Source organism: Sprattus sprattus (genome assembly GCF_963457725.1).
Source record: "Sprattus sprattus genome assembly, chromosome: 2".
Taxonomy (NCBI): domain Eukaryota; kingdom Metazoa; phylum Chordata; class Actinopteri; order Clupeiformes; family Clupeidae; genus Sprattus; species Sprattus sprattus.
The window spans coordinates 32,127,488-32,199,576 of NC_137921.1; the positions used below are offsets into that span (position 1 = coordinate 32,127,488).

The 72,089-nt window shown below is 42.4% G+C and overlaps 1 protein-coding gene across 1 annotated transcript; it reads right to left on the reverse strand.

Moving 5' to 3' along the window:
- Window positions 1-6,298: 6,298 nt before the first annotated feature.
- Window positions 6,299-21,508, reverse strand: brinp3a.2 (bone morphogenetic protein/retinoic acid inducible neural-specific 3a, tandem duplicate 2; the record flags this gene model as incomplete). Its single annotated transcript, XM_080860462.1, has 7 exons — window positions 6,299-7,415; window positions 8,126-8,348; window positions 9,045-9,281; window positions 9,859-9,964; window positions 15,287-15,477; window positions 16,770-16,960; window positions 21,315-21,508. The coding sequence occupies 7 exons, from the start codon at window positions 21,506-21,508 to the stop codon at window positions 6,299-6,301; spliced, it is 2,259 nt and encodes a 752-aa protein (XP_080716588.1).
- Window positions 21,509-72,089: the final 50,581 nt, after the last annotated feature.

Below are 72,089 nucleotides of genomic sequence, written 5' to 3' on the forward strand. Positions count from 1 at the left end.
ACTAATATGCACTGAATCTAAAATAGCTGCTGAATCTAAAATAGCTGCCAAAATGAACACTGAGATGTATTAATTTTGGCAGCTATTTTAGATTCAGTCTTAAGACAAAAATGCATATTAGTTTTAGTCACATTTAGTCATAGTTATCCTTCTTAGTTTCAGAAGAGGTTTTTCATGGTTGCTAGCTCTAATCAGATGTACTATAGGCTTATAAGAGAAGACTAACTTTTTATGCCAACGAACACCAATAACTAGAACTAATTTGACAGACTATAAACCAATGTGATACACGTGCTCTCTAGCTATACAGTAAAAGTGTTGCTTACGTTTGATACTAGACCTACAGTCTAACTACTGCATTAAGTCTAACATATAGGCCTATCTTACAATAAACTTTAAGTAAAGCTGGCTATGTAACCGCATTCATTCCAATATTGTTGCAGAGATGTTTCCTTTTACCAAGATAGCAATTTCAACAATTCACTTAGCTCAGTAAGTCAGTATAACGAAACTCTGAGATACCCTCATATGTCTAAACGTCAGTGGAGCCAAAATGTAATGGTTGAGCTTGGTTGCTTGCTAAAATATATTGGAAGAAGGCCCCACTACACTGATTGAGTAGATGTAAATACATGTTAATTCATAGGCACTTGTTCTCTCTGTCACAGAGCAAGCACACTCTCGCAGTTCGTTCACGAAACGCATTCTAGTTATTAGTAGTATTATACTCTCAATTATATGTTTGTTAATTAGTGTGCTTGCCCGAAGGGAAGCACAGTATTGTTATCGTCAAGTTTTCTTTATTAGTGTGCTTGCCCGAAGGGAAGCACAGTATTGTTATCGTCAAGTTTTCTTTATTTATTTATTCTCCCCGTTTTTCTTGCAGCTAACTCCTCCTCGCCCGTTTGAGCTAGAGACGCCATTCAAACACCAAAACATCCGGCCCGATCCGGTGCAGGTTGCTATGACTTTTCGTGGCGATACTCTTTGCCACTCCTTTTTTATCCCTCTTTTTCATCCCCTTTTTCTCTCATTGACTAACATGGGGAAGGTTGAGCCATTGTGACGTCACGCACTCTAGCCAACTGACATTAGATCAGTTGACATAGGAGAAGCTCTCTTAAATGCCAGAAGTGGTTAGATAGAGAGTGCAAAATATTAAAACGAATGTAGTGGCAACAGTTTCAGGTACAGTTTATACACCCGCTCTAATAGTGTTAACCAGTATGTGAGTAACGTGGGTTTTATTAAGGCATAGCGTGTGTAATGTGTAGCTATTTCATTCCGTTTGTTAACCTTTCCGGCTGTCTGTATACCAGCAGCAGAGCGGAGCATTTCACTCCCCTGCAATCTCGGAATGAAATAGCTACACAATACACACGCTATGCTTTAATAAAATTCACGTTTTACGAGACACCAACAGAGGCACAACCGACAAGTCTTACCATTGAAGATCTTTGACGTTCGGTCTGAAACTTCATCCAGCCATCCAGGTTAATCCAAGTTGTTATGGAGAACGACAGTTGCATCAATCATATTTCATTAAAACTTCACACTTCTTACATTGGACATATCCACCAGCCTAATTAGAATCTGCATTGTCTACTGAGCAGAAAATTCTCCATACAGTAGATTTCCCTTCGTTTAGTATCATTTTAAACTTTCCAGATGACTGTATTGCCCTCGCTCGTCAAGTGATACGTGTCCAGAAACAAGGCTCCTTTGACTGGATAGCCAGAGCTAGCATAACTGCCATTGAAATCCAATGGTAATGCTACCTAGCTAGGTATGCTAATTGTCGGTATCCATCGTTAACTCGTTAATCGTTAACCATCATGTCACTGGCTTTAATTTAAGAATGGCATGTTAGTAGTACATTTAGTAGTACATTTAATATCAGTACACTTGATTCATTACTGCTGATGTGTTACTTATATATGTTACTTATTAGCAGCTAGCTACCTAGCTAGCCACTGTGTTCCGATGTGTTTTCAGTTAGCGTTAGCGGCAAGCTAGCTGCTGTAATAGTTCAGTTGAGCTTCAGTTAAGACGCTGCGTACCGTACTTCATCATCACATTCGATTATTTATTACAAACAAATTCGAATTCAGCTGTAGGCATGAGATCTGTATCTTGGAGACTAATTGCATCCACAATGTAAGTACTGCAAGCTAGACTACTATGCAGTTGACACAACACAGGAGGTCCCTGGGCCTGAGAAGGTAAGGGAATGAGTTTAATGTGGCTATAATATGGAATTTTAAATGTGCCTAAAACTAGACTAAATTGTAATGAGTTTTCGAAAACTAGACTGAAACTAAGAAGGATAACTATGACTAAATGTGACTAAAACTATATGCATTTTTGTCTTAAGACTGAATCTAAAAATAGCTGCCAAAATGAACACTGAGATAGGGGACCCCTTAATCTGCAATTCATGGTTGCTAGCTCTAATCAGATGTACTACCTAGGCTTATAAGAGAAGACTAACTTTGTATGGCAACGAACACCAATAACTAGAACTAATTTGACAGACTATAAACCAATGTGATACACGTGCTCTCTATCTATACAGTAAAAGTGTTGCTTACGTTTGATACTACACCTACAGACTAACTCTAACTGCATTAAGTCTAACATATAGGCCTATCTTACAATAAACTTTAAGTAAAGCTGGCTATGTAACCGCATTCATTCTAATATTGTTGCAGAGATGTTTCCTTTTACCAAGATAGCAATTTCAACAATTCACTTAGCTCAGTAAGTCAGTATAACGAAACTCTGAGATACCCTCATATGTCTAAACGTCAGTGGAGCCAAAATATAATGGTTGAGCTTGGTTGCTTGCTAAAATATATTGGAAGAAGGCCCCACTACACTGATTGAGTAGATGTAAATACATGTTAATTCATAGGCACTTGTTCTCTCTGTCACAGAGCAAGCACACTCTCGCAGTTCGTTCACGAAACGCATTCTAGTTCATACATTTGGTGTATTACGGTAAACATCATTCATCGTCACTTCACCATTTGATAAGGTTTATTTGTTTCTTATTATTTTTAAATAAAGACATGGGCATGGTGTATGTAACAGCTTACAACTTCACACTTGCTTTTCATATCTATTCATGAACAAAAAAACTTCAAATTATGTTATTTCTAACTTATTTTCATCCAAGAAAAGAAAATGTTTATACTGTAAACATGGAGAGGTATGCTGCCTTTAAAGGTACCCAGTGCAACTTTATGTAAACATTCAATGAAAAATAAACATTCAATTTCTAGTCTTTTTTACACGTAGTAAGTTTCAATAACTCCATACCATTACATACCGACATTCAAGCAGCAAAGATGAGACGTCGTTGTGTGGTGAGAACTGATAGAAAATCGTAAACAACAACAATCGCCGTTGGGGAGAAGCCATTTTTCCATTGACTGGAAGCCTGCTTTATTTATTGCAGGTTAAAAAAAATAAAGAAAATGGCGGCGATTGTTGTTGTTATCGATTTTCTATCAGTTCTCACCACACAACGACGTCTCATCTTTGCTGCTTGAATGTCGGTATGTAATGGTATGGAGTTATTGAAACTTACTACGTGTAAAAAAGACTAGAAATTGAATGTTTATCTTTAAGCCTCGAAAGTTGCACTGGGTGCCTTTAATGACATACAGTATGTGTTGGGTTTATCATCCCAGGCACTGTGATCAGCAGGAATTTGCTATTGTGATTTACAGTGCCCACGGACAGAATAAATATAGTGATATTCTTTAACACTGCATCATTATTTGATGGAAAAGTCAGAGTTGATTTTTGCCCTTTCAAGGCATATCAAGTGGCACTCATTAGATCAGTAATGCCTGGCTGCAGACTCAGAGCCAAATGTCACAGTGGGTTGGGAGGGTGACTCTTTGTTGGCTAGTATCGACCCCTCTGAAGACCCTTTCTGTTCTTACAGGTAATAAAGCTGCTCATTGATTTATTGGCTAAAGAGTGACATACCTTTTGCCTGTGCTAAAGCTCACTGCTGCTTTCTCCTGGTCTCTCTGTGCGCTTCAGCCTCCATGAGTGTCAGAAGACTTCCTGGGACTCTTCATGTGAGGTCAGTCTGCACCGCGCTGCTTTCTCGACAGAATTTAAATTCATTAAAACACAGGGCGCATTGATCCAGACTGGGGGCCCCGCAAGCATTGTTGGTCAAGAAGAAAAGGGAAACTCTAAATCATTTGGCTTGTGTACATGAATTTCTCTCGATTTCTTGATTTCACTCCACTGACTTCTTATCTCGCGTGAAATTGTTATGGAACAACTGCAGCACAAAGCATTTACTCTGCCTCTTCGGACCTCGTTTGTTGGGGAGCGATACAGCTCGTTTTTTCTGCCATGCAGGAGACTAATTGTTCTGGTAATGATTCACCATTTCTTACTGCTACAGTAGGTGGCATCACAACAACAATGCAGAGTGGCACTTTGGGGAATTTAATGAGCTCATTTCTCAGGCTCTGCACATCATTTGGTGCTGGTTGGATATTGGCTTGTTATGATCTCATTCAGGGGATTTGTTGACTTACTCCAGCCACAACGGTTCCCCTGGTCATTAGTGCTTTGCAAATTTTGCCTATGAGATTCATTCATGTGTGCACATAACTAATGGTGAACAAACCATTACCTAATAGGTAACAAATGCTTAATAAATTATGAATTGTGTGTAGTTATTATAAAGTGTTACCAATAATGTTATTAAACGGAGGATTGTAATTTATCGAGCATTTTGACAAACATCCTAAGACTCCAAGGGAGGGCCTCACTTATTTAAACATTCCATTCATGTCTCAGGCTTGTTTACACACAATATGGTGAATATGGTACATGGCCACCACATGACGATGTATATCATGATGTTTGTGTTTGGATGATGATGATGTGTTTTCCAAAAACCCACAAACAAATAATAGGTTAGAACCTCTCAGCTGCCTACAGTCACTGCTGGGTTCTGTTCCAATCAGTTAAGGAAGAAAAATGTGAAATGAAATCAAACAATTTATTGACCCACACACACAGCAAACCCTTTCTGTCACACAGTGTGAGAAACTGCATCTCCAGAAGAGCACGATGAGTGGAGGGCTGTTAAACACTGTAATTATGGGCCTCTACCTGGGATTGTACTTCTCATTCTTCTTGATGAGACCCTGATGAATTTCTGCAGTGCACAATTTCCTTTCGCTTTTTTAGCACAGTCAATATTTTTCTATTCCGATTCCGATTTTAAGTTGATCATTTGCATTACTGAGTAGTAAAGCATAGAAATGAACACTGTAAATATGCCCACATCCCTAGATTATGTGAATACTGAGTGGTGAATTTGTGCTAACCATTGTTTTTGCAGAGTTGACAATTTTCGAAAAGGCACCATAGTGAAATGTTGTCATGATGGACACTTCGTTATAACTATTTGTTGTTGTTGTTGTTATTCTTCTTCTACAAATAACATTCAAGACTGAGCAATTTCATAGAATGTTGAACCACTTTCATAATACTTGAGCAGCCTTCAGAGTTACATGTAATTTATATAACTAATTTGGCAATACATCATACCATTCTCAATTAAAAATATATATTATGTCAGTTTGAAACTTTTCCCGATACATATCATGGAAATGTGACAATCAATCCAATAATAGATTCAGTGCTTTGTTTGAAATCCTACAGGATATTATATATTAGTTTACTACTTACTTTGAAGAGGTCAGACAGTCACTCTTTAATCATATGGTTATGTGTTGCATTTTTCTTGACTGAATGTGTGTAAACAGTAAAAACTGTTTGTTGCAATTGTTTAAGTTATACACAGGAAAGATGTTAAGTTCTTTGTGCTATTGTGTTATTCCATGATGTTTTAATAACAACATATGTACAAAATATACTCACACTACTTAATCTCTCCATGGAAAGTGCACTGTCACTGAAGCAAAGGAATGCATATAAAAGTTACAAACAAACATACAGCACATTTTAAAAGCTCCTCTCACGAGGTAAGCCCCAGAATTGTACATAGTATAAATGAGTTGTTACTGTTCAACAGGATGATTTAAGAATATGACATGATGTGTGTCAGAATTTGATTTGTAAATGTACTATTTCTTGGCTAGGGTACAATTTTCACTTGCCACATGTGATCGGGGCTTCTCTTAAAGCCGACAGTAAAAGATATTTTTCATTCTGTCTTGAGTTTGACTCTCTGTTCTCTATGTTTCTCAGTGGTACTTTCATTTTTTAACTCCTCTGGAACCAGTGCTGTCTCTTAACTGCAAAGTTTTGTTGTCTCGTAATCCAGAGAGTTGGGCAGTCGGGCACTGAAGCCCTGGAGCGAGTCATGGATCCGCACCACTTCACTGGCTGTCAGTTTGAGCCGGTGGCGCAGCAGGCAGGAGAACAGGTCCAGGCGTTGCTGGCCTGGTGGCGAGAGCCGGTTCACCCGGTCCCGGATCTCCAGGAGCTGCAGCAGGGCCGAGTCCTGAGAGCCCTGAGTGTACGGGTAGTCCAGCTGCAGGATCAGGTCACGAATGGCTTCGGGGTCAAAGTGCATGCTGTAGCCGAACACCTGTATGCTATTGATCTTCATGTAGCCCAGGTTTCTGGACGGGTCCACCATCTCCAGTGGCTCGTAATACGTGCTGTCATTGACCCCGGCACCTGCCGCCTTCACGCGGCTCCGCAGGTATATGTGGATCGTTTCAAAAAAGGTCTTCCACTTGTTCCCCAGTGTTAAGGTCCAGTTAAAGCACTCCAGGGGCAAGTCTAGCTTTGTTGACTGCCAGTCTGGAAAGCTGTTCTCACTTACAGGTATGTACCAGCTCTCTGAGTGGCTACCACCAAACGGGTTAATGTAAAGGGTGAGAGAGGGCTCTAGGGTGCTGTTCTTGGTCAGGCAGATCTGCAGGGATATGCCCAACAGCATGTGGACCATGTTGGACTTGTACTTGTTGCTCTTAAGAGTCAGCAGCATCCTCTTCCTCCAGGACGGGTCGAACCAGTTGTTGAGACGCATGTCGTTGCTGATGAAGATGGCGTGCACCTCCAGCCTCCGGTCCGACCTCTGCAGGAGGTAGCGCAGCTCCAGGTCCTGGAGGTCCGTCTCGAAGCCAAGGTAGTTCTCTGTGGAGTCGGCCACCATGGGCCGGCAGGCACCCTGGCTGAGCATGTGGCCGGTGTTGCAGCTCCCGCAGCGGGTATGGTTGTCGCTGGCACAGGAGGCACAGGCGCCCCCTTCGCCGATGGAGCACGGGGTTGGCACCTGGCAGGAGGTGTGCTCATAGGCACAGATGCACGTGTGGAGCTCCTCAGAGAAGTACCCCAGCTGGTTGTTCTCGGAGCAGTAGAGTAGGGACTGGAAGTAGTTGAACCAATACGCTTGTGGCCTGCAGGAAATGAGGGGACATGCATCTATTACCGCCTGCTCATTTACTCACTACATATTCTCAGTTCTTGCCAGCAGGAAGGTGATTGCAATCCTACATTTGCCACAACGTTTGATAAATGTTTTGGTTATCTGCGTGTATTACAAAGACATAACTTGCATGTTAATTGGAGAAGAGTCAGCGGCAACAACTCCTCGTTTATCTTATTAGAGTGGTGTGTGCCTTGATTTTCACTTCTGCTATTCTCAAACTCCCAAACCACAAGCCAACATAATTAGGAGTAAAATATCGATCTTTCGAGCAGAGGCTGACAGACTGGGAGGTGTTTCTTTGCCTTGGCAATTTTTTACTCTAACTGTTTTGCAGCAAATAATAAATAAATAAACACATGAAATAAAAAGAGCTAAAATCAGTCACATAACACACTGTTCGTTTATGTGAAGTTCTACAAGCTGGATAACGAGTGGCCTTTCAAGTGCTCTGTGTTACTTGAAGGCAATCTGACATAAACACTCCATTCAGCTTGCTGGGGAAAATGTCTGAAGGATAGGTCTGCTGCATTTGAGCTTCACCAAAAAGCCTGATAATCACTTCATGAATAAGTCAAGGGGAACAAACTATGGCCATTATCTCATGGGTGAATTAATGATCAGGCAGAGATTCTGGGACTGTGTGGAGAGTGTGGAGAGACGTGTTTTTATTAACTGTACCTCTCGCGTGGTAAGGAGATATGCGGCTGCTTTTGACACCTTTTGCTCAGGCTGAAGAGCTTGTATACAACCCTCTGCGCTCTTGTGAAGAGGCCTCTCATGGTGTTCTCCAGCTGCTCGTAACGACGCTGAAACCCAGAATCCAGCGACCACAAGTGCTGTATTGTTGACGTGTTCAGGAAGAAGTTCTGTGGCAGCCTCGTCAAAAATGTCTTGAATTCGTCTTTTTTTCCCCAAACAGACAGAGACATACACTTTTAGTATTTAATAAGCAAACATGACAAGACATCTGAAAAGAGGAACGTTTTCTTTTTAGCTATACTTCATACTACCTAAGAAAACCTAAGAACCCAAGAAAATATTTTTATGCTTTCTCAGGTCTGGTGCTTCTCATCTGCTGACTGAGCAGGACACTGAAAGCCTTTATACCCTTCTCAGAAGAACAAATGTCTACCTCTCACGCGGCAGACTTTAGTGCTTTCACAACATAAACCTAAAAAAATACAACTCAACGACTTTCCTCTTTTAGAAGCTGAATGGCAATGCCAGCTATACTCATTTCAATTCAGCAATATTTTTGTCACACAGGGCGACCTTAACTGGCAATAATACCTAAATGTTGTATTAAAAGCCCTCGTTCATATTCCATTACTACGGTAACTATGATGATGAGAAATGCTAGAGTGGCAATAAAGTAATTTTATGGGTAATTAATCTTGCTGGGCATACTGTAAACCACCTATGTTGATTTTTTTGGTTCAGTCCTGTCAAGGCCTTGATTTGCTGAGAGCAGACAGTGTGCCAAGCATTTGGAGGTCGCTAAAAGTTCAATATTCAATGTTTATGTAATTTACAACATCAATTAGATGAGAAAATGGTCCAATTGGTACATACAACTCCTTTCATATTCTGCCATTACCTGAGTCCTCAAATTCTTTGTACAAGGTCGCCCAGGACTCAGACACTCGCTGCAGGCTGTCCTCCATAGCTTGGATGTCCATGTATGGGCAGTTGCACTCTGGGAACTTTGCATCACACTCACACCAGCAGTCGCTCTCTTTGCAGACGAACCCTCCTTCACCATTGCAGGCGATGTAGCTCAGCGCAGCCTGGACAAATACATCCCTCAGGTAGTCTGGTAAAATGACCTGCAGTCCTGTATAAAGCATGGTTTACAAGCATTAGACTCCTCTGTGAGCTGTGCAAAATGATCACTTGTCTGAACTTTTAGATACTCGTTTTTTTATGTTTTGTGACAGCAGATGCCAGGCAGAATGTAGAAATAGCTATAAAATGAGATTTGAACGGAAATAAAACAAGGTCCCATTAGTGTTCAAATCAGGAAAATGGCCAATAGTTTAATTTCCAATTAACTGAACAGTAGTAGTTAACACACCTATCAGAGTTATGTATTGCCATTGTGGACGCGGGTACACTCCGTCATCTCATCACATTACATCCTTCGAAGCCTTTGTTAATTTCCATTTATTGGATTTGGCATTGTTCCTCCCTACTCTCTTCTCATTCACTGTGCTTACAGCCAGAACTCTTGGCTATCCAGGAATGCAACCATCTGCTGGACATGACCCTGTACGCGCCAGCCACGGCATGTGTGCTATAACAGCCTGACAGCTGGGAGGTACAAGCCTGGGCCACTATACTGCTGTGGATATACCAATGTTCCCCAACATTTGCAATGAAGAAAACAAAAAAATTATAATAATTCAACATACCTTGTAAGTAGACTTTGTTTTCAGGACTTTGAACCAACACAGAGCTCACTGAATCAAGGTTGTCATAGTTACTGCAGCCAAGAGGACCGGTTCTGGTCTCAGTTACCTAGGCAACAACAGACAGACCATGCGTTGATTTTTTTCAAATATATTCAAAAGACGAAAGACAGGGGCATTGCAAACAGATTTGTGTGCATCAAACCATTCATTTTTAAAACAGATTAATTTATTATGACAGCTTTCATAAAGCAGCTCTAACACTCCAAATATATGCAATACTTGAAACATAGTGTAGTTTCAGTGTGTGGATACATGGGATATATGTGGAGTTCCCCTTCCTTGTCATCACTCTGAAGGATTTTCCTACTTTTCTTCCCACTCTTTCATTCTGTCAGAGTTCTATCTACTGAGTTCTTCCTACTGTATTACGCCTCTTCCTTTCTCTTTAAGTTCTTCCTACACAAACACACTCCCTTTATCCAAACAGAACCATGTCTTTCTCTCTCTCTCTCTCTCTCTTTGAGTCACTCTTTTGTCTAGTTGCACAGTGTAGCAGAGCAGTTCCTCTACAGTTAATCACCAAGATGTCTGAATAGTCTCTGAATCACGGCTACACTACTGGAGGTAAGTGGAGATCTTCATGCGCTGTGCGTTTAAATGTATTTTATCTTTGTTCCTCCCACCACAGCCACTTAATTGATTAGATTCCTTGTTAGAGAAATTCTATTATACCCAGTGAGAGAAGAGAGACGCTTCTGCTGCTCTTCATTGCACTCTCAGACACACTGCAGCTGACGCTTTGGAATTTAATAATGGCCAGATTTCTTCAGTGCCATATTGACGGAAACATCTCTATTGACCTTTCCTGAAAACCATTTCAGTGAGACTCCCCATCCCCCCCCCCCCCCCACCCACCCTTTGCCCATGCATCTGAAACACGAGACACTGTGTCTTTCCTCCGCAGGATGGTAGAACGCGTTTAATTGATTGCCATTCTCCATTTTCTCGTGCCTGCTGGAACACCTTCATCAGTTTAGAGATATTCTCAGATTCGGTCTGTCAGAACACATTTTTTTATCAGCGGGGGCAGATAAGACGAGACAGCATTGACTGCTGCCGGTCCATCACCTGTCCATCCAACAGTGCAGTAATAGGAAAGAGGACACACATCCCTGCACACGTTACTTTTCCCCCATCCCATTGTGGGTCTGTGCATACACTGGGAGACTTGAGACCAAGATTTGTTGGAACATCTATATTTGACCTTTACTGGACAAGGTGAACGTGTATGCAGTGCTGGAACAATCCACTATCAGGTTCAAGAAATGTGCTCTCCTTTGGGAAACATGCTATGAAGAACATGATATTAACCCTGCAATGACCGTACTTAAGAACCTACGGAACTTTAAAGCATCGCTATATGATCTAGCTCCTAGTGACGGCAAAGCAAATCCATTATAGCCCTGGTTCAAAGCAATACTCATTGCTTTCACATGCTACCTTCAAAGCACACACGCAAACACACGCAAAAAACTACACTCACGCATACTCAACTCCTCAAGCAGATGTGAAAATGCTTAGTTGTTAATTAACTTCACACTACACAGTTTGCAAATTAATCCTTGTGATGCATGAGAAAGCCAAGGGAAAGCAATTTTTCTGCTGTTTGACATCCAGCCATCGTAGGCACTCAACTGACTGATTGGGGGTTGCCTGAGGGTGAGACGGCGACATACAAAGCCTCAAAGACAATTGCACACCTGAGACAGTTGGCACACTTTGAGTGAAGCGCTAACCCTCTGGACTGTACCAACCCGACTATGAAAAGCTGACATTGCAGAGCAGTGCCCCCTCCAACATTTGCATTCTAAAATCTATAAGCATCCTTATCAAATATGCCATGTGATGGGCCATATGGCAACAGGAAGATGACTGAGGAACAAGTGGAGATCAGCTTTACATTACTTTGTAAAAAAAAAAAAAAAACATCTGTTTATCCTTAGATTGACAAATCCATACGGACAAATGGCAGATTATGGCTCTCCTACAATCATGTGACAAACTGCCTTTGCTGGCTTCTGTACTGTCACCCCATACAAACAGCACTGACATAAAAAAGTAATGCTTCTCCCGTTCATTCATATTCACTCAGGGGATGAAATAAGCTATTGTCATTTGCTGGGTGAAGATGTAATTTGGCACAGAAAGGTACAACAAACATGAACAAAGGTACACATTGTGGAGATGGGAACAAGCTGTTAAGAAGTTTTCATCACACTTTCTTTCCTGCCACTAACACTGTCACAACACATTTCAGTGGGTGGTAGTTGTGAGCCTGAATGTTTGCCGCTATCAATGATTTAGTCTGGAAATTGTCAAATCAAAACAAGAATCATCCCTGCCGCTCAGACACAGCTTGAGCTATTATGCGTTAGATAAACAACCTAAGCATAGCCGAGCTACCAGCAACACGGCACGGACTCTTAGCAGGCTCTGATTTTCCACAGCCTAGTCCCAGCACACCAGCACGCTAACAGGCTTTTCCTCCCCAAAATGAGTTGCTAAATTTCCCCCTCCACAGACCCCTGTAGGAGAGTATCGCCTCAGTGTCCTTCCTCCTATCTCCCCCCTCCCGCCCTCCCCTCACTGCGACCCCATTCCATTTGAAACCCACACGGCAGAGCGCTTAGTCCTGTCTGTCCCGCGAGTGTGGGTCAACGCCCCGTGGAAATGATGCATGTGTTGAAGAATCCTTTGCCCGTCTTCCCCCCCTCCAAATCACTCTCCTCGGCTGATAGAGCTGAACCTCTTTGCCTCGGTGCCTGCTCCTGCCACTCAAAAAAGAGCCGTCGCACATGAAAGCCTCCACAAAAGAATAACCTCGGCCGAGCCTCAGACAAACACTGCTGCACTACCTGAGAAGTGCCCTCTTAGTGGTAATAAAAATGTCTAACCTCCAGAACAGTTGTGCAACAGAGGAAACCACGTTCTCAAAGAATGGGCGAAGAAAAGGAACAAAGAACCAGCGCAAATGAGGACAGCACACAACAAAGTAAGAGAACATTATGCAGTCTTCTGGAGGATAGAGTAAGAGAAGCAATAAAGAAGCATTTATTCTTCAATAGAATTTATTTTTGGAATATGTTTTTACACAATAACTTCACTGAATGAACTATTTTTTTCTATACCTTATTAAAGGTTAATGGGCCGTTATGTCGTAGAGCAACAAGCACAATAAACAGGCTTTGCACAGCAGTAATCACACAGTGAGGATAGGCGTATTCAAGCATCTGAAACGCTCTTTTAACTGGCCAAATGTTCCCTCAATCACAGACCTGGCGCTTGACAACAGCATTGGCATAATGTATGGCGTGAAAAGCCAGGTGTGTAACGGACAGCCATTGTTTCCTAACAGCCACCCAGCCAAATGTGTAATGCCCTGAAGGCTGCTGGAACAACTGAATTTGCCAAAATGAAAGAGTCATCGGTAGAGCCAGGATAATTAGCAAACACATGAGGAATCCCACAATTTGCATCACAGATCACTTGAACTTGAGGGCATGAAACCCTTAGCGATTCATGTAGATATGCCCATGGACCATGGGCACGTCCAATGAAATGTGTGGACAGTCTAATGTACCTAACACCCCGGGAACCCATGGGCATCTAAAACATTACTCTGTTACGTGCTGGGTATCAGCGTGATGGAAAAACAAGGGAGGTTGTGACTACATGTTCGCTGAGCCTAAAGCCAACTGGGATACCTCGACCATGGAAGCCAGAGAAGGCTGGAAGGAACCAGTAGCCGAAAAGGCCAGTGCTTCTGCTACAACCTGTAGTGTTTCTCCAGGTCAGGACCAGTTAGATGGTAGTTAGATCAGCCTCTGCAGGTAAGTGGACATATCTCCAGCGGTCCTGACTTGTGAGGTCCATGAACGAGTGACAGAACCTGGCCGCCCTCTCCCTATGCCTATGCCTCATGCACTTTGCTCAAATGTTTTGTGCCGCTGTAATCTACCATTACAGTGTTTTAATGCACACTGTTCAGCATTCCAGATTATACGACCACACACATACATGATTTACTACTGCTAGATTTACTGTTGAAGCCATATTTCTTGCATCACCAATACCCTAAAGGCTATTCAAGCAACAGCCTTCAGTTAGCACAGTTTGAAGTCTCCTAACCGAGCTACCACACAGACTGTCAGCTGAAGCTGGAGGCTTCAAAGGACCAGGAAGACGGCAGGCTTTTTAGCATCTACTTCAGATCGTCTTACAAAGAAATTGTGCTTTATAATCAATTTTATCCAAAAAGAATACAACAGACTTAGATTCATTCCAGTGACACTGACACTGAAGCTTTGAAGGGTAGAAGCTTGCACTCATGTTTTTTAACGTCCCGCCCCCCTCCCCCCCCCACACACACACCTCAACACACACACACATACATGGAAAATTATCTATCTGCACAGTACTTCTTTCTCTGTTTTTGATTTAGCGTGTTGTTGATTTTCTGAGAGTGGGGGCACCCCCCCCCCCCCCCCCCAAAACATACACACACACATCCAGCACCTTCATTTCACAATTAAGTTTGTGTATAATGTAATCCCCTCTAATTGTTTTTCTGGTAGTTGAACAAGATGCAAAACAATGAAATGATTTTACTTTTCATTGTGGCACGTTCTCTTCTCGTCACACAGTGTGAAGCCATGCCTTTTGTGCACTGCATTTCCTGCGTGTTGTGCACTACATAACAATAGGCTTTCATCCCAAAGTCGTGTTTGCATGTCAAGGTGGCATGAAATCCGCTCCATACAAGTACATTTATCAGTGCCGTCATAAAAAACACCACTTAGGGTTTGTCCTCATATGGTGAAGGAAGAATTCAAAGGAATATGTGAAATTCCATTAAGGAAATGTGCAATTCATCTGCCTCTACTGTGAAAACCTTTGAATTTGCATTATTCTATTAGCAGGTCTACAAGCTTTGAGCATAATGTTAATTTACTATTAATGGATGTGTATTACACTGTGTGTGGATGTGTGTGTGCCTGTAAGTGCTTCTGTGCAATTAAATGGTGAATCAAAATCAAGAGAGTGGGAGCAATCAGAGCTTTTGTCTGCAATGTACTGGCCATCCATGGGTACATATTTGAAAATACATTTCATTAACGTATCATAGTGCATTTTCTCTGACCACATTGTGTACCCCACAATAATATTGTGGCTGCCTCGCAAACTCATACCACTTATCTGAAAGGACTATGAGTATTGACAAAAACACAACATATGGCTAAAGTTTAACACGTCAGCCCAAACTCTTGTATTTCATGCCCAGCGTTAGTTCAGTTGCCTTGACAGAATTAAATGTGATTAAGGTTGGCTAGCTATTCATTTCCACTACTTTTTTACACGCATTGCGTACCTTGATGGCAGTGGAGGCGATCTGAATGTGGTGCAGCTTGCGCAGCGTGCTCTCTCTGTCGATGAAGTAGGAGGCAGCCAGCTGGTGGAGAGTCTCCAGAGTGACGGCCGTGCCATTGCTGGTGTAGTCGCTCAGCTCTGCTTTCTTGCTCAGCTTCCTCTTGTCCACGAATATTGTTAAAGCCTCCTCTCCTGCGAACCCAGACAGCGGGGGAAAAAAAAGAAAAGGCTGAAACTCTGCTAGTGTATGTCATTTCATGGAAGCAGAAAAAAGAGCAGTGCTCAAGCACTGTAGTGCATTGCCTATGACTTCAGCTTGTACCAGTGTGCTGCATAACTGTGCCTTCCAAATTAGGGCAAGGTGAATCAAGTGGTGGCCCACAGCATGAAGTTCTGGATCACTAGAACTCATTTTTGGCAACACAGTTAGGCCCGTAGTATACAGTAGGCATAGCTTCCTATGTATACCCTTATTGTTTTCAGATATGTAGATCAATGCAGGGGGTTAGTGGTAATGTATGGCATCTATCAGTACACCACCTACAGGGTTTGGAACTCATTTCTTTTAGTTTATACAGCAACAGAACTAATATCCAACGTATGTTTATTCATCTGTATCAATAATATAGAGCAGTGTGGGAGTAGTCGTCCTACTGAGCAGAAGGGTATGTTTCAGAGGCTAAGACCTGGGAGGTTTGGCTCTGTTTTTGTTTTCATGTAACATGCCATTTTCTGCCATGCCACCTTCACCAATAGCCAGGAGGCAGCCATGGCCTACACCCTTTATGGTACAATTATTTATTTCATGAGGTCCATATGTTCTGCTCGACGCGGATAGACAATCAACTTCAGACACACGGTCTACAGCTGGCCCCAGTCCAGGCCCACTGGCTCTTTGCTTTCATGGTCTCATACTGCAAAATACTGGATGGAGGCCAGAGCGGGGCAAAGGTTGAATAAGTTGGGTGGACTTTCACATTATCTAAGCGTGACCTTTCAGGGACGGCAAGCCGTGTCAAGTAATGGACAAGTGTGGCTTTTGGAAAGGCAGCCCATTCTGTCGCCATGCCAGACATGATCCAGGCTTTGTTCCTGAAATAATCCCATCCCCTTTTCGAACAGAGACCATGCAGGCTCCAGCTTCGAACAATGCTGTAAACAAAATCTGTGCTCTAAAAACAAGGAAACAAGCAGGGCTTAGCTGAGGCAGAAACTAATTGAAAATATTGAAATGAAATATTGAAATATTGAAAATATTGAATGTAATACATTAACTTTAGCCTAAAATCATTTCTGTAGCACAAACAGTATTTCTCTATATTACCAACCTCATTTGAAGGATAAAATTATGTGTTTTATATGTAAATACTCATAAGTACTGTTTCTGCTTTTTTTTTCAAGCTGATCATAAGTACACTCATTTAAATTCTGCTTTCCTTTAAATGCAGTGCATGAGTGAGTGTGTGCATAAACGGGCTGCTTACCTCCAAGCGTAGCCGACAGGAGGAAGTGAGTTCCATACTTCTTAATAAGATTGTCCGTAATTAGCTGGGTGGTTGGTCTGCGCCCCAGGAGCCGAATGTTCCGCATGAACTCTGGTGTGAGGGGTAGAGGAGAGTCCAGGAAGTCTCTGCGCTCTACCGCCAAGTTGTTAACTTTCCAGCGCCCGAACTCTCTGTGAGACAGAAGAGGAGAGTTTATTGAGTGGGCTTTTTTTGGAAGGGTGGGGGGTACAGTACAGCAGTAAACAAGGCCGTCACTAATGATCTGTTTCTATTAATGCACCCGCGTCTGCAGCAGCAGGCAGCGGAGAGCCAGGGTCTTTAGGGGGTAACACACGCACCACCTCACCATATCATTAGCTTTAACTACCTTCTGAGACCAGGTAACCATTTCAGAGGATGAAGAATGACTCAAAGTAAGCCTCTGACAGGTGCTCCCTCTAATAAACACATCACAGCCAAAATATGCAATGTCAAGAAAACCCACACAAGTCGGCCCAATATCCCCCTGCTTTTTCCACCAAGACAGCAGCAAACGAAGTGCTGTAAAACCCCTTCATGCTGTGCTAATGTTTCTGTGAAATGATGGCAATTTGCTGTGCCTTTGGCAAAGAGCAAACAATTTTCCTGGAGGATGGACATAGAAAAATTATTGGAATAAATATGTGTTTGTTCTGTTTTAATAAGCCACTACAGATTAGGACAATGTGTCTGTGTGAGGTCTGCATTTATTCTCTACATTTGTCTCTGTGCACCTCTATTTAGTCTCAACACACAACAATCCTTCTTTCTGTCTCCCTTCCACCTACACTTACACATACACACACAGGCACATACAAATACAAACACACACACACACAAACACAGTGACAGAGAGTCACAGGTGCAAAACTATTTACCACTCAGATGTTCAGGCACTGAAATCTTAACCACTATCCCAAATGATACACTGCGCACTGAAATAGAAGCTTGTCTCGAGTAATCAAAGTAGGTTGGGCAACCTTCTGCAGTGGTGATGGATGGCATTAGGTTGGCCTTTTGAAAGGATATATATCACATTAAATCAGGAGTAATGAGGGAGGCCTCTCGACCCAGATGTTTGATTGATTCATTCCAGGGGAAAAAAAGCCCCCTTAATTCCATCTGGAGTTCAACAGTCCGCTGGGGGGAGGAGGCAAAGTGATACAATTAAGAGAAATTATGCAAAAAGGTCTCAGCTGCTATTGGATGTAAATTGGGAAAATACATTGAACTCAATCCATTGGAATCTAAATAATGCTTTCGCGTTTTTGGCGTAACCGTGGGACTCCTGGAAAAGGTGGCGCTCACAACGAAATCTGATGATCAATCTCAATCTCGTCAGATGACAGAGGAATGAGGGACTTCTCCAAACCGGGCCAGGGCCCCGCTATATCTTTCTTCTCTTTCACGCCCAGCTGCCGTGTTAGGACTTCCTAGATCAAAGACGCTGATGGTGCCATGTAGCGGAGAGAGCAGATCCCCCTTTGTCATTCTCCCCTCCAGTCACTGCTGAGAGTGATAAGCCTCCCTTGTCTTATCTTAAGTCCTGGTAAGGCCTAGTGGCTTTCTCTGTGACAGGGAGAGAGCTGTGTTTGGTGGCTGTTGGGTGAGTTTGATTGTGGAGGGCTTTATTTTGCCATTAAACATGATGACCATTATGATTCAGTGTCATGTTCACAATGTGCTTGTGAAATCTTCCCTCTCTGGGATTATAAAAGCCTTGTCATGTGACTAGAGAAGCAGCTGGTTTGATTTAATTCATTTTTCAGTCATTCATTCACTCATTCATCCATTCATTCACTCATTCATTCACTTATTTATTTGCAAATCATCTTTTGGTTCATGAACCAGAACAGCTATCCACACACAAGCCACAGTAAGCTTACATCATAAAACAATTTACATCTGACACTTGTGGGATGAAAGAGACTTTTGTGAAATCAAAAAGGTAAGGGAATGTCTCATTCTAATTTTTGGTGGGCAAACTATAACAGAATTCTCTACAAATGTAAAAGACAGACCGTACCTGAAAGAAAGAAAAAAAGAAAACAAGAAGAAAGAAAGACCAAGAAAAAGACCAAAAGGAAAAAAAGAAGCTAAGAAAGAAATTAAAAAATGTATCCTGGGAAGAACCCTGATATTATCTATTGAGCCAGTGTCTAGGGCAACTGTCCTTGGCAATAGTTAGCTTGAGCAGGTGGTGCTGTGGAGCTGATCCTTGTGTTTACTGGGACCAATGCCACTGTGTCACCAATATTCTTCATGGTGTGGCCAGCAACACGCATGCACACACACACATACACACACACACACACACACACACACACACACACACACACACACACACACACACACACACACACACACACACACACGCAAACATGCAGATGCAAACACACACAGGACAAATTTCAAGAACTCATTAAAAAATTCTTTCAAATTCAATAAAGGAGAAAGGTGGAAAATTGAAAGATGGAGTGAGATGGTACACTTTCATTACAAAGATACTGCAGCTACACACCACTGCAACTAGAAGGACCACTTCTGGTACAATGATTCATCTTCTTTGTGTCATTACCGATTATTAGAATTCAGCAGAGCACCAAAGCCACAAACTGCACAGGAGGAGGGGGGAACCTGTCCCGAAAATAATATTGTCACTTTTAATCTCTCCGGGTCTGTTTGGCTCTGGAATGATTTTTTTACTGGTGGTGGATCGGACTGACAGGAGTGGGTGTAATTTGACCAAAAAATTGCACCGTCCTGGCCGTATTTCAGGGGTTACAGCAATTTCGGGGAATTAACAGTGGCATGGAGGGATTAGGTATGCGCTTGTCATTGACACAGCTTGAGACTTGCCTGAGGGACAAACCTGTGAGGCAATTATTATGTCGCCTTAGCGTCACTTGTTGCAGAAATCAAACAAAAAAAAACATCAACAAAAGGAGATCAGCATAATTATGGAGGCAGATTGTTTGCTGATAAGATGTCTATTTGACACCAAGAGAGAAAAAAAAATCATTACTGTGAAAAGTCCACTGTGGACAATTTGAAGAGGTGCATGGCCTGAATTCATCAGCATGGATCCATGACATAATGATTTGCCTCTGTGGAATGTACACCAGTTACAAGCCTCACTGACGAGCACACATTTAACACGCACATGCTGTGTTCTGATACTGAGGGCGAATGTGCATGCTGTTTACTACCACCAAGAGAGCCCAGTGAATAGACCACTAATGGCATTAAAGCCCCACTTGGCAGCATCTCTTGTTTTCTTTTGCTCTGTCTTGCTTTTCTCGTTTCATGTTCCTATTTCTTGTTGTCGCTATGTTGAGATCTCCTATCGGCCCATTTATGCGGGTGTCCACTGAACCTGCACGGGATCTGTGCTGTCCTCTTGTCTTTCTTTATTGTAGTGCTGTACATATAGTTTCTCAACATAACACATTTCATCTCATTATGGTAGTCGGTCATTGTTGAAAGATTTTATATGTCTATGTTCACGTACTTCCAAGCGTATTTTAATCGTATCCATAATCAATGCCATACATACACTCAGATAATGACTAATCACAGGTGTCTGCATTCTTCTGAGATTCAAGCTCAAGGAAGCTGCTGACAGAAGCCTCCCAAGAGATAGCTGTCATAACGCAGGGTAATGTGCATTAAGACCTCACTAATAACTTTGATGGATCAGAAGGCTATTAATCTTGGTGGCTATGCTAATGCACTAATGTTCCCCAGTAACGTGGGGTCGAGGGGACATGCATTACATAAATATATAAAAATAGCATTTCAATGCAGTGCAAATCTGTAAAGCCATAAAATGTCCTCTCTCAAATCCATATATGCCAGCGACCGCCAGTGAGGAGGTTTATCCAATAGAAACCATGGATATGAACAATGTGATTTATGTCAGATTCTCACTTATTGCAATCATTTGCCAGACTCACAACTGCATGTTGGGTGTTTGACAAATAATGATTTGTTCTCTTGCCCTCCTCATATATTGCCATATCTGACTTGTCAAAATGTTCCTTTAAGACCTGGAGATATTTTTCAAAATGTGAAATGCCGTAATGGAACAAAATGATCACTTATCAAAACACTGCGCCTAAGAATTCTCCATTATTATGTTATGTGTATGTGCCTTGACACCTTGCATCTCTCATATTGTAGTGGGGGGAAGGGCTGCTGCTATGACACAACCATGAGGGGGAAACAGAAGCTACAAATATTAGCGACTAAAACATCCTGTCAGGGATTCAAGTAACAAGCATTTTTTCATCATCATATAGAACAGAAAACGGCTAAATATTTCAATTGTATACCCTTTTAAAGTAGCATTAAGTGAGTGACTTATCTTATGTTAAGAGCTTTCCTATTGGCCATGTGTCAACAAGAACATACGAGCCATAAATACAAACCCACTTAAAATTGCTTTAGTCTCCTCTAGTATTTAGATAAATCTTGTCAGGAGTTGAACATCAGCTACCACCTGACCTGTATATCTTGTAGCGGGTGGAGAAGCCTTGGCGGTTCCTTTCCACAAACTCAGTGTACTCCTGGGAATGATGAAAGGGCCCCTTGTCTGAGAGAAGCCAGTCTAGAGGTCCGCCCGGCCTCTCCTCAGAAAGACTGGCGATGGCCACAGCCCAGCAGTGGAGGCTGACAGTCACAAACTCCCATAGAGCCATCAGAGAGGATGGGGCGCTCAGGGGGCTCAGCAGCAGCACAGGGACGCTAGCTCACTCCACCTTTGGGAATTGTGGGAGCTCTGCATTCCCTCTGTTCCCCAACCGCACCTGAGTGAGGAGAGAGAGAGAGAGAGAGAGAGAGAGAGAGAGAGAGAGAGAGAGAGAGAGAGAAAGAGGCAGAGACAGAGAGAGAGAAAAAGAAAGAGATGAACAGTTGCACACAAAGGCGCAGCCAAGAAGGACTCACACTTAGCATAATGTGAGTACACACACACGCACACACACATTACATAGACAGAAACACACATTCACACATCTTCAGACATACATACACACACATTCAAATTCCAGACTCACTAGAGACCGAAGCACACACACACACACACACACACACAAAGGAAGCAATTAGAGAATTATAAGGGCCTCCTTCTTTTAAGCCTTGAAGTCTTCCTTAGGACTACAGAGAGATCTTGTCAGTGAATGGAGACAAAAGATAATGCATTAAGGCAATGGTCTACTAATTGTCTGTAAGTGAGAAGCATAATGTATTCCCCTAAAATGTGCTTTGCATAATACCTTGCATTTTTCCGGTGCTTGAGAAATATTAAGATAGCTTTGCAATTAGAACCCAGTTGAATCGAGAGTACACATTATTTATATTTCCCTCAGTAAGTGGTATAGTTTATCTCTATAGATCATTCCGATGATCACCAACAGAACTGAGACTCATACTCACAAACTCTAGCTACCAGAACTTTCCAAGTTCCCCAGCCGCCATATGTAATCATTCCACACTATCTGCAAACCATCACAGCTCAGATATCACAGCTAGCTCCGGTCTATCTCCTCCATTCTCATCCCTGGCCTTGAGAACACAGCTTCCATGACAGGGTTATATTCTGCACTGAAGCTTTTCTCAGCTCATGTCCTGCTGTTTCTCCGCTTTGTTCTGGACTCCTATCGCTTCCTATATTTCTTGTGCAGGTTGTCAATCAACGCCGCCTGCAACCGTGTCGAACCAGATGTTGGAGAAGAAAAGGTCTCATTACTGAAGCCTGATGACAGTCTGTCAAGTCATGCCTGCCATACGCCCGTTTGAGTGGCCGGGTTTAGAAAAAAAAAGTTATCATTTTCGCTCAGTATGTGTGCAATGGAAAGCAAAAGAGCTGTGTGATAGGTCATCAGGAAGGTTAACATATCAAATCTACATCAGAAGCCCTCCATCCCTTGGAAAAATGGAGAAATTGAAACATAATAAAGAAATCGCTTTCCAAGCTTTATATGACATCATTTGCAGTTTACTTTGAAATGCACCTAGGGGTAATTTGTGTCATCTGTGTCCTGTCTTTGTCCTCAGAACACTGTCCAACCTTGAGGTGTGCACTGAGTGCCGCCGTCCATACTGGAGAACAGACTGCATGTAATTCACAGATAAGTAGATCGCTACCAGTGCGAACACAGCGCTGATCTTAGCTACAAGGTTTTCTCTTCTTTTTTTTTTTAACCTGTGATTACACCAGATTTAAAAGCCGGGGTGTTTTGCGGCATGACATCTAATTCTTCAGTGTCGAGATCCACACACACAGCCATGCATATTGATGAGCAGACCCTGCTGGATCAGAGTTAAAGTGCTCAGCGGGGGACCCACAATGCATCACAGATCCCCCCTTAGTGATACGCCACACTAAACAGAGGCTCCTAAACAGAAAGCATCACCCACCCCCCTTCACCTTCCGTGGTATTGCTTGCCTTTTTGTTTATTTGTTTCTTTATTTCAGTGTTGATACAATTAAACTGTTATGCCAAATGACTTTCCCCTGCTCTATAAGGGGCTTGAATAAACACTGTGAGATTAAATATTGTGAATGCAGTGGTTAGCGTTGAATGTTGATGCTAATCCCATGATACAGGCTCTGCAGGTGCAATGTTAAGAGTGATTTCTCAGTGTCTGCTGTCTATTGAGTACATGGAGCAAAATACTCCAAATGTGCAGGTCTGTAAAATTGAGTACATGGAACAAAATACTCCAAATGTGCATGTCTGTAAAATTTGTACAGAGAAGCAAATAGCAGTGTAGATGAAAGGACTCTAGCCTCCTACTTTGGGAATATCTTCCACAAGTATGCAAACTTTCATAGATTGCTACCTTCTGAGTCAGCTACTGTGGGATCAGTCGACATATTATCTCTAAAACAACAGGCGCAGGGATTTTTGTTAGGTTCTGCTGAATTAATAAATATTAAGTGAGGCACATCCCCTTATGTGAAGACATTATTGGATAACATTTATGCTTATACAAACAATGTGTTTCAAAAACTACAGTAAAAATGGTCCACCTTGAATTGTGTGGCATACTGTAATCCTTTTAAAAACAAATGAAATATCTGGCCTGGAAGTGAAACACATTTTTATTATCTGCTGTCTGCTCCAGCTCTTTGACAGGCCTTCTAGAATATAATTGCATACGAACCTGGGATGAGATAACCTGAAGCATTGCAGATATTTGGTATTGGTGGCAAGCTACCGCTCTGTGTTTCTGAAAGACCATTTGATAACCCGAGTGAGAGAGGTTGAAAAGATTATGCGTGTGGACAATATCTGCTTTCCAAACAATACAAAGTCATAGAACAGGCCATAGATCTTGTATTACCGTGTCAATAGCACAATCTTTCTCTCTCTCTCTCTCTCTCTCTCTCTCTCTCTCTCTCTCTCTCTCTCTCTCTCTCTCTCGCACTCTCGCTCTCTTTCTCTGTCTTTCGCTCTCTCTTGTGATTGTGTGTATGTCTGTGCTATTCGTGTGACTCAAAAATATGTGGATTGTGTTGATGATGCAAAAGTGGCTGGACAAAAAGAAAATAGTTCTCAACAAATCATTATTAAAGCAAAATAACTACCAGATGTCAAGTAACTGCAAAATGGGGCATTAGACAAAATAAAATGATGAAGGAAGACAGAGAAGAGCAGAGAATGACAGAGTGAGAAATGAGAGAGAGAGAGAGATGAAAGATGGTGACAGATAGTTGAGAGCAACATTGTTGAGTAGTCTGGTCCTTGATGTGATTACCTGTGTTGTACAGTGTTATAATTAGCGCAGGAACACTCATTTATATTGCAGTATATAAGCTTGAACAGCCGTGGCAGAGCTCATCATGCAAAGGGTTTTCGATCAGAGCTATGACTGAGGCTAACCAATCTACCACACACTGTTCATTTGGGTACTCACAAGGCAATGAAAATGCCCTATGCATTTCAAATGTATTTCCTCAGAATATTAAATGACTGACAAATGTAAAGCAGTCGATCGTAACTTGTATCTTATACATAACAATCACAGACATTAAAAAAGCATTACATGTACAAAGGAGAGTGCTCCGTAAATGTATCATTTATGCCACATTTGTGATGCATTAGTAGTACACGTCTTTGTAGCCTTGTTCTTTGAAAAAATATTTCAAGCCCTTTGCGTAGGAACATTTGTACCAGAATGTTTTCATCAACCTAGGAAAACATCCTTACTACAATTTGACTGTTAAATGTCTGCAAACACATGGTTATGTATATACCCCTGCAGGAAGCTATCATGAAACCATTCTAGTAGAAGCTACTTTTTTCCACAAATGTTCATTCATGAGAACAACCAGGCCACGATCTTTCAACTGTGGTATTTTGCGTCGTACAGTGGGCGTAATGATTGTTCCTATTCAATAGGACCTCATCAAGTTTTGTCCATTTCATATGGAATACCCAGCCACAATTATTTCTAGCCAACTGTTATGTGATGCACTAGTTCCTTTTTTCTTCTTTTAATCTTCATCTGAGATGGCATCTAAATAAAATGTTTCCTAAATCAGCAAAGTAATGGTACCATTGCAAACATATTTTGACTGACTGTGTGACAAAAACCAGGCATGAACTCAGCCTCGTAAACACCAGAGAATCCCATTAAGCCCAAAGGAACCTAACAACACATTCTAATTAATGATCAATGATACAATTTATCATGGAATTAGGGCAATTCCGGTATCAGTAAATAGGTCATAGCTTTATAAAGCATTCTCTGGCCCCTTTCCTTACAGTAACAGGCTGGGGCTGTCCTGTGTGCCAGTCAGCCGCCTTCCTGTTATCTAGTGTCACCCAGAGAAGTGCTTTCATAAGGAGCAGAAAACAAGAGATTTAAGATTCAGCTCCTCTGTTCTTTCGACTCATCAAGAACCACTGGCCTCCAACAGCTCACACTGTGTTCACATAGAACTCCACACGAGATACGAAAACACAATTTGCCACTTTGTTTACCCACTCCTCGGCTGCCATGCTTTCCCCAGTCACCACAGTACAAACGGTGAGCAAACAAACTCTCTCTAAATGCCTTGAAATGATCGAGAAATGATCAGGCTGATGAGATTTGAGCACTTCCCAAAGCCGATCTCTCCAAGGTGTTTATCTAAGCCTGTTTAGAGTGCAGTGCATCGCATGAACTCTCCTCTGGCTCGGAGCTTCTGCTCAACACTGTCAGAGACAACTCTGGCACCAACAGGACGCCGCCTGAGAACCCCAGTAGGAGTACTAATACATCAGTTTGTGTTGCCTCAACATTTGAGTGGATTTGAAACGGAGGTAGGGGCTGCTCAGGCTGGTTATGGGAAGTAGGTGGAGGGGGTGGATGTTGTGCATGGAAGGGGATTTGATTAAAAGGTTTCATAAAATGTCTTCAACAGGATTCAATCGGTACGTCTGGCCCTTTAGAGCGTATCTCCGAGCTAGCCCCCAAACCATCCTCCGAGTCTAAAACAGGAACTGATAAACTCTACATCCTCCCCTTCAGTGCTGACTAATGAAAATGTTGCCCCTAATTAACCCACTTATCTCTCATGCTACGACAATCAACAATACCTTTCATTGGACGCCAGAGGTAACACATTTCTTTTGTGCAAAGTTATGTCTGCGAGTCATAATTATTTATCAGGAAGTATAAGAAGAGCGTGTGTGCGAAGACACGTGTGTGGGAATATCAAAGCGAATACATCTTCTTAAAAAAGCAATAAAACAAATATGAAATCAGGCACACTGCCACTGTGCCAGGTGATGAGTTCAGAAATCGAATATCTTGTCTCATCTTGCTGTCACTTTGAAAGATGAAGAGTTGAGAGCATATCAGGCAAAGAATAATACTCTGGATGCGGTTGAAATCTTAAGCACAACATGAACCAGTCTGCAATCTGTCTGCAAAAATGCCAGGTGTACACAGACAAAACCTCAATACTGTGTGTGTGTGTGTGTGTGTGTGTGTGTGTGTGTGTGTGTGAGAGAGAGAGAGCTTTGCCACTGTGATGATATGTCATTAAAAATGTCATATGAATTATTCCATGTCTTTTCTATGTAAATACTGTGGGATTGATTTCATGCCATATCAAAGTTGATTCATGGACACATCAGCCACTGACATACAGTGGTAAGACTGGGATGCAGCATGGCATGGCTAATTGTGGTTTTGTAGACTTGTATGCTTTTCCATCTAAATTGGATTTAATCAATTAGCAGGGGATATTTAAACAGGACAAAGGGAAGGATTTAGAACAGCATAAAAGCTGCTGGCATAATCAATGCAGAGGAAGTAATCAAAGATGTGGCCTTTAATTATTGCCATCCAGCTCGTAAAGTTCTCACTTGTACATTTTTATTTGGCTGCATATCACAGGGTAGCTGAGAGCAAGACAGTGGGGGGAAAACATCTATAAATCTCACTAAAACACACACAGGCCTTTTAAAAGCGACCAGGCACAGAGGTTCCACTTTAAAAAAAAAAGTGATTAGGGCTACAGCATGCCACATTGAGCATATATGTGCATAAAGAAAATCCGTATTTCACATCGGCTGCCCTTGTTTTGTTTTTTTTCATCCACAGTTCAGAGGTATCTCTGTCATTCGCTATGTGTTTGTGCATTTATTATGAGTACAATTTCGCTCTTTCTTCAAGTGTGAACACTGTTGAACTTTATTTGTATGTTTGGTGATTTATGATGGCTGCCTTCCAGTAATGGCATCACATTGCAGAATACAAAAAGGGGCTTCCGTTCCTTTTGTTTCTTTTTGCATTTTGATGGGTTTTGTTTTCCACTGCATAGTTGTATTTCATGAGGATTGGAAAGGGATGTGTGTCGGCTTCATCTGGCTTTGCATACATACGTAATATGCACATGTATATCTCAATTATGCCACCTTCTTCAGGGCATCTTTGTTTTTAAGCCCTAATCAGCCTGCCAATCTCTGTGTGCACACACTGCTTTCTTCTCATCTGTGTCACACAAAAGAGCCCGAGTCAGGGGCAGATTTGAGGGATATGCTCTTTTGCTCATTATCATAAAATAATGGGCAATAGCTGCTCAGCACAAAGACGTTCTTGTCGTGCCAACGGCCCGCTTGCTGCCTGGCTTCCGTGAGCCCAAGCAATCTCTCCTCCTCTTGTTCCTGCATTTTTGATGCTTTAAAATTGCTGCTGCACGCACTCACTCCTTTACACGTCGGCCATTCATTGATTTGAGGAGTTGTTAGGGGCCACTTTAGCAGGAGACAGGGATTTGTAGGCAAAGGCCCCCATTGAGGATGGGAGCACATTTGTTTGAATAAGAGGGCTCTCACGGGCTGTGATCTATGACTAAATCACTCATTTGGACAGGATGAATGGACCATTGAGGTGGCAGCATTTGACTGTGATGTTTGTGTGTGTGTGTGTGTGTGTGTGTGTGTGTGTGTGTGTGTGTGTGTGTGTGTGTGTGTGTGTGTGTACGCGCATGAGCGTGCGCGTGTGTTTGCCTTCACTGTGCATTTTTTTCTCTTTCAAACTCGCCTTTATGCGGGCGCCAGGACCTCTAAATGGAGGTTTAGAAATGTCCAAACTGTGCCAGGGTTTTCAGAGATGCGAGACAGCTGGGCCACCACACACACAATCACACAATCCACCACAGAAGGTGTAGCTGCCTTTAGCCCTCAGACTGAGCCGTGAACACAGACACTGGCTCCCATTGCCTCACACAAAGGACCCACACTCAAGAAACGGCAAATAGTCAAGTGAAGGTGCAGAAGACTGCCTTTCTGAGTACACAGACCTGTCAGATAGAGAAGGCATTGCCACTGCAACAAGAACCGCTTTTATTGTGTTCCAACAGCTGAGGTAATCTCTCTGAGTTGAGAGTAGTCTGTGCGCGGTCAGGAGTCAAGTCTGATGGGAATGTCTTTATGAAAACAGATAATTACACTCATTATCATCTTTGCTACCGTCTGAAATGTAGTGAAAGTTGTTTCTGATGCATTGCGACATCAATACCTCTTTAAAAATGTAGTAATTTCCACGCGTGGATGTGGCTTTGTATGTCATGTTGTACAGTTTTGTGAGCAGTGGTATTGTATACTAAAAAAAAAAAAAAACCTTTTTAATAACTAGGGGCAGGCGTGTTTCTGAGTCTCCTGTGTTTACCTCCCATAGTCTGGCTGAACGAATCTGGAAGATGCAGGACGGTGACCCTGTTGTGGGGTAATAAACAGCAACATAACAGCTTGTCACTAAAATCCTTTCAGGGTTTTGGCTGTGGTGCGCCCGGGCTGGCGAGAAAGCCTCGGAGACAGCCTACTGCAGCACAGTGTGTCTCCTATTACTGTGACAAAACCCTAAAGCACACTTCTCTCCCCAAAAGCTCCTCAGCCTGGTGTAGCAGCCCCCTTTGTGGCTCAATCCACACAGAACTTCATTGCAGATTAAGATCCCAGCACCACGCAATGCGCTCTTGCCATATCTGGGAACATGTGACATGAGGGGCCGGGTGTGATGTTCAGTTTCCGGATGCACAGTCATGGGTTGCCATAAATGAAAGTGAAATAAAATGTGCTATGGGTGATCAATGGGTACATCGAATGTGGTTCATACCCCTTGCAAATGGAACAGGATAAACTTGCTCTCTTCGCAGGCTGAGCATTCCAGTCAGACAAAACAGCCTTTAGCATATTTGGTCTAGAAAACTCGCTTTGCATAAACCTTTACAGTTGATTTGCCAGGAAGTGGTTTCCATTAATCAAGAAGGTTACAAGCTTACCCAGCTATCAAAATGACTTGTCTGTGATGCCTTGGAAAGGCTAAGGGCTACATATTTTAATTAGTAAATCACTGTAAAAATAGTTTCTGAATAGCTTCAAGCTGTAGCTTTATGCTTCAATGGCACTCTGCAATCCTATTCAGTGTTCATCAGTGTTAAGAGATTTGATCCCCTGCAGAAATACCAACAGGCCTTTAGGGATCCTTCGATGTTTGTTTGTTTGTGGTTGGATGTTAATGTGTGTGTGTGTGTGTGTGTGTGTGTGTGTGTGTGTGTGTGTGTGTGTGTGTGTGTGTGTGTGTGTGTGTGTGTGTGTGTGTGTGTGTGTGTGTGTGTGTGTGTGTGTGTGTGTGTGTGTGTGTACGTGTGTGGAACAGAAAGGGGAGGCTGAGAGAGGGAGGAAGAAAAAGAGAGCAAAAGGGAGAGAAAGAGAGACACTGAGAGAGAGAGAGAGAGAGAGAGAGAGAGAGTCTGAGATAAAGCCATAGAGAGAGAGAGAGAGGGAGAGAGAGCAGATCTTTCAAATCTCACACCTAACAACATGCCAACATTATAACATATAACAGTTTTATAAGATAGTGTAGAATGTATTCATAAAAAGAACGGAGACCGCCCATATATGTACCTGAGTTAACATTAGGCATTATACATCACAATTAAAAGGTAATCGCCACAAGACAACTCACCGCAGTACAGAGCATAAGTCAAAGTTCGTCCGTTCCTTTCCCATTCTTCGGTAAAATCCTACAGCCAACTGTTTGTGTAAACATGAAACTGTGACAACTTCGTGGCGTGAAGATAGAGAAAGGAGAACCCCAAATAAACCACACAACTGTGAATTAATGACTTGAAATTACATTCAGCAGTCAAAGTCTGTTACCGATGCATTAAGAGGCATCCTCTCCAGCGTTCTCGTCCTCTGATGAACTTCGTTGATAGAATGTTTTTATTATAACGCGGAAAGTACGTTTATCCTGACAGAATTAATGTTCTTCAAACCGGTGACCTTTGAGGATATGTAGACTTAACAGAATGAGACTATCCGAGAAGAGAAGAAAAGAAGGCAACTGGGAATACAGCTTTAACAATTAAGGTGGGAGATGTATGCCTTCCTCGAACAAAAGAGCAACGAACTCACAAGAGGGTAGCTGCGGCGGAATGCGACTGAATAACAGCCCTTGGTATGAATCAGCGCCAGCGAACATCGGTTAAATATTCCTTGATAAAGTCAGTGTCACCACATAGCTCTGCTTGACCCTCCTCCTCTGCATCGTCGTGTTAGAGTGTGTGAGAGACCTATCTCAATGCATAGGCGGCAGCAGTCGCGGACGCTATGCTTCTTTGCTGCCCCCCTCTCACTCAGTCACATGTTTAGAAGACAAGTAGTCCTCTGTGGTGTTTTTTGGAGGATACACTCAGGACCGCTGATGAGGAAGGAATAGTAACTGCTGTTTTATCTCAGAGCCCTCTTTTTAAATCAGTATCAGCGGCACCTTTTCTTTGCGAGGTCGTTTTCCACATTCAAGCAATCTATAATGCAGGGACGAACTTGCTTCAATTCTGATACTTAACTGCATAATAATAAAGAGTTCAAAAGAGTCAGCGGTGTGACATATTTTCCCATGTGGACATTGTCTGAGCTCTGGCAATAACAAATTCAGTTTGTTGAAGCTTTGTTAAGTTGTGGAAGTTTTTTTTTCTCTCCTTCTGTTTCCTTATAAGGGAAAACATAAATTGTAGAGACTCTTGCAGCACTTCTGTGGATTTAAGCGAATGTACGGTTTTTTTATTATTTATTTATATATTTCAAATATAGAAGGGTGAAACTCACCTGTCAATATCAGATCCATCTTATGTAGTCAGGTCACTAATCTTTGAGACAGCTTGGTCTGCTCTTCTATTCTGATTTTCCCTCCGGAGGTCTTCGTATGTCTCGTAATGACACATGAGTCACAGCACTGCAGAGGAATGTAACCAATCCATACTTGGTATTTGAATCATTGCATAAATGTTCACATTTTCATTATGGACAGCAATGGGCAGGACACAGTGCACTGAATCACATCTGTGGACAGGAATCTGGTGTCATTCTAGATGCTAAATGGACAACGCTCATTTGTGAATGTCAATGTGGTCTTTATGTGAAGAGAAACCCAGTGAATGAGTCGCAATTGTCTGTCTTTTTCCATCAATCAAAGAGCAAATGTATGTCTTCTCAAGATTTGTCATTCTGGTACAGTCAGTCCTCTCTGTAAGTGTGTACATTATCATATATGAATATATGTGGTCTGTGGACAAGAAGTCACAAGGCAAGAAAAGACTCCCTTCAACCACACAGTAGGCTGCTGTCCAGGGTGCTGAATCTTAATTTGCTACTGACTACACACAGTGCCCAAGGCTAGACGCTCATGGCTTGCATCCATGAATATGACATCCCTTGTGACATGTGATGTGGATTTTTCAAAAGGTAATTTAAAATTAATGAAATAGTCTTAATTCTTCACTCTGCCTCTGTGACACCTCACATTTTAAGCGTACTGTCTTAAAACATTGAGTCCCTGTTTGAGGATTGACAGCCACTGACAACAACTGAATTTCAAATCTTCCTCAACTGCCAATATGGGTTATTCCAGAGTAGCTCCCTGCCCTCTGGTCCCCTCTCACTGGGACAGACTAATAATGGCCTTCCCAGTTGATTTGCATTCTGCTGTTGTGTCTGTGTTTAGGGAGGAATCTTAAGAGTGGTGCTCTTGTCTTGGCTCCAGTACTCTGATTTTCGTGGCATTTTGAAATGGTTTGTTTTTATGTACCTGTAATGTATCTGTGTGAAGTTGTATTTTATCATTGCAAAAGAATTAGATGAGACACACACACACACACACACACACACACACACACGCACACACGCACACACACACACACACACACACACACACACACACACACACACACACACACACACACACACACACACACACATACACACACACACACACAAAAACACAAATTCAGAGGAATATTTATTTTCTCTTCCTCAAAACTGTAATGTGGAAATGAAACAACAACAACAAAAATGAAATGGCAGAGTCTCCAAGGAAATCCTTATTCAGGACAAACATATAGCATTTTAAAATGCACCTCCACAAAAATGAAAGGCATTTGTATTCAAAATAATTGCTAAAATGACGATGCTCAAGGATTTGCAACAAATGTCTCCTATTTTGTGAAACATAGAAATAGGTATTAAAGGACAATAAAAGGATTAAACACACTAATGTTGCAACATCATAACTATTTGGAGTCAGTGTTATGAGCATTTAATATGCAGTCTTCATTTTCTATCAAGTTTGGATGGATCTTATTGGCCTAGACTAGAGAGACATTACCCCCATGAAATCAACCCAAATATAAAGCCCCCACCTGCAGACCACAACATTACTGTACAGAACACTTACCAATGAGACTGGAGTGCATGCCTGGAATACATGTTGGTTGCGGGCAGTGATGACATCCATCACTGACAAGGCTACACTCTAGCACAAATCTGGACAAGAGCTCCGTTACACTGCCATGGTTGATTCACCGTCCCCACTCTACGCCCAGCTATCATGAGAAATTGGATTGGTTCAGGAATTTTGAACCCATCTTATTGTTCCCATGCATACTTCAGCCACATTCCAGCATAAACAGACACGGGCGCTTCAGCAGTATAATGTATAGGGCCAGTCTAACATATATGTCATAGATTTTAGCAGTGACATGGTTTCAGCTTTGCTTAGCTTAGCTCTGCCTTTAGTTCACTCATTCATTTCCTTTCTCACAGGCTGCAGTTGATTCAGGGGAATACACATAATAAATCAATAAAATGTTAAATACAAGGTTTTATGGTTACAGTAAGCATAAACACCTGTTTGGGTAAACAGCAATAGTTAAAATCTTTGCGGATTGAAATGGGTTTTCTCAAGCTGGGAATGAGTTCTGCCTGTGTGAATGTTCCCCTTCAGAAGCACCATTGTGCCTTGCTTGGTAAAAGGGATCCATGTTATTAGGCTGTTCAGTCCACATCTGAGCACACTGCAGTGAAGTCTCATCCAGAGTTGGAGAAAAAACTTTTTATGGCATTGAAGTTTAATGCTTTTGAAATCCCATGTAATTTGACCTTGGCCTTCCTCTATCTCCCTTAGCGAATATAGAGGACAGTTGATTCAGATAACTCCATTCCGTGAGCTGGCAAAATGAATTTGGGTCGGTGCTCGTTCCCATTGGCTCCTTTTCTGTAGTTATCTCACTCCATAAGACCATCGGGTTGCCTGTTATCTGTTTTACATTTAAATCAGGTGGGATTATGTTGTAGCTAAGCTTGGTTCAGAGGAGAAAAAAAAAGAAAAAGAAAACACACACACTCTTATGGATTAACAGCAAGCGATTTTATTTTATGTAATTTCCATCAAGTCATTGAGAGAGGTAGTGGTAGTGTTAGTTAAAGTGTATCTGGATGGTAAATGTATCAACAGTTAGATCAGCTATAGAATGGGATTCCTATTGCTATTTTATGATATACTGAGAAAAAAGCAGACCCTTTGGCTGTGATGGGTTTTATGCACTCAACCATCTTTCATTACTGTGGATGGTAGATGCGTTCATTGATTTTGACATCAAGTCCTGGCTTCTGAGACAATCCATAGACACTCAGGTGAATTTTTGTGGTTAAGCACACACGCACACGCATGCATGCATGCGCACACACACACACACACACCCTCATAAACTCACACACACCCTCACAAACACACACACACACAAACCTATCATAACAATGCTGAACTTCTTTTATACATTTACAACACTTGTAATGTATCACTGTTAAACCCTTACCCTATCTACATAGCCTAAACAATGCAGTCAATGATTATATACAGTAGGTTTGTGTAAAACACTACAGATCAATATGTGATGTAGGTCTCTTTCCCTGCTGCAAGGTATGGAAGATAGAGAAAGCCACAGAGAGAGAGAGAGAGAGAGACAGAGAGAGGCAGAGAGATAGAGAGAGAGAGAGAGGGAGAGAGAGCAGATCTCACAAATCTCACACCAACCAACACCAGTGCGAAAAATTAACATGCCGACATTATAACATTATAGTTTTATATGAAAGTGTAGAATGTATTGATTAAAATAAAGGTGATATCAGAACTTTATCAGATTTCTGTCTCTTTCCCTGCTGCATGGTATGGGAGGTAGCAAATCTCATGTCTTGGTTGGTTACTGTTCTTTCCCTTCCACAGGCCACGGAGAGAAAACGAGACTGTTCAGGTGAGGCCATTATGCGATGGCATATTGTGAGTTGAATTAGCAATTTATAAGTGGAAGCAAATGCTTTCATGCTTCACTGTTCATTCATTTTATGTCCCTTTTAAGAGCTAAATGTGTGTGTGTGTGTGTGTGTGTGACAGAGAGAGAGAGAGAGAGAGAGAGAGAGAGAGAGTGTGTAGTTTGTGTGTGTGTATGTCCGGGGGGGGGGGGTCTTTATGTCAGGTGACTAGCTGGGTAGGGGTAAAACATGAACACATACAAGTGGTTATGAAACGGTTCCTTTTAAAATTAGTTATCAATATGAAACTGCTGTTAGATGTTCCAGTCTTGTGAAAGACACATTCCAGTGCCATATGACACTGGTCTTGTAAATTACATAGAAAATCTGGAACTATAATGCAATATATATCCAGCCAGTAACTGGTATTATATAGTTACAAAACACTGAATGATTACATAGATAGAATTGATTCATAACTGTCCTCTTTTTTCAGTGATTGTATTATCAATTGAGAAAGCTGTGTACAGTAAACTAGCATGACTAAAAAAAAAAAAAAGGAAAAAGAGGGTGCTGTGTGTGAGTCTGGAAACAATACCATACCTCCATGCAACCATATCCATGTTTCTGACAGAGAGCCATGCATTATGACTTACACTGATATTATGTTGGTGTGACACCCCCTAAGTCAGCAGAGAGACCATTTATCTTTTGCCATGACAACCAAGAGAAACAGAAGGCACTGTAGGATGGAGGGAGAGCATACATGATGAATGCCCTCGCGGAAGAGAGAAGTGTATGGAATGGCTTGAAGCACAAGACAACATATAGGAGTAACTGCTTCCCTCCCTAAAATACGATTTCACCATGTGGTACAGTCAAGTTTTCAAAGATGATGAAGATAAAATATGTCTGAATATAATGTGTACTGTAGTTGACAATTTCCCTTTCATGTTTACCAAATAAATAAAATAAAGTTGAAAGTCAGAATTGGAAAAAATAGGCCAACAGTTTTCAAGTGATAACAGTATGATTTATTTAGCATTTGCATGAGATGTTTGGTAAAATGGACTGTCAACACAGAGTATGTCTTGTAGCTGAAAGTATTGCTATGGTCGGTGTAGATTTTTCACAGAGGACTGTAAGAAAGTCTTTCAGTTCACTTTATATAAGAACAAAACAAAACAACAGTGAGCATACCATGTCTGATTTCATCTTCCTTCATCTCCAGATTTAAATTACTATGTCACTTTTCGTTTTACATGTAAATCCCCATCAAAGGCTTTTACACGCAATGTATTCTATTGTGCCCTTTTAATAGAAACAAGAAACTATGCACAGTGGGTGGTCAAACAAATACACTGACAGATAAAATAGGTCTTAAATGTGTCACCGGGCTGCTGGTGTCCTTAATAGCACATCACACATATACATCCATAATTTTCCTCTTGTTTGGACTGCCTGCTAACAATTGCAAAAATACTTGAGGTTTTTTCATCGGGGCACCAGATAACACAAACAGACACAAACAGACACACAAAGACACAAACAGACACTAAAAAGACACACAAAGACACAAACAGACACAAAAAGACACACAAAGAAGGTTGCAGGGACATATGGAGATAATGGACATGTAAAGAGATGTATACATTCCAAAATGCCCCCCTTTGTTGCAGGCATTGTTGAACAGCTCAACAACATTTTGTTGGGAGAAAAACTGTTTTGGTGGCCACCTGTCCTGCTTTTGGACCGGACCCACTCATTCAGTCTCATTTTCCCTCCAGGCATCCCACGTAATCGATCGTCCTGTGGCATCCTGACAACAGAAGAAACAGTTGCTTACATAGAGTTTTGCAAAGGTACTTTTCTCCTGGGGGACAGGCTGGCTAACTTCTTGTAGCATTGGCCTAGCATTTCCACAAACATTTAGCTACAGCTGAGCTTAAGGCTGAAACAAACACACACACACACACACACACACACACACACACACAGTCATACATGTGCGAGCAGACTCCAGCACAGGCACAGCTGAACTCAGACAGACGTATGGCAAAGAAGCAGACAGTGCTGTGTCTTGACCTGCTGCTCTCTGTATTTCACCAGCTCACGTTGGATAAATCCATGAGCACGAGATGACAAGAATAATTCAGGGTCACAAGACTGACGGCTTTGTGACAGCATTGGGAAGAGCCTGTGCGGAAAAAAGCGCATGACTCAGCAAATTATATTGCGCCATTAAAATTCAATTTACAGCCCGCTTCAGACATGTCTTTAGTTCGAAGCAATCTTAGGGCTTGCGAGGCTCTCTGGATTGGAGGATGTGGCGGACATTGCAAATTGACATGGCATTTCAGTGCAGTGGAGCCATTTATTAACCTTATCACTCCCTGAGCTGTCCTTTTGCGACTCCTCCCAGGTCGGCGTGGGGCTGCATGCCAAGCTCTCCCCCTGAAAAGCCCACTTCACTCTGCCGCTGCCACAGGTGAGAGATAAACCATGAGGGCATAGTAGGGGTGTGCATTGAGGCAACTTCTTGTGTCAGTATCTGCATCTGCAGGGATGGCAACATTATTTGTATTTGCATTCAGACCATATCAGAAGAAGGCAGGGTGCTTGGCAAATGTTTTTTGAAAGAGAAGAAGATTCCTTTTTTAAATTATGAAATCTCACATAGTAGAGATTAAGATTAAATTGAATACATCCTCAGACTGGACAAGAGGTGTCAGCTCCTTCAATAGGGTTTATGCCTGATCATAAGTCAAAATTGGTTGTTGCTGTCTGGGTGTAAATTAAATACTGGTGCATCAACTGGTTGTAAATTCATTTCTCACTGGACGTAAAATCTAGTCAAGGAAAGGCGAAAAATAATATTCTATTCGAATTCTTGTTCATTGTATTTGTTTCATCCTGCTTGTGGAAAGGAATATGAATGTGTACGTGGATGACACTTTCTCTATTTCACTGACTGTTGTTATTAGTTATTACATTGTCACGTTCGGTTGTAAATGTCAATTTATGTAAAAACAGGTTAAAGGGGAAATAAGGTCTGTATGAATGTCTGCATGTGTCTGAATGTGAATGTCTGCCTGGCTGGAGATTCCACATGTAAATATTAGACCAAAACTTACTGTTATTATTTCGGATCCTCAGAATGTTGCAAAAAGTGTAGTTGAGAAGACCGCTGCTAAAAAAAAAAAGCAGGTTTTGTGCTTGTAATTCATATCTTTCATATAATTCTGCAAATAATCCGTTCACTTTTCGAAATGGAGAATCATTGTAACTTGAAGTCAGCAAGAAATGCATTGATACGCAACACCTGAAACCTGCCACGACGGAGGATGAATTGCTACCTTCCCTGACCCCATTTTGGAGCCTCAAGTAGTTTGTCTCAGGCTGGATGGGATACTCCAGGTCCACTTTTCCTCCAGAGTTATGACAAGGTTCACTACTGAGTCACTCCAAGAACATCTTACTACTATTGCTGGGATGTCCCAATCAATGTTGAGCCAGTTACAATGAACACTGTGGCTTCCTGCCTTCTTGAAAGAGCATAGAGCATAGAGTTGTGTTTTGTTTTGACACTTTTTGTCAAATTCCGCAACTTGCTCCTCACGGCCCTCTTTGTCTGTTTAAAAAAACTCTTGGCTGTGTAAATGAGAAACGAACATAGTGGCTCGGACCGAGCTATGAACAATTCCAACCAATCAATATGGTGCAACAGAAGCAGGGAAGGGAGGGGTGCATTTCGATTGGCGGTTGAGCTTAAATCGAATTGCGGACTGCTTCTTTAATGGGTGCTGGATGAGGCTCTCTTGGCTAGTTTTAAAAGCTGCTGTAAGTGATATTTTATGCCTTGGTAACCTCCAACTTTGCCCTTTTCTGCTCATTTGCACAGCAGCAAATGACTAGACGGTCAGAGTACGGGACCTATGATGACACTTATGACCTTTGACATATGACCTTTGATCACAGGGGTCTACGCCCCAGACTCCCCAGATTATGTGAGGAGTGCATTATGCTGATTCATATCAAAGTGTTCTCAGGAAGGACACCAGAGAATGCAGATGTATTAGGATGTGTTATCTGTGTAGATGTTTGCCCATGCATAGCTCACACAAACGCAATTCCTATTTCCTCACCTCCAGGTCGGTTAACAGCACCTTTACTACCACAGATGAAATTGAAGGCTTATCTATGCCACGAACAAAGAACCTCGTCTTCGCTATCTTTTCTCATACCAGTACCAGAAAAACAATCTCTGCTAGCATTGCTCTAAAAAGTTACTGTAGCTCTTTCTCTTTGGTATTAAACTCCACTTCAAAGAAGTTGACAAAATTCAATCAGATTTCTTGAACCTATTCAGGTATTTGTTAAAAACCCATCTCATTGATATTCAACAAGGCAACTTCACAAGAGACAAATACCATTCAGTGACTATGCACATCAATAAAGTAAAAACTATTACCATCATCCAAGAAAACACATCAGCTGTAGAAACACAATGAACCAACCCGACTCATTATGTAACGCCTTTTTGAAATGGATTTAGCAATTAGCTGTATTTTGGAACGTTTTTGTAAGTAAATAAACAAATAAAATAATTAATAAAAGCCAGTTATAATCAAAAACAATGCAACATAATGAAGGTGTTTCAAAACAATCAAACCACACCTTTGGTCATAAACACTCCCATTGATGCCTTTTCATTAAAACAAAAACAAAATACAGATAGGATAGCACAATGTGTTAAAACTGTTATAGATAGATATAAGCCTAGCTATAGGCTTCACACATGTTTGTGTTATTGTATTAATATTATTTTAGGTTTAGGGATATTATTATTATACATATCTTTAAAATGGATCTAGTATGCAACCGAGTGACAAGCTAATCTTCACTTGAATAGCCCAGGCTCTGATGACAATGACGACATGATGAGGGTGATCACACTCGTGGTGGCGATGGTGTCTGATTTTGTTGTTGAGATTACTGTGGCAGAAAAACACATTCTGCAGAGCACTGTTTGATTTTCCTGGATCAGTCAGAATGAAACTGATCAGAGGGTGGCAGTCATTTTCTCTATATTTATTCATCTAATGTATTATTGGCAAAGACACTGATTTCCTGTGTTGTCCAGACATGCTAATAATTACCACTCAGTTTAAACAGAGCTCAGTCGGTGGAGAATAGACATTCACAACCCCCTCTTCAAAAACTCCCGAGCCCACTTTTCAGGAGCTTAGCAGGTGTTTGTCATGTCAATGACTCACATGAAACTCTAAAGAGAAAACATACCTATACTTACACATTACATATTTATCAGTGCAGCCATTCATGATATTGCATGGTGCGTTGTTGGAAAAAAAAAAATTGTGTTTTACTGATAGAAACTGAGTGTGTTTTACTACCACATTTTATGGAGAGAAATTGATAAAAGAAAAAGAAAAGTCGTACCATCTGCAAAGCATTGTTTAAGAGCTCCAGCTCAAGCATTGATGAACATTGTTAAAATGGTGATTGACAGCCGTGCTAAATTACGGATAGCCAGCATTTCCTCCCGAGGATCATCTGTAATTCTCCTCCAATCCAACAGGAGCATTCCCATGTTCCCTCCGCCTAAATTAACAGTTCTGAACCATCCCAGGGAGCGCAGCGCTAAACAATTCAAAATGTGGCTAATGCCAATTTAATTAACTCTGCTCCAGATGCTCCTGCATCAAAAACTATCTAGAACTCAGAGAGGGAATATTGCGCTCCAGATATGTTTGGGTTGACGTTAATGCCTCTGTGTCACTGGGATAAGCAGTGTTTTTTCAGCTGTTTTTTTTTTTCTGTTTACTCGATTGTCTCCACTAAATGCAGTGATTAATACTAACATCCTGGCATTTGGAGGTGCAAATCCCAATTATATTTCTATGAGAGCTGGTGGGCGTTGGAAAAGCAGAGAGTGATAAAAGCTGCAAATCAATGGAGAGGTGCGAGCTTGCTCTTATGTGTGAAAAAGGCGAAACATCTCCATTCACATTCAATATTTCCATTTCCTCTAATGAGATATGAATATGAATTAATAGCTTAAAAACATCAGTATCAAAACACTTATGAAATCCTACCATTTATGTAAATCACAAGCCAGTAACTGTAAGCCACCAACAACAGAATGGAAAGGTCTACCTGTGTGAGTAATAAATGATTCATGCTTGCTATCATTAGGTGTTCCCAGCTCACCTTGACACGTTTAGTCATTAGCCCATTCACATGTTGTTTAGATGATCCCTAATCATTCCTTAGGTGTCCTCTCTTGGGCATCATTCAGTTCCTGTTGTGAGGGCATCTTCCCTCCCTACTGCATCATAGTAGACATGTATGAACTGTCATTTAGCTAAACTAATAGATGTTCATAATTGTTTCCCCCTTAATGGCAAGGTAGGGGACATGCTTTGCTGTACAAAGCAAATGATTAATGAAAGCAAAGCAAGATTGTGGTGTGACTGTTTACCCCACATTGCCTTGACCAACACATATCCTTGGAAAATGCTGGTAATTAGTGAGCTTTGCCATATCTTGACTCTCCCTTTCCTTCATCAAGTGATTGGGATAATTGAAATGATAGATAGCAGCATGTGTTCATTGGTTTCTAGGCTTTATCAGGGCTTGTTTTAAGGAAAGATAATTAAAGGGCAAATGAGTGACAAAAACAGCGGGGACATTTTGGGAATCTCGGCCTCTGATAACCGCTCCTGTCACCCAATCATTTAATTGACTTTGCATTGCTATATCTTCTAAATTACAATGGAGAACAGGGAGCACAAAGAGAAAAAGGTCATCAATCATTCACCATTCAGTAAACACTTGCAATTATAGGATGCATATCTCTTTTTTAGGGAGAGGATGGTCTCCTGTGACCTCTTTCAGAGTCCAGGTAGGCAGGTGGTCTCAGTTTCACATCAGAAAGGGCAACACCGTACTCTCTTTCAACCCTTCTCAGGGTTTCCTCCTTCACATCTATATTTGATATCTTTAAAGAATGCATGTCTTTTATTGCCACAGAGAAGATGGCGGCTAGACTGAGAACCACACTCAACTCCTGCACGGGAGGTGTCCCTTTCTATGCCAGTCACCCAAAGAGCCTAATGAAAGTGAAATATGTAGACATTTTCCTGTTCCGTAGGATGCATGATATTGATTTCTCTGGGGCATGATCAATCACAGCGGTAACTCCAATATCACATAACTTATGGGGGGACTCTCAGCCAGCCGCCACAGGGAGGGAGGAGAGAGAAGGGGAGGGTGGAAATGATGGCCCCTTTTAAGAGTTTGCTCACAGGTTTGGTTGCCGGACAAATGCTAGGTCTGGAATACGACTGGAGGAGATGCATCTTCTGCACAATATCTCCACTTAATTGTTTAAAGTGACTCTGTACCACAGTCTTGTGCAAAGACCAATGATCAGTCAACTCAGTGTTGCTATGCATACCAATAATCCACATCTCCCTTTTACCTCTCCATCAACTGGCACAGCCATCACTAATTTGCAAGCTGAAACACAAACAGTCCCATTAAAGAGAATGGATGAATTTTTGGTTATATCGGAGGCTTGTTGAAGAAAGAAACTGATAGCATCATAAAGATGACAGAAAGGACACCGTTTTTATGATGACTGGGACTTTCACTACTATGTTTTATTTGTCGAAATTGCGTAAGGATGGTGTTTGCTTTTGCAGTGGAAAAGAAATGATCAAGCCCCCTTTTTGCGCAGTGTTGTGCATGCTGAGGCTCTTGAAAGTAAAGGGGTTTATAGGCGAGAGCTCCCAGGGACCATGTGACCTTGGGTAGGATCAACAACACGCTACCTCTCCACATCAAAACACCAGCAGTGAATAATTTGTTTACAAATAGGGACAAAAGTAACAACGGGTCACATTCAGACAGACTAGACAAAAGCAATGCCAAAAATAGTTCATTGTACCCCCCAAAAAAGTTGCTGCTACTCGTCCCCTCCCCTCAACAAACACAGACATAAACACACACACACAGGCCACACACGCACGCACGCACACACATACACACACCAGACACGCGCACACACACACACACACACACACACACACACACACACACACACACACACACACACACACACACACACACACACACACACACACACACACACACACACACACACACACAGAGACACACTGTACAACCCTGTTCCCACTTGGGGACACAAAAAGGTAAAAACAAGCATTAACAGAAAGGTGTTCCTGTGTTTATTAATGTCACTAAAATATTCCCACCGGAGTGGCATGAAATATTCATGGGGGAATGATTCCAACTGCATCAGAAGTCAGCCTTACAAAAGAGGGCTGGCTGAGCCGTCTGCACTGCTCAGAGAAGAGTCTCTGCCCCCTTCTGCACTCCAGCTCTAAAGCCACCACAGTCCCCCAGATTAATAAATAACAACAGCAACAGCAGGGTCATGACTCTTCCTTGCCTACGCTCCCGTTTAGCTCAATGGCGTGGCTCGTGCATCCAGTGCTAAACACCCAGGGCAGATGTCTCACCCCGCTGATCCACTCTCGGAGGCTGTAATGTCGACTGCTGACAGATTCACAGGCCGATAAAAAACTTAATTGTGTAGTGCCACCTTGGAGTGGCAAAGCCAAAGCTTAACCTTTTACACCGCGTGTGCATTCTACATGAGCGCGAGTGCTGCGTCTGTTGTTTGCCTTCGGGGAGATGGGGCTTAATGCACCTCTCTATTTAACTGTGAACACATTGTTTATCGATGTGGACATTTGGCATTCATTTGGCTAAATCAATAACGGTGAACAGTTGACTTACACTAAGTCTCATTTTAGCCATCACACTTGCCATGTGCCCTTTCGCTCTCATCCAAACAACCCGCTCACAGTGTAAAAGATTGCACTCATTAAAACAGGAAGAGAGAAAAAATCAGATTGAGTTTTTAATTAATGGAAATTGGAATTAATTGCCGTAATGAGCAGATGTTGACCTTGATTTCCAGGCATGAAAATAAATAATTATCAGTGTAACTTTATATATCGGCATTGGCTCAGTCAGTGTTTTTTCCCCCATGCTTTAAGTGTCAAGTAGCTGCCGGAACAGTCATCATTTGAGTGGGAGATGGTGATGTGTGGTCTGCAGAATTGGCAAGATTCATTTGGCAGCAGCTATAAGGATAGACAGCAATGACGCCAATCTGTCATAAAAAGTGCATTATAACAAAAGTTTGAGTCCAACTTTTTAAAATTAATTTTGTATGACGTGTGGTGGAACAATTCTTTGACATATCGTCCCTAACTAGCAAGATGGAGCGGATTTTGCAAAGTGCTGAATTCTGAAATTATTCCACAGCAAAGTGTTATCTTTCAGAATGAAAGGGTTGATTACACCCACATTGTTTTAAGAAAAACAGTATGATTTCCACAACCTGTACATTTTGTACATAGTTGTGTTTTTAAGGGTAATCCTGATTACTACTGTAGTAAATCCCTTCGGAATATGTTCAGTAGCCAGGCAACAGCCAATTTGAAGTTATCACTGCATTCAGGGGGGGATACTTGTATGTCACAGAGCAGCAACATTGGTTTGCAACCAATTTTCTTTTAGCTGGTTGATGGACCATTGAAATGTTGCCATTATTGTGCTTTGAAAGCCATTCAAATGTTTGGCTACAAATATTTCAATTTCTCACTATGAAGGTATCGTCCTCTACCAGGTAAAACCAAGTCTCCTCTGTATACAAAAGCCAAGGTGCTGTGAGTGTAACACAGGAGAACCATTCCTTTTTTAAACTCTTTTCCATATCCACAGGAGGTAACATCACTTTAGGAACCCCATCCGGCATGGAGCCTCTAGGTTCTGCCGTCCTTACAGAAATGATCACGTCAGTCATCACCCTCCATCTGTGAGAGAGTCAGTGGAGGTTGAGAGAAGATAGGGAGAGAGAAGAGAGAGAGATAGGGAGAAAGAGAGGGGGAAGACGGGGGTACTTCTCACGCGTGCCAATTTCTAATTCTGAATTTCAATTTGTCCTTTCGCTTTCATCCTCCACAGAGACCTGAATCCTTGCCCAAGGCTCCACGTTTGCCGGGAGAAGCTGCCCCCTCAGAAGGGAAGTCTGAAGATATTTTTGAGTCATTAGCTCGTGTTAATTAGCTGGCAATGGAGTACATCAATCAATGGTGGTTTGGAGTGAACATCCTGTGCCACTATCTCCTGAACTCCTCCGCTGCTCATAGGAGTCTGATAATACAGAAATCAGAGGTGAGAATAGACAAAGACGGATCAAACGTTCATTATTTTTAAATATCAAAAGACCATCTTCCACAGAGCAATCCTATCTCAAATTTAAGGGCCTGATTCTCTTTTTGCCATCAGGCAGTGATCAATATTCTGATTCTATTGGGACAAGGAGTCTGTGTTATCCTTATAGTTGGTAACCGTAGTTAACAAGGGCCTCTTATGAAACAGAGTAATATGATGATTTCAATGCCAGAACTTTATAATTCAAGTGCACTGATTCATTTATAATTCCTTTTTTGCCAAAGGTCTTGTCCTGGATTATCTGACAATGGACTATGAAGTGACATAGTCTATTTCAACTGGAAGCGATAACATTGTATGGATTCTTTCAGCTGTTTCTTAACAATAAATGTTTGACCAAACTGACAGTTTTAGCTTGATCAATAAACACACTCATGTTTTACGCTTTTTAGTTGCAATTCTTTAATCGAAAAAGGAGCTCCAAATAACTCTGGTCATACTGTTTCTGAAAAAACGCCACTGTTGAGACATGAATAAGTATGGAGAAGTGCTCTGATTGCTTAAACATTAAAGCTTGTGTATTCACGTATTCAGTGCATTGGAACTGAACCAACGATAAGGCTAGAACTGCAGAACTGATTACTAAATACAGCTCAGATTAAATCAGTACAGTTCAGAATGTTAAGTAGTATGCGATCCAAAGTGTACTCAAGTACACTTATGATGAAGCAGATTGTTGTCAACAGTTACGTGATGGGATGCATATATCAATACTAATAAAGTTCAGCATTACACCATAAAACTAGCACAGTCCCACCTGTCATAATGTTACCATTTTCAGTTGTCATGACAATTACTGTCAACTATAACATGACAGGAGTAGAGGGACAGTGAGCTGTGACATATTGACAGTCACTGTGCAACACTGCATCAATTGTTTAGTTACAGTTGAACAGTGGTTATGTAATTTCAAGGGTTACCAAAATAATATCTCTGTAACAAATTACCAAAAGCATAAACAATTATTTAGTAAAAACACTAGGGGGGTTGATTGAAGCATGTTTTTATTTACATGAAAGGACAAGCCAAAAGAGATCTCACTGGTTCACAGCAGAGTGTTAAAAATGTATTCATGGCTTTCATGATAATAAACAAGGATCACTTTGGATTCATTACCCTCCAGCTTTTCCTGAAAGTGCAAGAATTAAACGTGCTCCTCTTTAAAGATAAACCCTTGGCAGATCTGTACTGCTTGGTTGTAGCTGCGGTTGAATCTCCCTGGGATTATAACCTCTTCAACACAAAGCATACATGTCTGGAATAAAATAAACCTATCATAGCATTTGTCAATTACAGTTATACACCCTACATGTAAGACCACGGCTGTGTTTGTGTTCATGGTGATATGTACACTACAAACATTATGTCTTTTCCTGACACTGTTTATATTCCTATCAGAGTCATTATTGCGGTCAGTGGTTAACAAGATACCACTGGGGAATGCAATGACAGAATGTTGTAACAATAGCAATATGGCCAGCCATGGGTGAGTAGATACAGTATGTCCTTTATTTATTTTTTTGTGGGATATACTCCAGACAGTGCAATTAGAGGGGAAGGTGTTAAGCACAGTCTGGCTTCTCTCCTTGTGACTGTCTGAAGCCTCTAACATGGACCCATTTCAAATCAAGAGTTCAGACGAATGGGAAGAAGGTACAAGTTAGCTAAAGTAGCCCTTGTGATTCTGGTAAAGGTGTCTTTTCCCAGGGACCCAAACTGCTGTCTGTTTGAAAAGCTGCAGATGGGGGTTTGGCCTTTAGTTAGCTCCTCGTACGGAGCCTTACAGTGTGAACTCATGTGATGTATTACCCCATTGTATTGAATCTGCAAGCGAATGCTGAAATTGCTGCAATTGCTGCAATTGGTTTTGTTTCTGCAATGGTGTATAATGAAGGATAATCAGATGTAGTGGACAAATTAGTCTTTATTTGTAAATATATCAGTACATATATGTACAATTACTCATATAAATATAATATAACTTAAGGTTAATTGACACAGGAATAAAACTAATGCATACAGCACAAGTTCAGGGTGTGTCAGGATCAACTGAAAAACCTAAGCCTTAGCCTAACTCTGTATAAAAATATGGTCTTGTGGCTCAACTTGCCCCATGTTAGGGGTAAGCTGATCAGCCTGACAGTGTAAGCTAAGCCATCTGAGAAAACAGTCATTAACTATTAAAGTATGATTCTAAATACAGTTATTAATAATGAATTAATGAAACAATTCTGCTGATTGTATTGGTGTTCAAGAAATAATTATTACAACACATTTTTCTACAGTTCTGAAACCTGAAGATGCATTAAATTGAATTAAACTGTTAACATGACATAGCATACACATCAACATGTCACATAATGTTCTAAATATCAGTTTAATTGAAAACCTTGTATCAAATGACATAAAGACTGACTTGTCAGTTGTCAAATGTACAGTGTAAAATGATCTTCAAAATGGCACAACATGAGTGTTGCTGCTACGTCATCCACAAGGAGGTAAACTAAAACTAGGGCTACAAGCACATGGCTATGGAGGCCCTTCTGTAAATACATGACAGCTGTGTTGTGACAGCTTTACATATACAATTTGACATGTAATGTCAGTTATTCATAGTAAGGATGCAACACTTATTTAATACCAAATATTTGACTTAACTTTATGCAAACAATAGGGGGTAAGATGAACCACCGATTGAACTTACCTCCAGGGCATAATTCCCCACAGCCACCATTTTAGGAAAAGTGCTAGGTCTAGGAACACTTTTGTTAATTCATTCAAATATGCTTTACACACTGCCAGTTAATCAACACATCTAAGGTACCTTTTTAAACTGAAAAACATTACTTTTGATGTGAGACAGATTATACCTGATATGCGTTTGACTTTTTTCTGATAACATATGTTTATCACTTTATCCCCATGGTTCTTTGTTTCACAGGATGTAGAAAATGGAGAGTGCAAACTCAATTTAGGATCAAATGACAAAAAATTGCGTATGGTTGCCCAGATACAGGTGGTACCTCAACATACCCACTGGCTCATCTTACCCCACTCCTCTAAATGGACATGAACCTTGACAAAGTGCAAACATAAAAGTAGTTTAACTGTCGGAAAAATCCTGGCTTTTGAATTTGCCTCGAGGCTGGATGGTGAAACCTTGATGCAATAGCATGCTCACTGCATCAGTTTATTTGGGATATTGACGAAAGGCTATTCTATCATTGACTTTAATTCAATCTTCATTGATTGTGTGAGAACAAAATGTCAGGTAGCCATCAACATATACTGCACTTTAAATTTCATCAGTCATATATCCATACCCGCAGGCAATCCAGTTATCACTGTATACAAGGCTTCATTTTTGTTTTCTTGTTTACTCTTTGATGTGCTGAATGGAATGCCCTCGAGCCTCCTGTACTGGTGAGTCATCACACAAACACTTTCTAAATAGTTGCTAGTACAGTTTTTAAAGCATATTCGAAACATGCAATGTGTGCCATCCTTCAGATTATTGTATAGAAGCCCATGGTCCACATGTCTCCAGGTTTCTATGGGCTAAATCTTTTTCTCTTCTCTTGACAGTTTAATTAATGTGATAACAATTTCCCCAGTTGAGAATTCGATAATTAGCTGTTTTAATTACATTATATTTCAATCTTTGGAGATGTAATTAAATTAATGAAAAAGTCACTGGACAGTTAGGGCCACACCATTCAGCATAAACAAGGCACACAATAATGGGGGCATTAAGATTGCTTAACCTGTGGGATGAGAGGGGAGAGAGAGAGAGAATGGATTAGGATAAAGAGCCCTGACTGAAAGAGAACACAAGACAGCATGAGGGGAAAGGGAGAGCAGAGGCAGAGGGAGAGCGGAGGAGGAGAAGCGAGATGTTGAAGGTGGGAGAACAGACTGCTATCCTAGTGAGTTGCTGCTAATTGCCTTGCACGTGATTATCTGAGAAGTGTTAGCGAGCCACTGGATCTGGTTTCCGGCGTCGTTACCTCAGGGGTGTTGGCAACTCCACTCGCCAGACGACAACTCAGTGCGCTGTGGACTTTATTTAGTTATTTATTTCCCTCTCGCTCTCTGTGTCTCTCTCTCGCTCTCTCTTCCCAGCCACTGCCGCATGTTTCCCCAGCGGTTCACCCCCGTAGCAAGTGGCTTGTCTGTGATGGATTGGCATCCTGTGTATGTCAAGCTGTTTTATGCCACCCTAATGAGCAGTCCAGGCTGAGCGGCTGCTGTGGCTCTGCTCGGCTCTGCAGTGGCCGTTGTTTTTGGAGGGGGAAATTTAGTTCCTCGGAAATCTCCAGCTTTTATGTGTGAGACGTGCTAGGGCCATTTACAATGGTGAAGATGTTGCTGTATACAACAGGAGAGCACTAACAGCGTAAACAACATGCACACTAGCCACATTTCTGTTCTTTTATCACAACGCACGTGCTCTGACAAAACTGAGGAACTGAGTTCTCCTATTGTGAGTTCTTCTGAGCTCTCCTATTTTTCAAATGCCTAGAATGTTTTTAACATAACCAGGGTCAGTGATATTTGGCAGCCACCAAATTAAATTGTTTTTAACAACAATTATGTACCACAGAGACAAATGTCTGTTTGTTTGTTTATTTGTTTGTTTGTTTTGAAACATCAATCATGAATATTATCCTTTCTATTTCCACTTCAAAGAAATCATATCTTTAAAAATGAGACATCACTTGTGGGAATTAGACTATACGGGCCAAATGACAATGTTATAATCAGCTTGTGCATACAGCGGGTGAAATAAGTATTGAACACGTCGCCATTTTTCTCAGTTAATATATTTCCAAAGGTGCTATTGTCATGAAATTGTCACCACATGTTGGTAACAACCCAAGTAATTCATACATACAAAGAAAAAAAACAAATACATTCAGAAATTAAGTAATGTGTATTAATGTGAAATAACACAGGAAAAAAGTATTGAACACATGAAGAAAGGGAGGTGCAAAAAGGCATGGAAAGCCAAAAAAACTGCTGGAATCTTTCAGTAATTAGAAGGCAATCTGGCCCCTAGTCAGTGCAAATTAATATCCCAACTGATGGCCTATAAAAAGGTGTCTCATTACCAAGGTGTCACACAAGAAGCAACTCATGATTGGTAAAAGCAAAGAGCTCTCTCAAGACCTTTGCAACCTTATTGTTGCAAGACATACTCATGGCATTGGTTACAGATGCATTTCTAAACTTCTGAATATTCCAGTGAGCACTGTTTCGGGCCATAATCTGGAAGTGGAAAGATCATCATTTCACCATAAACTGGCCACGACCAGGTGCTCCTCGCAAGATTTCTGACAGAGGAGTGAAAAGAATTATCAGAAGAGTTGTCAAAGAGCCAAGGACCACTCGTGGAGAGCTTCAGTAAGACCTGGAATTTGCAGGTACAGTTGTTTAAAAGAAAACAATAAGTAATGCACTCAACCCCCATGGCCTGTATGCACGCTCTCCACATAAGACTCCATTGCTAAAGAAAAAGCATGTTGAAGCTCGTTTAAAGTTCGCAGCACGAAATTTGGACAAGCCTGTGAAATACTGGGAGAATATGGTCTGGTCAGATGAGAGCAAAATGGAACTCTTTGGATGACATAATGCACACCATGTTTGTAGGAGACATGGCACTGCACATCATCCCAACAGTGAAGTTTGAAGGTGGGAACATCATAGTGTGGGACTGCTTTTCAGCATATGGTACTGGCAAATGTCACACAATTGAAGCAAGGATGAATGGAAAAAATGTATCAAGACATTCTTAATTAAAATCTGCTGCCATCTACCAGGATGATGAAGAGGTAACGAGGGTGGACATTTCAGCAAGACAATGAACAGCCAAGGAAACTCTCAATTGGTTTCAGAGAAAGAAAATAAAGCTGCTAGAATGGCCAAACCAATCACCTGACTTGAATCCAATCGAAAATCTATGGAAAGAACTGAAGATCAGAGTCCATAGAAGAGGCCCAGGGAACTTTCAAGAATTGAAGCCTTTTTGTGTTGAAGAATGGGTCAAACTCACATCTGAGCAATGCATACAAGTAGTTTCTCCATACAGGAAGCGTCTTGAAGCTGTCAAAGGCTTTTGTACAAAGTATTCAATAAATATCAGTAAGCGTGTTCAATACTTTTTTCCTGTGTCATTTCATATTATTAGACATAACTTAATTTCTGAACTAATTTGTTTTGGTTTCTTTGTATGTTTGGATTACCTGGGTTGTTACAAACATCTGGTGAAAATTTCATGTCAATACCACCTTTGGAAATATATTTACTGAGAAAAATGGTGACGTGTTCAATACTTATTTCACCCGCTGTATGTGCCGCAGTACTTAATCAAACACAGCTAAGTTGCCATCGTGCTGGGAGGCACTCTGCCAAGGCAGTCAGTACATGTAGCACATCAGATACACACCACTCTCTCAGTAATGCTGGCCTCGCCGTGTACCTGCTCGCTTACTTGGCACAGTCTCTGGTCTGGGGTCTGGTCCTGGCAGCACTCCTTTAGAGCTTGTGTGCTTGAGCCACCACCACACCTCTTATGGAGAGAGAGAGAGGCGTGCAGAGGACGAGGAGTAGCCTTAAAGGGGAGAAAAAGTGATGCAGTGAAATATGAGGAGAAGCATAGAGCATCGAGATGCATAAGGTTTTTTTTTGCTTTTTGTTTGTTTTTTAAGGCAGATGGTCAGTGTTAATTTGGAACAGCTTCTTCAAAACGTTAGTCGGAGGCAGTACACAGGAGGCATGTGTTGTCTGTGTTCTGTCATGCCCAAACACAAATGTAGTCATTGGTAAAGTCTTCCACTCAATATGTCTTCAAATGTGTTGATCACACACGGAAGATATTTGCAGGGGATTTTGGAGTTCTAGTCACTGTTTGCAAATGATGTGCTGATTTTCCTGGCTGCATATTCTAATTGAGAAGACTGCACTTTGTTTTCCATTCCAGGGAAATCATTTGTGCAATGACAAGAGAATTGACTAGAGAAATGTGTGTCCCAGGAATTGGTCCCAAACAGACGCAATTTCATGCTCCTTTAACACAACCATTTTAATTCGGTTGCACAGTGTCTGGCACGAAGATCCTCTCTCAAATCGGTGACCGTGAGATCAAACAACATGGTAAAACTATTTCCAATCCTTTTTGAAGTGAAACATAATTAACTATCTCTAGGTAACAATATTCTGTAGTGTCCATAACACATTACTAATAGATCAGGAGTGGCTACATTCCTGGATCTCCTATTGTCTCCTATCTCCAACTCAATACAAATATACAGACATTCATTAGATACTGAGGGATAGGGTTGTCTTTGATTCTGAGAGATTCCGATTCTAATGGTTGATGTTTTACTTTTGCCGTTCTGAACAACACTGGTTGTTTATTAGAGTATTATTAGTTTGAAACATAGATTAAGAAACTATCATCCTTCATTTTTTTCAATAGAAAACTTCCAAAAAAATGGAAATGAATGCAGATATCCGTATAATAATCTACCTGAATGCAGCTGCTGATCCTCTCCGTACCACTTTTGTTGTCATGAGTTCCATATAAACTCTGTACCTCACTTCAGCTTGAGAGATTGTTTGAAAGTTTATATCTTTGTTTCAGGATTCAGTTAAGGGGATAAAACAATAATCTTTCTTCTCCGGCAGGAAGAACAGACATGGAGTCTTGCAGCGCCTTCATTAACAGTCAGAGGCGACTGGCTTCAGATAATTTAAAATAAATGTGTCACATTATTTTGGAGGAAGGAGTGTGGACAATAGATATTTGATCACTACACTAGATCATTTGCTTACAGGATAACTCACAGGAGTTGCAACTATCAATGTGATAGGCCGATATGAAAACCTTTGACTTATTATGTCATTATGAAAAAATTCCAATATTCTTTAAGCTGGAAAACATACACTGCTATGCTACATTTTCTATAAGATGCCTGTCCACTACTTGTATTCACGCGATTATGCACAGATGATCACTAAAATAATAGTTTGTAGATAGAGGTTATTTTGAAAATCTCTAAATACAAGTTCCTCTGTTCCTGAATTTACACTCCACTGACAAAAGAGCTCAATGTCTCCATTAAATTCAGTGGGGAATGAATGGAATAATGAGAACATGTAATGTGTTCTTGCACATTAATATACCTACAAACAGCAATGACCACTGTCCTATGCTTTGGTGCAGAAAATCTGGGCCAGAAATCTCGCATGACTGATCTATAGACCTTTTTTAGCAACTTTCAATTTCCTGTGGAAACTAAGATCAAATCCAAAGAGCTTGATTTTCAATATCCGTGTATATGGAATGACTGGCATCTGAATCATTTCAATAACACCAATTTATGTACAAATAAATATTTATCAGTTCCTGATAAAGTGACAAATTGACAACCTAGGGATTTCAACAAGAAATTCCTCGCCTCCCTTCGTATCATAGACTTCATACTGACACTGACAGGTCAAACTCAATGAAATAGATGATATATTTTATAGATCTCATTTAAAAGAATGATTTTATCACAGACTTTAATAGCTTCATCACAATCACTTTGTACATTTATAATATTCTTTCAAAATTAGGCTCTTATTTTGACCGTAGTACGATGTTGGATTTTCACATTAGATAGTCATGGATAAGTCGGGATGACAGTATAATTAACCATAAATACGTAAACAAATATTATTAATCTGTGCGAAATATTATACATGGGATGGAATGCAATTTATTTTAATAAGATTGTTGATGGGGGTGAGGTGAAGAATACTTAAACTTACTTCCAAACCTTTCAGATCTTTTAAAATAACACATGCAGTGCCACTAGCTCTCTTCATCATCTGGGTCTCTATGGCAGAGGACATCTACTGCTCTTGATCTTTCACCTCAATATTATAAGATGTATATCACTTAGGCTTGGATGTTGTGTATAGTATACTGCTTAAACGGACCTCTTATGCTTATTTTCAATATTCATAGTTTTATTTTGGAGGGCTACTAAAATTTACATGCTTAGATTTACATGCTTCAGTGGTCCAAAAACACATTACTGTTTCTCAGACTCTCAGACTGAACACCCTCTGTCTGAAACTCTTGTAAGTCCAGTGTGCTCTGATTGGTCAGCTTCACGGGCAATAACATAGTCATTGGACAACAAGATTGTGTTATGAGATTGCATCAGATCCACAGAGGACGCTGTCTCCATTGCACTCCACACAGCCCTGTCCCACCTGGAACACCCGAACACATATGTAAGAATGCTCTTTGTGGACTTCAGCTCTGCGTTTAATACAATAATCCCCCATAAACTGGTCCTCAAACTCATTAATCTTGGTCTCCCTACCTCACTGTGCTCATGGATCCTGGACTTTCTCTCAAACAGACCACAGAATGTCAGAATAGGGCATATGACATCCTCAACTGTAACCTTGAACACAGGTGCGCCCCAGGGGTGTGTACTCAGCCCAGCCCTCTACACGCTCTTCACCCACGACTGCGTGCCTTTACACTCATCCAACACCATAATCAAGTTCGCCGATAACACCACTGTGGTGGGGCTCATAAGTAACAACAATGAGTGCCATTATAGGCAGGAGATCGAACACATGGCAGAGTGGTGTGTGGACAACAATCTGCTCCTAAACACAGAAAAAACAAATGAGCTCATTGTGGACTTTAGGAGGCCCAAGAGGACCACGCAGACCCCACTTACCATCAACAGGGAAGAAGTGGAGAGGGTGGACTCTGTTAAATTCCTAGGGACGTACATCACCAAGGACCAAACATGGGCAACTAACGTCTCCAATCTGGTAAAGAGGGCCCAGAAGAGGCTCTTCTTTCTACGGAAGCTGAAACGGGCTGGCTTATCCACACACCTGCTCATAAACTTTTATAGGAGCACAATTGAGAGCATCCTCTGCCAGGGCTGCAGTGTGTGGTATTCAGGCTGCACAGTGGAGAGCAGGAGGGACCTGGCCAGGGTGATTAGGTCAGCAAAAAAGATCATAGGAGCTGAGCTCCCAGACCTGGAATCTGTCTGTAATGACCGCCTGAAGAGGAAGGCACGGTCAATAAGTACGGACAAAACACACCCTGGTCACACCTTGTTTGTTTCCCTACCATCAGGGAAAAGGTACCGCACACTGCGGGCCCGCACCACAAGACTGAGGAACAGTTTTTTCCCAAGAGCTGTAGCCTCCATCACCCCCTCAACCCTCGCCCCTACCTGACCCCCTAACAAAGCACTAAAGACTTGATGGGCACAATATGTACATGGTGATGTGTGTGGGTGTGTGAGTGAGCGAGTGAGTGAATGTGTTTCTGTGCATGTGTGTGTGTAATGATATCTTTGCACTTCACAACTGCCTTCCATTTTTAAGTATTTATATATATTTATATTTTATTAATTTCTGTATTTTTGGTCTTTGTCCTTGAATTGTCATATTTGTCATACTCTTGTGTCTTTGTGTGTTGATGTCAATTTTATATATCTAAGCAAACTGCTGCTGGAGAGCGCCAAACTGTTTTTCGTTGTGTACTACAATGACAATTAAACTCCTTGAATCCTTGAATAATCATGTAACAGAGGAAAAGGCTGGAATTCCAACAAGGTGTTTCAGGCACCTGTAAAGAGTGGTTCTTGCGGGAGAGAGTTACTACCTCTGGCATGTACTTTGGGCTTTTGTAACTTTGCAGACCATTACATGCACAAAAAGCTATAAAACACACTTAAAGCATAATAGGTATATAAAGTAAGTATAATTATATAAATTGTAGTGAATACGTATGTATAAATATCCTACCTAACATTTTAATATTTCCACTTTCTCTTTTCTATGACCCTAATGAAGGAAGTAATTGATGTCTACCTGATTGATTTGTTTGTAGTTTTCCTTTATTTCATGTGTTTACATGAGGTGAAGGGGTTGTAAACACGAAGATCACAACCGGCTGACATTTCCACCCATTTCATTAGCGCACCCTTAAACATGGCCAAACTCATTTGTAATGCACTTTTAGCACTCATTCTAGTCATTTCACTTTGGATGTTTGAGCAGCAACTCATTCGTGTTAACACTGCAACATGAGTCGAAACAATCTAATTTGTATTCAAATTGTTTGCCTGATGTAACAGAATGGGACTGACATGCCGAGCACCAGTAATGTATTTTTGTTTGTTTGGAAGGCACAGTAATCATGGCCGCCGCTCACAGGTGGTGACACTGAGCAAAAATCATTTGACACTGACAGTCCTCTGACTAAGCGTTTGGATCATTTCCCTTTAATTAACAGTGAACCTAGACACCCTTGGTTTATTTATATATCTTTGTGTGCTTGCATCTCTTGCCCTCAGAAATCCTTTTGAAAATGCTGCCTTGTGACTTTTCTTATTTTGGTGATTCAGTGCTTAAGAGTGAACTGGCTTTTAAAGGTTTACAAGATCAGGATAACCTTCATGACAAAGTTTTAGACACTTATTCAAAAGAGAAAGGGTTAAGAATATGCCAACAGTGAACACTAAGGAATCTATACCTTTGAGAGATGAATCACATTCTGTGCATACATTTACCTGGATGTAGAAATTGGTTAACAGCCAAGTGTTCACCCAAATTCAGTAAAAGGCAAAACAACATGTTCAATATTTGATTTATTGCACACTGAACTCAGCTGACCTATAAAACCATCTGCCATATATTATGTAGTCTACGCATGTACTCCAGCCGCCATAAGACTATTGTTTAGCGCTTACACCCTAAATTGGACCCTCACACCAGAGTTGGCATTAGAACAAATATCCGGGGGCGGCACAAGGCTTAAGGGGACACCACATTACTGGTAAGTGTAATAATTTGGTGGTGTGCTCCCTGGAAGAAACTTTTAAGATAGAAATCACAAAATAGTCCATAGTCCATTCTCGTTGCTTCCCTGTGTGTGATCTTACACAATTGGTAGTCTATCTCCATTTTCTCCATCAGCCCACCTACAAGGCTCACAAGAGCTTCTTATCCAAACAGTAGGTTTACTTTTCTCCTGTGTGACTGGATGTCACAGGTTTGTGACATCCTTTTTAGCACAGTTGGAGAAAAACATGTAGTTACCAGGTAATGGAACCAGTCATACTGTGTTTCATATAAAGGCACAGAACACTTTAGAAGTAATTTGATGTAAAAATAAAAAAGGCAGAAATTAATAGAGGTCAATGGAATGCCAATGCTAGGTATTTTTCTTACAGTGAGAAGCCAGCTCATGACTGGTACGCATTTTGAATGCTCGATTGTGCCCTTGGTTGTCTCCTTTGCCTTCATGTTGTACTTGGGGAAAACACAAGGATTCCAGTAGACTTAGGCCCAATCCCATTTCTAATCTCCACCCCTACCCTTACCCCTACCCCTTGGCCCTCGCCTTTTCAAACAAAGCAATAACGTAGGTGTAGGCAAAGGGCTTGAAACGCTAGCCCTTCGAATTGGGATATCCCTTCAACAATTACGTACGTCATCAGTACGCTGCGTCAGCTGTTACGTAACCGGAGAGCGACAGCTGTCACTCACCAGACATAAACAAACATGGCGCCTGCAGCAGTTTACACAATGCAACATTTCATCAAACAAGTTTTAAAACCATGAATTACAAAGAAAATACTTACATTTGTGTGATGCTTTTCCTGCTTTTTCCGACATTTTTAAAAGGGACTCGCGCAATGTTTCTTCTTTAATGATCACGGGTTCGTAATGCATTGAGGGGAAATCGGTCTCACCCCTCCGTTTGAAGTGTGCCCTCGGAAAATCTCCGTTTGGAGGGGTGGAAAGCCCTTCCCTCACCCCTACCTTTCTGTCTTAACGTGAATTGGGATAGCCCTACCCCTCCACGTGAACGCGCAAAACGGAGGGGAAGGGGAAAGGCGAAGGGCTAAGGGGTGTAATGGGATTCAGCCTTAAAGCGTTGTCTCTGTCAATGTTGAATCCAAGCCAGATGGAAGATGGCTTAGCTAAGTTAGAACAAAATCCTAATGTTAGGTATTGTAGCTAAAAAGCCAGCTGATGGTAGGCCAATAGGTACCACATCAGCAGTTTCGCGAAACGGCAAAAACAAATTGGGTTTAACAGTAAACTAGATTTCATGTGGACATCAAAGTGCAGGGACGTGCACAAGAGTGGGCTAAGGTTGCTTGAGCAACTGCCCGTTTTCCCTCCTCGACTGAAGTTGCCTCTCCGAAGGAAATATATGTGACAGTGGCGAGGAAATTTGGACAAGATACTAGATGTCGACTACGCCACCTAGGGAGTCACCCTAGGAATAGACTTTATCTTACCTTACATATAACAAGGCAAACAAGTTTGTAACACTCATAGGCAGGAGACAGGAATTCCATAAATAATCATTTATTAACAGGCGTCAGGAAAATAATAAAACAGGACAAATACAGAACAATTTCAACACGGGCCGTTGCCTCTCACACAACTGACCATATAGGGCTGTTTTAGACACACCTGCATATCATAGCACACACAGCAACTAATGTAGTACTTCCAGCCATAGACCTACAGATGGAAATGGCATTCAATAGGCTAGGCCCCCAATAAGGAGCCTGCGAGAAGGCCGAAGCCTTGCTGATGGGCCAGTAGCCTGGGATAGTGCAGGTGGAGCAGGGCAAGGGCTTACCACGGCGAGCAGGACTTCCCGATAGGGGGAGGGGAGAGGCCCAGAAGACACACCACACGTGTATGGAAACAAATATGCACTGCAAAGGAGGGCAACCGTTTAGCTCACAGCAAGGGAAAAGTGAAAGGGGGGAGCTGCACCACCTGGGGGACGCCTGTCGCTCGGGTAGCACCCACTGCACCTGTCCAGGGAGAGGAGAGGGGGAGAGAGGCACTGGAATTAGCAATACCAACCGAGAGGCATTAAGAGTAGCCTGAGTAACTACACTGCGCTGCGCTATGAATAGCTTCTTAGCTTTGGGCAGGAGGGTTAGGGACAGAGGACCTCTGGCGGTCCACTGGAGCCACAGGGGCGGCGAGCAGGAACGAACAGTCCTGATAACAGTGACCTGTAGTACATTAAATCACACGCAGACACACACACACACACACACACACCACACACACACACACACACCACACGCACACACTTCGAGAAGCAGACTTAGGTTATATGATGAGCAAACCAGAGTCCCACAACCACAATTAACAAAACATGCAGTAAATCAAAGAAACAAAACAGAATAATGCACTAAAGCACCAGAGATCATGCACTAAAGTAAAGACACAGACCAAACAGATGCGCTAACGCAAAAGAAACAAACCAACAAAACGGAATCATGCGCTAAAGCAAAGCAGCAACCAAACGAGATCATGCACTAAGCAAAATAAACAAATAAACGGGATCATGCGCTAAAGCAGAAGAAACAAACCAACAAAAGGGAATCATGCGCTAAAGCAAAGCAGCAACCAAACGAGATCATGCACTAAGCAAAATAAACAAATAAACGGGATCATGCGCTAAAGCAAAATAAACGAACGGGATCATGCATGAATGTCAAGGAACAAACTATACAAGGTCAGGCGAAAATGGACAGCAGCATCACCAAATCAAGCCCCGTACATGCGTAAAACCAATGGAGACACCGACAAGAAAACATGTACTAATACAGTCATACAGAACAGCAGCCTTGAAGTGGAGCGGGGACACTTGTTGGGTCTCTGCGTTGTAGACAGAGCAGCAATTACTGCAGGCTCAGGAACAGGCCACGGACGCAGCTATGGAAGCTCTGCTCCGGCTCCAGCTGATTCCCACTGAGCACCCGGTATCCACGCAATGTAACACTAGCCTTGCTAGTAACCGCAAATTAATCCCACTACATAGACATGTAACACAGCAGTATTAAAACCTATGAAACGGTCTAGCACTGGCCGATGTGGCTAAACGCCAAAAGTGGCTTACCTTAATTAGCATTCGTCTGAACGTGCCAGATATGAAAGCCACCCCACCATTCCAACTAATGGGGCACCCCGGAAGCAAACACGACAGGTAGGCAAAGAGTATCTACTGGTGCTATACCGCGGACTTATACATCAACACATGAGCCCGCCAGCCAATCTGTGTTGCCATTACTCAACGCATTGCACCTGGGAGGTCAGGTTGCATGGGGGACTAACTGTGGAGGCGTTGCCCAACCTGCCACATTCATATATTTGTGATCAGGGGATGGGGGCTTGGCAGCAACGGTTAGTGAGCGTTTAAAATGATATTGGCAAAATTTGAGATCAAATGACGGGGGCGTGGCAGCGGCGGTTAGTGAGAGTTTAAAATTATACTGACAAAATTTGCGATCAGGGGACAGAGGCGTGGCAGCGACAAAAATTCCTGTGCACGTCCCTGTCAAAGTGTCTGAATTTCAGAAAATCACACCACCAGCCTTTTTTTAGTTCACAGAGGCATAGGTACGTCTATATAAAGATTAGTGTTGTGCAAAGACTTTTTGGCTCTTTGGGCTCAGGGTAACTTCAACATGGTATTTTTGAACAGCTTATTAGTCTACCTTCAAATTCCAGTGTTCTGTCATTAGTACCTGGTCACCTGATTAACACCTGGTTGTTGGTAAGGCAGAAAGTATGTACTGCAAAAATAGCTGAGGCAATACTGTGGAGCAGTGTGTCTACTGCGTCTCCTCACAGAAATTGAAATTGCACTGAAATTGCACCCCTGTCCAAACATCTTTTAGATAACTTTACCATAATATCAATTCCCCAAAATAGTGAGTGCTGGCGAGAGCTCATGCTCCCTATAGATGAGGGATCTTTGGCAGGGGCGTTGTCAGGAGTTGAAAACATTCGGGACTTAGCAGCTTGCAGGCTTAATACCTTTCTCTACTTACATTTGTAATTGTAACCTTACGAGCACACTGTATACTAACTAAGCTGTTTTACAATACTTGAATGCTCTCTCCCCATCTGATCCACTATCATTTTTGTATTGATCATATTTATTGTGTGCATTTACCACATATGCTTATCATGCTAATCCTGATACGTGTATGAATTAATCTGCCATGATTCTGATTCTCTTCCCTCCCTTTCTCCCCCACCACCATTCTACCTCTACCGCTCTACCGGTCTGGCTCCAAGCAGATGGGCCCCTCCCTTATGAGCTGAGGTCCTGCTCATGATTTCTTCCTGTTTCCCTTGCCCCTGTCGTCTTTGTGCTTGCTCCAGAGGGTTCAGGCCCTGGGCTCTGTAAAGCGACTTGAGACAACTTTATTGTTTTGGCCCTATATAAATATGAATTGAATTAAATTAGCCCAGAGCTGTAGGGGTGCTTGAGGGTATCCTTCCCCAAGATGTTCTTTTAATTCTGGTAGATAAATGCACCATTTTCACGCAGTTTGAGACAAAAGCAGTAAGCCTTAAGACAACCAATGAGGGCCATAGGAAGCCCTTAGAAAACATTTACAAGGTTTTTATGGACAAAAATTACACCATAATGTTTGAATATCAGAAAACAATGTAAGCCTTTGTTTGGTAAACTGAGGTTTAAAGGTTGAAGCCTGTAAAGAGTGCTGTCGAACACTTTAAACTGAGAGATATTAAAGTTCTCATCATTTCAATTCCTTTCACCCTGCTCTTGCCCAAATGGACATTTTTGTCATCCTTTTCCTTTTTGAAAAGCTTTTTATATCCAGCCTTCAAGACTTGCCAGTCTACCACTGGCTACCACCAGATGCGCACAATGAAATGCCTTTTAACCGGTGTGCTCACTCTCTCTTGTGCTCACACAAAATGCATGTGAGAATGCCACACAGGTTACACAAAATGTACTTGCATTTTTTATCAATGATATCATATTATTGTCGAGGGGCTTTTATGAATGATCGGAATGACGGATTTTTTTATTATTATTATTTTTGTATTTTGTATCCAGAGATATTCATGAAACATTCAAGCAGCCGAGATGTAATGATGCCCATGAGCCCAGTAATAAGTGTATTTACAAAACATGAAGTCTTTGCTCTCAAGGATATGACCTCAGTCCTTTTAACATGAGTTTGTTAAGGAATATATTTTTTTCACTAATTGAGGATTGACTTGTCTGACTTTAATAGAATCTGCTCAGTTGTGCCCCCTTCAAGTAGCAGGAGACAAACCTGCCATCGCTTAGGTTTGCCATGCCTCCTCTTTAACATCAAACTGATAGCAAAGTCGCAAAGTTAAAATGTCTTACATTGAGCCCTGCGAAAGCAAAAGATCTCCTGGACATTCCATTCCATGACAGATAAATGTGAAAGTGATGCAGCAAAGTGGAAAGGCAGACATTCCCTCGGGCCTAGCGAGTTGATTTTGGTGTAATGATACCATTTGAGCATAGCACACGCTCTGTGTTGACAGGGTAAGCATCTAACCTCAGTTTTGAAACAATTACGCATCGGCTGGGGATGACAATGTCTTAAGCAAAATGTCAAAATCCTAGAGGGAGATATATTTGAGACTGTGGCAAAGTTGTGGCCCCTGCACACGGAGGAGAGAATGTATATATCACTGTGATGTATGCCACAGCGCTCATAAATCATCCCAATGCAATATTCCTTTGGAACCTGTTTGGCAACACACATTTCACAGTATGTATGTTCACTCAAATAAATATATTGTGTGACATGCAGGGTATACATCCTCTCTCAGCCCTGGATTTGTATAGTGTTTATAAGGGAGGCACAATGGCAAGACTTGAATGCAAGTCTGGAGAAGGTGAAATAATGTAGAGCAGTTTTAAACACAAATAAGGAGAACCCTCTTAAGTGCCACAGCTAACGACTCTGTTACTAACTCTTTCTGTTGCACTTTTGCATCAATAGGTTCTGTCTCTGTGGCTATATCATTGCCAATCCATTACCACTCATTAGTAACAACTAGTGCAGTGCCCGTAGGAATTATGCATTCTGTAGCGTTAGCAGAGCAGAACTGGGAGGATAACATGACGACGTGGCCCAACATAACTTACAGCGAGATTTGCACGTATTTCGTGGACTCCATAGCAACAGATGGGATTATCAAGGCTTATCAATATAAGCTACCATTTGTAGCGGTGTAGTACTCCACTATTGCGTTGTGATTTTGATTGGCACCCAGCCCTTTATTCATACACTCTGACAGGTTTAATGAACAAAGAGCAAAGGCGATCACACACAGTATCTTCGGAAAGACAGCCTCTCCCAGCCAGGGTAAATGCAGACTGAGGTTTATAATATTGCAATAATGAGAAAACAAAGTACACACGAATTATGAACAACAATGAAATCCATAAAAATGAAATTTTTACCAAATTTTCAAGTTTAATTTATCTGTTTCGGTAGTGACTGCACTGTTTCGGTAGTGACTGCACTGTTGGATGGATGTTCATTTCTCTCCAAAAATCTTCCAAAAGGTGCTCTGGGCCGCCCTTTAGTCCACACAACACATTTATTTAAAAATGATGGGATTGAACTACTTACCATTTCATTTTGTCACTACCGAAATCATCTGGTCACTACCATAATGTTTCGGTAGTGACTGTTTCGGTAGTGACAATTCTAGCTAACTTTAAGCATAAATAAAGAATTCTAGCAAGCACACGGCTTGCAAACAAATATTTGAAGAGGTGTACACACATACAAACATAAGATTTAGCATGAAACCCCAAAAAGGTTTACTTAATTGAAGAAAACATGGGTTTCGGTAGTGACAATTCTTAAGGTAACACGTCGATTTTCAGACTTTGGAACACATTTATATAAAAACTGTGGGATTTAGCTATTTACCATTCAACCATGAGGGACAGGGATGCAGTGTCACTGCATGGTCAAAAATACAGGGTCGTGGCTCAAACACAGGCTCAGCCAATGGACTAAAACTCTTGTGTTTCGGTAGTGACATTGTAGTGAGATGAATTCACCTACGCTCTCACGTCACTGCACTCATTAAGCCCACCTGTTTAATTAGTGGCCATTGCTTGGGTGTGCCTATAAAAGCCTAGAAGTTTGCACTATTCGTAGATGGTGAATCGCTACATCCTGTGCAGAGTGGTGTCCTATTTCTACCGTGGTAGGTTTTCGTTGCCACTAAGCATTTAATTTTAATCACACTGCGGACTAACTCCGTCCTTTATTGTAGCCTGGTGTTGTGATCCTCTCCTCCTTCGCTGACCTCGGGAACGGTTGCCCACTAGTTCCAGGTATGCTTTGTTCTTGAATGTGTTAGCAGACCTGGTCATTGTATTTTTATAATTATATTTATATTCAGTGTCATTTGTTTAGTGAGGACGCATGTTCCCGCGGCAGCCAGTGTCTTCGATTAACGTGGGTATTATTTAAATCTCCCTATTGGCTTCATTTTACCTCCGTTGGTTTTTAATTACGATTTGTGTTCTGCAGACGCAACCCAGCCTGGTGGAGGGCTGGAGCCACGAGCTGCTGTCTTGTCTTGTCTTTCTTTTGATTTGGTTTTCCCGAGTTTGTTTGGTGGTTTGGCGTCAGCCTTTCCCTACTCTGCCGTGTAACCTAAACGGTGTGTGTCATTTGTTCACGTGCTTGCGTTTGTTGTCTCACCTAGTTTAATTGCTTTGGTTTGGCGTGCTTCACTTGTTATTCTGTTGCTTTCGTTTCGTTATTTTGGTCCGTGTTTTATGTCCGTGCATGGGCATAGTTGTGTAAAGCACACGTTTGTTCTTGTGTTTTGTTTTGTATTGTCTGCATGTGTATTGTTTATGGGTAGTTCAGGTATCCTGTGAGAGGGGAAACTATCCTGCCCTTTAGTTTCTGTGTTTATGTGTTGTCTTAAAACTGGGATCGACTGGTCTTTAATAGTTTCTTTATCCCCTTTTGTGTGTCTGAGCAGGCATTGTGCTATCCTGGAGGGGGGGCTAGTCACCTGGTGGTGGAGTCCCGTCATTGCATGCTCACGTGTGATCATTGGTTGCTGTGTTGTTGCTGTGTCACTTTGGTCACTTTCCGTGTGCTGTGCTGTGCTGTGCTGTGCCGTGTTTGCCTTCACAAGGATGGTGTGAATCCTGAGCACACTTCCCAGTTAGCCCGCCGCCCCTCTAAGGTAAGTCTCTGCCTGTTATAGTTTATTTCCATTTAATTCCCTTACCTAGTGTGTTTGCCAGCCCTGGTCATGACTGTTTGAGCCTTTGTATTGCTTATTAAATAAATACTTTTTCTACCCTGACTAACCTCTCAGTTTGTCTAGGTCCATCTCTCCATCTTCCCACATATACATCGTAATTACTATTCTTTATAATAAACATATTCTGAAACTCACGACTCTTGTGTGCTGTGTGTATCGAACCTGTTCTCGAGGGCTGAGGTGTCTAAGAACATTTAGATTAAATATTCTCTGGGTGTAATTCCCAGGGTGGCGTAGTTGGCTACTTACACAGGGCTGTGGGGTTCCCCCCTTATGCTCCTGTTACAACATGAAAATTAGGGACATGATTTTTTTTAGTATAGTTAATTGATTTAAAAATTAAACCCACAATAAATCTAAACATTCCAAGTACTGTTTCAACCCAATCATAAAGATCTTTGACATTAAATCATTGAAAAAAATCTAAAAAATTGAAAAGTGTTATTTAAAGGCATTGAAATTTAGATGTCAGGGTTGGGGACAGCTACTTCCCAATAGAAAGTACCCTATAAATGATGATTTTGTATATATTTAGCTTATCACTATCTCATTTAATGCATTGGGTTTATATAGACCATAACATTTTCTTAGTAAATATCTATTCCTAAATACCTAATTGTTTTGTAAATAGTTTTTATTGTTGAGGGACTGCATATTACACAAATTCGGTAGAATGGCCCATATACTACAATATACTACTTAACATGGTAATGAGAGTTGGTACTACAATATACTACTTAACATGGTAATGAGAGTTGGTTACATGCCAGGCTGATCTGTTTCGACCTCACTCTGACCGTCACTACGGTCTAAAATGGAATGATCACCGTTGGTCTGCCTATCACCGAGACATATGTCAAAAAAGTCATGTCCATGACCTCCGGAAGCAGAACAACACGCGTTAATAAATAACAGCGAATGCTCCCGGTTCAGTCTCTCAGCTTGATCGCCTCGTACAAGACGTGAGTATATACCTATGAGACTACATATCTCGGGTAAGTCCTGATATTACATAGCCTGGCCGTTACCAGACTGTGACTCCATTTCATTCCGTCAGTCAGTCTGGGCCAACCCAATGCATTTTGGTTTCCGAGATGGGCGGGTGCTTATCTTGAGGTTTAAAATCATTGGAGTTCCCTTAACCAATCAGCAACGTTTAGTAAGCATTCGGTAGATTAAACTCTTCCCAAAGCCAGTTGGGAGAAGAGCTACGACGTCCTTTCCAATCATAAAACTTACAAGAAAATACTCTTGTTCTCCTTTTAATTTTCTGATGTTCTCGAGAGTTGAGACAACTTCTCCGATAGCTTTTCGTGTCTCTTCCTCCGTAGCCATTTTTGCTATACTGTTAAACTACAAACTCGGCTGGACTACATGCAACTCGGCAAGGCGAGTTTTGCGCCACAGCTCTGAACTGTTCGCTGATTGGTCCGGCAAAATTTTGAGTTCTGGAAACGATTGTCAATGGGGCTGGGCCAGACTGAGTATGAGCTTGAAATCAATTCAGGCGGAAATACGTAGGCTGGTGTCACCAGGCTAGATATTACATGCCATTTTCTAAAATTTCGCTACCTAAGGGTACAGGTGCCTTGTGCCCCTGAGAATTGATGTGGTTTTGTGTGTTTGAGCTGTGCTCAGCTCGTTTTTTCAGGTAAACCTTTTTGTTGAATTACATGCGCTAGATTTCCGGGTTATTTTGAGTTTGTTTACATTGTGCCTATACCGCTGTTCGCAGCCGTGGGCTTTGTGCGAGCCTACAGGGTGCGTTCACGCACTGGTGTGGGCCGCCGTAATACTTGTGTTCTGTGTTTTTACTGCTGTGGGCAGCCGGAAATCTTGTAGCCTGTCTGACACTGCTCAGACTGCCTAGCGCTTCTCTTTGTCGTGATTTTGCGGCTGTTTGGCCGACATTGCACGGTAGGTAGTTTATTATTTTGTTTGTACTGCTTGTGTGTGCCTGCTAGGTGCGTCCACGCACTGTTCAGGACACTGTTGTATTCCTGTGACATAACCTGTACCCCTGTTACAGCTGGTTTGGTGAATGTGCACTGTGTTACTGTGCTGTGCCTTCTGCTTGTTCACGGGGTCAGCCTGCTAGGTGCTTAGCGCTTGTGCAGGCCTCCGCAGTGTCCCTCTGCCACGCCCTACACCCCTGTTCCCAGCAGGTGGGGCTAGTGTGCGCCTGCTAGCTGCATTCGTGCACTGGTGCAGGCCATCATTTTACTGTGCTGTGTGTTCCTGTGTTTTTATTAGGAGCCTCCTCTGCAATAGCCTTATCTGCCACGCCCTAAACTTCTGTTTGCAGCTGGTGGGGCTAGTGTGCGCCTACTAAGCGCATTCGTGCGCCGGTGTGGGCCACCACTGTGGTCCTGTGGCATACCCTACCCTACCCCCTGGGCCACCATAACACTTGGGTAGATTGCTGGAGGACGACGCTGGACATCAGCTTCGGATGGCTTCTCACTACTGCAGGATCTGCAGGGCCTCCATGAGTTCCAGAGATGGGCACAGGGAGTGCCCCACGTGCCTTGGAGCTGCCCACGTGCTGGAGGACGTCGACAACCCCTGCACGGCAGCCTGCAACCTCTCCAGGGAGGAGCGACAGCGCCGGGCCAACCAGGTGGGCGGCCATGGGCGTGTGGACAGGAGAGGGAGGCGGCAATCCCCTGACCAGCCGTCCCTCTCAAGCAGGCATGGGCGTAAGCGCACGCACAAGCGTTCGCATGACCGGCAGCGGGACTCCCCCCACAGGCCTGCTCAGGATGAGGCACCCAGGCCTACTAAACGCCCTGCCTCAGCTACGGTGGCGGAAAGCGGTAGCACGGAGTCGCACCAGATCCTCTCAGCTCTCCAGGCTCTGTCATGGAGGATGGACAGGCTGGAAGGCCAAGCTCCACCATCTGCCTCCATGCCCCCTGGCCAGGAAGGTCCCCTCTCATCCAGGCCTGAGAGCTATGGTGAGGAGGAGGAACGGGGCGATGTAGATGTATTATCCCTCTACGCCCCCCACACGGCAGTGGACGACACCACAGATCGGGGCAGCCTCGGGGGAGATCTGCATTCCGGATCTGCAGAGCCAGCTGACTACTCCACAGAGACGGGGGAGGCCCCGGTTGGCTCCCTGTTGCAACGGGTGCTGAGTGCGGCCAAGGTCCTGGGCCTTCAGGTGCCCACACCTACCCCAGCTCCTGTTGGAGGTGTTTGGGAGGGCGTTTCCCGCCCTGACCCACCACCTGGTATACCTGTGTCGGACGAGTACCCTACGACACTGAGGTCATCATGGGGTAAGTCGGCTCAGCGCCCCCAGTTTAATGTGGGCTGCCACCAGTTTAATGTGGGCTGCCACCAGTTTAATGTGGGCTGCCACCAGTGGAGCCATGGGTTGCCGCATGGACGTCCCTGGGCCTCTCCTGCGTATCCCCCAATCTGCGGTGCCCTCGGAAGGAGTGCGCGAAGACTGACCGTCTGGCCACGCGCGCTTTTAATTCATCAGCACGAGCGGCTCGTATGGGTAATGCATTGGCCATCACCCTGGCAGCTCTGCGGAAGACACTGAGCCCCGACGATCAGGACGCCAGGGCCCTAGTGGACGCAGCACTTTCGTCACACTCACAGCTGACGCGTGACCTAGGTGACGCAATGGCCTCTGCGGTACAGTGCCGCAGACAGGTTTGGCTGGCACAAACCTCCCTGCCGGAAGCCATGAAACAGGAGCTGTGCAGCCTCCCCGTGACACCAGGGCATGTCTTCCACCCAGGATCCCAAGAGGTGCTTGACCGCGCTGAGCGCACGGCAGCATCGAGGGAAGCTGTCCAGCGTGTGTGCCGTAGGCCTGGTCCAACTACCGGCCGGCCGCCTATGACCAGGTATAGGCTGAGGCAGGCCACCCAGCCTCCCCCAGCAGCTAACATCCCGGTGGCCCCACAGGACTGGCGATTTCGTGCGGCCCGCCGAGGAAGGCCCCCAAATTCCAGTCGTCGAGGACTGCAACGGGGCGCAGGCAGGGGTGCAGGCCGCGGTGGCGGTCCTGCATAGGAGGCAGGGGTCGCCCGTCGATTGTCCATCCCAGTTGACACAAACTTCCTGGGAGGGCATTGTGCCAGACCCTTGGGTTGTGGCTACGGTGGCTCGGGGCTACCGAATACAATTTCGACGGCGACCCCCTACATTTTCAGGGGTCAGGGTAACGTCCGTAAAAGACCCGGTTTTAAGCTCCGTGCTCGGCAAGGAGGTCCAGGAGCTACTTCTGAAAGGGGCCGTCTCAGAAGTACCGCCCAGCGCACAGCGCACTGGATTTTATTCCAAATATTTTATAGTCCCCAAAAAAGACGGCGGCCATCGGCCTGTTCTAGACCTCAGGGCCTTGAACCGGTTCCTCAAGGTGCTGCCGTTCAAGATGGTCCACACAGGAGTGGTGATGCGATCCATCCAACAGGGGGAGTGGTTCACATCTCTGGACCTGAAGGACGCTTATTTCCACGTCCTAATCTGCCGAGAACACCAGCCCTTCCTGCGCTTTGCCTTCCAAGGCAGGGTGTTCCAGTTCCAGGTCCTTCCTTTCGGCCTTTCTCTGGCCCCAAGGGTTTTTACTCGCGTGGTGTCAGCCGCGCTGTCCCCCTTCCAGGCTCAAGGACTGAAGATCCTGCCCTACCTAGACGACTGGCTCATTTGCGCCCCCTCTCGGGAGCAGGTAATGCGCAACACAAACACAGTGCTGGCACATATTCAATCTCTGGGCTTCACAGTGAACCACAAAAAGAGCAACCTGCAACCCCGCCAACAGGGAGAATTCCTCGGCATTCTGCTCGACTCAGTCAGCATGACGGCGTCTCTCACTCCGCGGAGAGTGGACAGCCTGATCGGCATGCTAAGGCATTTCCGCTTAGGCAGCCGCGTCACGGCTCACAGAGTCCAGACCCCGCAAACAGGGAACGTCCCCAGGACGTTAACAGGACATTCGCAAGGTCCCCAATCGTCCCCAATTGGTCCCCGCCACAACGTCCGCTAGAGGACGTTACCAGAACGTTTTTGACGTTCGTAGCAAGTCTACGTTTGGTCCTTCTGTGACGTTCGCATGAGTCTTAAATCGGACTTTTAGGGAACCTTATAATTTGGTCTGTCAGCACACCTCCCCAGGACGTCATTTAAAAACGTCCCCGTAACCTTTACCTGCAGGTTCTCTGCGTGACGTTCGCATGAGCCTTAAAACGGACTATTAAGGAACGTTATAATTTGGTCACTCAGCACACGTCCCCAGGACGTCATTTAAAAACGTCCCCATAACCTTTACCTGCAGGTCCTCTGCGTGACGTTCGCATGAGCCTTAAAACGGACTATTAAGGAACGTTATAATTTGGTCACTCAGCACACGTCCCCAGGACGTCATTTAAAAACGTCCCGTAACCTTTACCTGCAGGTCCTCTGCGTGACGTTCGCATGAGCCTTAAAACGGACTATTAAGGAACGTTATAATTTGGTCACTCAGCACACGTCCCCAGGACGTCATTTAAAAACGTCCCGTAACCTTTACCTGCAGGTCCTCTGCGTGACGTTCGCATGAGCCTTAAATCGGACTTTTAGGGAACCTTATAATTTGGTCTGTCAGCACACGTCCCCAGGACGTCCTTTAAAAACGTCTCCATAACCTTTACCTACATGCAGGTCCTCTGCGTGACGTTTGCATGAGCCTTAAAACGGACTTTTAGGGAACGTTCTTATTTGGTCTCTCAGCATAAGTCCCCAGGACGTCGTTTAAAAACGTCCCCGTAACCTTTACCTGTGGTCCTCCTGCGGGACATTCGCATTCGGTCCTTCCAAAACGCCACCTTGACGTCCTCTGATGGTCCTCTCTGAACCAGAAGTTCCGCTAGAGAAAAATGTTTTTCATTTGCCCGACATTTTAATGATAAGCCGGCCAAATATCTAGCCTATTTCTGCTTCTAAATTTGCCTATTGAAGAAAACTGACGGCCTGCATAGCTTAAATAATAACATAATCAGGTAGTTTAGAATGCAACATGTTTATTTTCCTAAGTTTACAATGGGAAACAAAAACATTTATGTCTGATGCGCGTCAATAAGTGGCCTTTAAGCGCAACCTGCTGTGGCTTCAGGTATTCAGTGTTTGGAAAGTTCACTTTCTACATGAACTTGCTCAGTTCATTGTTCATAATTAAAAATTTTGAACTAAGTTCACAGCTCCAATTTTCAATATGCTGCGAGTGTTATCATTTTTCAAAATCTCTGTCTGCAATACCGCTCTCGGCTCTTCGGCGCGCTCACGCACGGTAATAAAAGGAAACACGCAACACTGCAGGTATTGCAGGTTCATCCTGGTCAGAAGGTTTACCCTCATCAGATGTGTTTGGCCTCTGAAAAAAAGCTTTTAAGGCTAGTCTGCTTTGCCATGTTGGATCCTTCTCACTCAGTTCGCTCCTCGTTTGAAACCGAGGGTTTGCGCTTTATTTAAAATGCAGCATATGCGTGTTGTTAAATAACTGTCTAACGGCAGATTAGCCTGTTCCTTTTAAACATAATAAGGGCAGTGCACGTTTGCTTTATAGGCCTTAATATTAGGATTGTTGTCAAATCCAGATTGTGTTTGCGAGACGGGATTTTTAAAGAAATTCCAATCAGACAATTTGACCGGT